At 40.7% G+C, this 71,601-nt stretch overlaps 5 protein-coding genes across 12 annotated transcripts in view; 2 read left to right on the forward strand and 3 right to left on the reverse strand.

Moving 5' to 3' along the window:
• The window catches only part of LOC108254811 (calmodulin-binding transcription activator 1), a 252,022-nt gene extending 237,367 nt beyond the window's left edge, over positions 1-14,655 (reverse strand). For both annotated transcript variants that reach the window (XM_053674174.1, XM_047149419.2), the window contains exon 1: positions 14,126-14,655. In XM_053674174.1, the coding sequence (XP_053530149.1) occupies positions 14,126-14,132 (7 nt within the window). In that variant the 5' untranslated portion in view covers positions 14,133-14,655. The remainder of the gene's footprint in view (positions 1-14,125) is intronic.
• Positions 14,656-19,583: 4,928 nt separating this feature from the next.
• Positions 19,584-29,510, forward strand: LOC108255285 (dnaJ homolog subfamily C member 11). 3 transcript variants are annotated; one of them, XM_017451146.3, is made up of 16 exons: positions 19,587-19,760; positions 21,153-21,282; positions 21,424-21,497; positions 21,584-21,685; positions 22,002-22,130; positions 22,213-22,335; positions 22,543-22,616; positions 22,787-22,976; positions 23,064-23,149; positions 23,245-23,361; positions 24,177-24,332; positions 24,415-24,484; positions 25,519-25,576; positions 26,132-26,274; positions 26,363-26,492; positions 26,569-29,510. In XM_017451146.3, exons 1-16 carry the CDS (start codon positions 19,686-19,688, stop codon positions 26,592-26,594), a joined length of 1,683 nt encoding a protein of 560 aa, XP_017306635.1. In that variant the 5' UTR covers positions 19,587-19,685; the 3' UTR covers positions 26,595-29,510. The 3 variants fall into 3 exon arrangements, with proteins under 3 accessions (XP_017306636.1, XP_017306635.1, XP_053530102.1); XM_053674127.1 differs by having other exon boundaries at positions 19,688-19,768; XM_017451147.3 differs by lacking the exons at positions 26,363-26,492; positions 26,569-29,510 and having other exon boundaries at positions 19,584-19,760; positions 25,519-25,642; positions 26,132-26,266.
• A 1,910-nt stretch (positions 29,511-31,420) lies between these two features.
• On the reverse strand, positions 31,421-40,199 carry phf13 (PHD finger protein 13). The gene is made up of 5 exons (XM_017450809.3): positions 40,051-40,199; positions 39,232-39,322; positions 37,339-37,440; positions 35,670-36,333; positions 31,421-34,009 (listed from the first exon to the last, which is right to left on the reverse strand). Exons 2-5 carry the CDS (start codon positions 39,271-39,273, stop codon positions 33,783-33,785), a joined length of 1,035 nt encoding a protein of 344 aa, XP_017306298.1. The 5' UTR covers positions 39,274-39,322; positions 40,051-40,199; the 3' UTR covers positions 31,421-33,782.
• Positions 40,200-41,428: 1,229 nt separating this feature from the next.
• fbxo2 (F-box protein 2) lies at positions 41,429-45,955 on the forward strand. Of its 2 annotated transcripts, none has more exons than XM_017450804.2 (6): positions 41,429-41,569; positions 43,583-43,653; positions 43,754-43,880; positions 43,977-44,069; positions 44,184-44,322; positions 44,858-45,955. In XM_017450804.2, the coding sequence occupies exons 2-6, from the start codon at positions 43,617-43,619 to the stop codon at positions 44,990-44,992; spliced, it is 531 nt and encodes a 176-aa protein (XP_017306293.1). In that variant the 5' UTR covers positions 41,429-41,569; positions 43,583-43,616; the 3' UTR covers positions 44,993-45,955. The 2 variants fall into 2 exon arrangements, with proteins under 2 accessions (XP_017306293.1, XP_017306294.1); XM_017450805.3 differs by having other exon boundaries at positions 41,467-41,569; positions 43,580-43,653.
• On the reverse strand, positions 42,836-50,641 carry svbp (small vasohibin binding protein). 4 transcript variants are annotated; one of them, XM_017450808.3, is made up of 4 exons: positions 50,484-50,641; positions 49,858-49,998; positions 48,751-48,856; positions 42,836-44,349 (listed from the first exon to the last, which is right to left on the reverse strand). In XM_017450808.3, the coding sequence occupies exons 2-3, from the start codon at positions 49,969-49,971 to the stop codon at positions 48,770-48,772; spliced, it is 201 nt and encodes a 66-aa protein (XP_017306297.1). In that variant the 5' UTR covers positions 49,972-49,998; positions 50,484-50,641; the 3' UTR covers positions 42,836-44,349; positions 48,751-48,769. The 4 variants fall into 4 exon arrangements, with proteins under 4 accessions (XP_017306297.1, XP_017306296.1, XP_017306295.1 ...); XM_017450807.3 differs by having other exon boundaries at positions 42,836-44,352; XM_017450806.3 differs by lacking the exon at positions 42,836-44,349 and having other exon boundaries at positions 45,518-48,856; positions 49,858-50,001.
• Between the last annotated feature and the right edge of the window lie 20,960 nt (positions 50,642-71,601).

Genomic DNA, 71,601 nt, shown 5'->3' on the forward strand with positions numbered 1-71,601 from the left:
AGTGACGCTACAGATGAAGATAGCGAGTCCGCTGGGATTTCGGCTGGGCGAGCGCTCAGACTGCGGGTTTAAGAACAAACGAGTAGCCAGGGGAGAGAGGTACACGGTGAAGGTTAGGTGACTTGAAACTTCGATGCTGGGATCTGTTCGTTCTTTACCTGTGTGATACTTTACCTCTGATATTGAAGGTATTTTCCCGATTCAGATATCGGATATCAGATCAATGTCATGATCAAATGATCATGATCATGTCTAATGTCATGTTTGTGCCATGACAAAACGTCCTCGCGGACTATTTTACCGATTAGAAGTGGTTGATATTTCACGATATGTTTAACCATGAAACGAGTGTGTGTGTGTGTGTGTGTGTATGTGTGTGTGTAGTAAGCAGGAAAGCTAAATGATATCTTTGTCCTGCACTTTATTTTGTTTCGTCAGTGCGTCCAGAAACCTGCGTGTTCCAGAAACGTTTCTGAAAAGATCATTCATTATCCATGCTCGCTAATTAATCCAGCTAGCAAAAACCGTTCTACCATCAACCTCGTCGGTGTGTGTAGTGCAGCAGGTGGCGAGATTCAGAATGAGAAGCATGCACTATACCATAGTTACAGCATCAAGGTTCATGAAGCGCATGTTTTACAACAGAAACCATAGTGTAGATTTTTTTTCTCTTCTTTTAAATGCATTTTTTAAAAATAAAAAACTAATTACATGGATATAAAAATTGAGGGTACTGATCTGTTCTGTTGAGGCTACTGATCTGATCTGTTTGCTCTTAATACACCTTTACAAATCTGTGTTTTCATGACAGATAGCGAGAGAGAGAGATAGAAAGAGAGAGAGAGAAAAAAATCTCTGTTAAAGTTGGCTAGGAGCTTCATCAGTGCAGAAGCATTCAGCTTCACAAAGGGCAACACAATGAGAATGATAAAAGGACGAGACAAGCGAGTAACTTATTTACAGGGTAATTAAGGACGGTCTATATATCTGGCAACCTCCCATTTCTTCGTCGCCCTTGCACCCCGCTTCCTTTTCACTGGGTTTGGCAGGGTGATGGACTCATTCCATGGACTACCATTTACTCTCGTTGGTCTGAACTGAAGCAAGAAAGCTTTTAAATTATGCTGACACTCAAGACTGTGACCTTAGGGACGAATTTTAATGACAGTCCCACAACCGTCTTCCAGACACCAGCCATGGTGTCTTTCTCCCACTGGCTACGTTCCATGCTTGATCCAACCAAACATGATAGACGGGGGGGGGGGAATGAAAGAACGCGACAGCACCCACACAGCATGTGTACACATACACACATGTAAACGCCAACACACACAGACACACAGACACAAACACACACACAGCCCAAAGGAGGCCTGAAGAAGTGTCTGCGTGAGAGATGACAAGAAGAATTATAAAGTGAAGGTATTTAGTAATGGAGGTTCTGTGAAAGGACCCATATGTATACTGTATACAGACAGTACGTATACAGTCTTCGCCATACTCAATTATGCATTTGTTAGCAAAATCGAAACTTTGACATGCTGGGCGTTGATGAAGAAAACTAATTTCTCTTGACTCGTTTATTTAGCGAGTGTATTTATGTAGGCAAGCGTGTGGGGACTCTACATGAATATCAATGTGTGCTCAGCGTTCATGCCAGTGCAGTGTCTGCATCCGGCCCGTGTCTCGTATGTCATCTGCGTTACTTCCATGCCTTTGGAAAAACAGAGGATGCATAATAAATGTACATCAAATCTTCCTTTCAAAATCCCAAATTAAATCAGAGAGTCCTGGGTTTGTTAGAGTTACGTGGGACGCTCTCGTCCCGTCTCACCTCACCTCGTCTCACTTCATCTCATCACGCCTCTTTTACAACTTCTACAAAATGAAAGAATCTAGTAAGCTAATTAGTTCCTGGACCTTAAGCAAGGATAAAGGTGATTAAGTGATTACGGAAACCTGCTTTTGTTTGTGGAGAGGAGGCTGAAGACGGAATGGTCTTTGCATGGCGTGACGTTAAGCTGAAGAATCAGCGCTCGAAATAAGACAAGGTACATTCCATCAAGAATTGTTACGAATCGGTCGTAATGCTTTTCCACCAGATGGCGTTACCCATCCAGCATGGTACAGTTGCACAGTAGTAACATAGGGGAACGTTCTTTGCATGACAAATCATCTGCCACAGGCTTTCCCGAGCACACAAAAGGGTGATCAGTGCATTCTGTAAGGCCTGAATCAATAATAATCTCTCCTCATAAAATTCACACAGGACTTATCTAAATTACGCCACTTTTTCTTCATATTTCTATTCACCTTCATTAAGCGCTGTATGTTAGTCAGGGTCAGCAGGATCCGGAGCCTATCCCAGGAACACTGGGCGTGAAAATGGCAACAGGAATACACCCTGGATAGATTAGACTCCAATTTGTTGCAGCCTTCACACACACACACACTTACACCTAGGGTCAATTTAGAGCTGCCAGTTCACCTACTGACATGTTTGCGGAGGTCAGAGGAAACTCATGTGGACACGGGAAAAACCACACAAAGACAATAACCTGAGTTCAGGATCGAACCGTCGACCTGGCGAAGCATCGACGCTCCCGTCCCGCTCCTCTCGTTAATTCTGACATCGTAAATTCTTTCAGTGTAACTCGCTTGAGATCTTTATACGGAAACATACTATGACAAGCTAAAAAGAAATTCATCCAATCTGACAAGCAAAGCGTCTGTCCGTTCTGGGCAAACACAGCAGGGCTCTGTCCTCCTGTGCGTGCCCTCCGAGGATTACCGCAAATCCTCCTTCTGTAATGATTTTGCCCTGTTTGCACGCGCAGCTTGGCTTGAAACCAGCCTTCTGTCATGGTAACTGTATTAAAAAGGAAAAGAATGGACATGGTGACTTCCCGAAAGTCATCAGTGCTGACTCAGTTTTTGATAAAAGCCATTACTTTTTCCGTTCCATCGTCAGGGCTGATGGGCTTTTTCTGACTCCGTGTTTGCAAATACGGATTTCTGCTGCTTCACCTGTCATAAGCACTTCGTTATAGTGATTGTCAGAGTATGAATTGTAATCTGCTGACTTTCGGTGCTCTTTCACGATTACTTTCAAGTTATCACTAATACTGTGCATATTGGTTCAGAAGGCCAATTTAGAGAGATGGGACTAAAAGAACGAGGTGTTTACAAGGTCCTTTCCTTTATTCTCTCATTACATAGCAGGCTTGCAGGATTGAAAAAGCTACAAATTCCAGATGACTTGTTAAATAGTGTGTAACTAACTAGAGTAAAACTTGCAGGGAAGTAAAAAGTAAAACCGTGTGACTTTAAGATCTGTCTATCTGCTATCTGTCTGTGACCCGTCTGTTGCATAATGAACATTTCTCGAAGAACTGTTATTTGTCTGGTTTTTAAAAAATTCTGTATATAAAATGGTAAACTCACAGGCATCTAAATAACATCATAATAAAATCTTCCATTTGGCTGAACGTTTTAAAAATCAGAAATTGATGCCCAACCTGGTGACAATTTCATACATCAACTAGTGGTGTTAAAACATGATCATTTGTTATGTTTTTATTCAGTCTAGCTTTGTCAGGTCATTAAAATGGAAGCCTGTTTCTGTCACGGTGAAAAAATAAATAAACACTTGTGTGATATGAACTCGTAATCGCGAAAAAAAAGTCTAAATTGTCAATCGCTAGAAAAAAAAGTCAAACTTGTGCAATATGAACTCATAATTGTGATAAAAAAGCTCAAATTGTGCGATATGAATTCATAATCGTGAGAAAAAAGTCTAAATTGTGCGATATGAACCCGTAATTGTGACAAAAAACTCAAATTGTGCGATATGAACTCGTAATCATGAGAAAAAAGTCTAAATTGTGCGATATGAACTCATAATTGCGAGAAAAAAGTCTAAATTGTGCGATACGAACTCTTACTTGCAAGAAAAAATGTCCGGATTGTGAGAATTAAACTCACAATTCTGAGATGTAAAGTCTCATTTAGCTTTTTACTCTTTCTTCTCTGTTGCGGGGGATAGGGGAGGGGGGAGGGGGGAGGGTGAGGGGGGGAGAGAGACTTCCGTAAAATTACTGGCACCTTTGAGGCACATCATCATGTGGGAATTGTGCCAGTATTCAAACTGGGAATTTGGGAAATTACCGCACCCTTGCTGTGGGATTCAAGTAGACATGTTTATGACAGATATAGCTATGGTTAATATTTTCTTTTTTTCAGAGTCGCCTCTTAATATATTTTTATACCTGTAAAACTGTCATACTTACATTAAAAGCAGAAAGAATCGAACCCCATGAGTGAGATAGCTGTCAGTTAATTAGAAAACTTTCTACAATAAAGACAGCAAGAAAATGCTAGGGCAAGCAGCACTTAATGCTCCCAATACAGATATTAAAGGGTATCTGGGGAAATTTAGAATTTTTTTCCTTCATTTTTTTTTTCCCAAATAAAATTAATGTGACAGAAATAAAGGCTCATTGCACAGCAGCTCCAGGCAGCCAGGGAAAGAGATGGGTCTGCATGTTAATTTATCAAAGCGCTGATAAACTTCAACTAATCTTACTTGTATTAGTCAGGTTGGTGTTGAGACGCTTATTAAAGAGTGGCAGAGCAAAGAGGGTTTCTTTTTTTCTTTCTTTACTTTGTGTACTTTTGTGGGACTCTATAGGATTCATGACTCTAAAAACCTACGCTAAAAACCTCGGTCCTGGACATCAAACATCTCCTACACATTTATTCCCCCACGTACGTACAGGTTACATAAATACCAGTAGTGTAGTTGTCTATATGGTAATTTCGAAAGGACGAAAGGTGAACGTGCAGACGCTGCTAAGTCACACCCACAATATGTTATCTAATGGTGAGCCAAATGGAGACATGGAGATAATAATGCAAATACACCCCCGCACACACACACACACACACACACACACACACACACACACACACACACATACTGTAGATCCTGTAATTTGTCATCCCTCTGAAAAGCCACGACGTGTGTTACTATAATTCAGCGACAGTCATAGTAGAAGAGGGCTGAAGTTACAATCAAGAGTGTGCACTGAAGCATCGAGCATATTAGCATACTAGGGCTTGGCACAGGAAAAAAAAACATCACGAGCTTGATCCACCAAGCTGCTGAATAAATTATGAAAATACATAAACTAATTCGACCAAATAATGCAGTTTATATTCTCGGCTGCGGAATAAAATAAAAACCGCCCAGAGCTGCGAACAATAAAATGTCAATCGAATTAGAGAATGATTCAAAGCCTTGGACTCTGGCGAAATTGATTTAGTACTGGATTCTTTCTAGTTTGACTGAACTATGGCTAGAAATAGACTAGGAGGGTCTGTCTGAGGATCTAGGGCGATGAAAGGCGTCGGAGCGATTCTGTCCGCACGTCCTAGGAAAGGGGCAGACGCTCAAACTGACCTACGGCCTGGTCCGTCTCCAGGTCATCTGGTGTTAGCAAAATCTGGATGTGGGTGCTAGTCTGAGACGCGTATCAGATGTCAATCTGGTGCGATTTAGTGTATTTGTCGTGACAGGCTGAGCAGGCATCACTCCAGATAGCCGAGGGGTTGACAAAGGGGGAAAAAAAAGATACTGGATCAATAGTGTTCTCCTGCTCTGCCTTTGTGTCAAGGGATGCTCTTTCAACTTTTTTTGTGTGTGTGCTATGATATGCATCGTGAGGAAGTCTCCTGGATAGGTTGTGAAGCTGACAGAAAACCGCATGTATAAACCATAAGAAAACGCTAAGCATAGCATGATCAGCCAACGCTTGACTGAGAGCTTGAGGTGTAGTTAAAAAAATGTAAATGGTAAAAAAAAATGCTAGGTAGAACCTATATTTTTCTCCTCACCGGTCATCGATTTCCATTGAACTTATAATGCATTGTTTTAACATGGGTTTTAGCATGAGTCCTTACAGGGAGAACCATGACATTATTTGGAATGCTTCTGTGCCTCAGGTCATGCCGGTCAGTTTCAATTTCAGTTCACCCGTCCGCTTCAAGATCAATACCAATCAAAGCAGCGATTGCTCTATTGTTCTCTGTAATAATGCTGCTCCGTTACTGACGAGAGCTACAGGAATTACGCATGCATGTGGGAACGCTCGGCTTTAATTCGAAGAAACGTAAAAACGTATGTCTTGATAACACTGTGCGGTTTTGATTTCGGGACGTTAGGTCGTGTGGGAAAAACTGCTTACGTGGGCACGCCGTGGCGAGGACGGGGTACCGGTCCGTATCTTACTCGCGGACAACGAGTAAATCCAGGCAGCGTTCGTTAACAGAGGCATTCGTCAAGACAGGAGATATGAGAATGCTCAAATACACATGGAGTCAATCATGCAAATGAGTGTATGAATACAAATGGATAAAGAGCTAAGCTATGCATACAAAATGCACTTTAGACTGCTGGTGAACAATCTGTCCTCTCACCTTTCTCTCTCTCTCTCTCTCTTTATACCAAAGCATTTTATAACAGACATCGACTTTGTATCAGAGGTCTTCTGATTCCTTTGTTTCTCTTACAGATGTACAGTAGCACATCCATAGACAAGCGATCAGCACTAGGAACTAGTAGTTTAATCATTCTAGGAGTGACAACAACAAAAAAAAAAAAATAGAGTGCACTAGTGAAAGACAGAAATTTCACTGGAGTCCAAACGCTTCACGGGGTTCGACATAGTCTATTCCAAACGGTCGCTCCTCTTGACTTCGAACCGAAGAGCTAAACGCAGAGCTACGCCACCTTTCTTCTTTTCCTTTCTGAGCATAAAAGCTCCAGCGTATCATTTGTTCCTTTCTGCTGCGAATAAATCTTTTGACTATTCTATGTATCTCAATTATATACACTGTTCCACCAATTTGTGTAATCTTTGAGGCAGAGTTTTCTATTAATTGCTACAGCATTTTGGTGGAAAAAAAAAATAGTGTCACAGCTGATGAACTGTTTGAGGAACAGGGGTTTCGGGTCGGATATGAGACGGAGCGAATGGATGCGCTGTCACCCTTGTGAAAAAGAGAAAGATAAGTAAAAGAAAAGATCTGACTTTCTCAGTCTCCGTGGTCCCGCTTTGTCTTGTCTCCTGACTCTTCTGCCAGAAAATATTCAAATAATGTAAATAAAATAAAATAACAAAGAATACTTCAGGCTAGTGTTGTCTAATTACATGATGATGGCATTAGCTAATAACCGTGTACGTATGTGGATTTCCAATGGTAGATTAAAAGAGCTAACAAAAGCACAAGAACAGAAGCTCGGGATTCTGATGCTTTTCCAAGTAAAGTAAAGCAACCAGGCTGACTGGGGTCCAGGTCCTGCTTGAGAAAAATACACAAGACCTATACAACCAGAACCAACTGAACCTTTGTTACAAACAATACTCCTTTTTCGGCACTGGCCGTGGTTAAATCTTTTAAACTCACAGTTATTAAAAAATAAATAAATAAATTTGACCTATCTGACAAAACATAGGCCAAGCACAAGTCTCCACTTTACTGCCAAGGTTGTAGCTCATATGTGAAATCTTTCTGTCAGGGTTTACGCCTCACATCACAGCGCTGGTTAAAGAAGCAAATGACCTGCTACTTGGCCTCTGATATGGCTTCTGTTTCAACGTCATGGATCAGAATACAGTGTCAGCGGCCACTGAAACATGATCGGTGAATTACATTCGGGACGTATACAAAGAGACGGTGTACTCTATCGACGGTGTCTTAGTACTAATTCTGATTTGTCAGCCTGACAAACTGAGCCTTAAAGCGGCTTAAACGCCAACCCAGCAAGAAACGCAGAAGACGTGTATCTAACCAGCCGCTAATTATGATGTGGAGCTTGTTAACAGCTAGGCAGAGGAACCTTTTTGCCATTTGGCCACTGTTTAAACAAGTGTCTCTTGGAAACGGTTTGATCACTCGGCAAAGACGTTAAAAACCACTGGATGAAAGAAATTGAGCTGGGGGAAAAAAAAGTAAACACACACACACACACACACACACACACACACACACACACACACACACAAGCTGATGCCTGGGCTCTGCTCAGAGTGTGCTGTGTGTTGATTAGGCATGACAATGAACTGCTGCCTCCAAAAATATGCTGCGCGTTCCGGTGCACCATGGCCATGCATGAATAAACATGATCTGTAATGAAGCTGAATGACAATGAAGTCCTCGCTTTAAAAAAAAGATCCACCAAGAGAGGACTCGCCTATTTCCCCACTCCCTCTCTCACTCTTTCTCTCTCTCTCTCTCAAAAAAAAGCAGAAGAAGAAGAAGAAGAAGTCACCCACAGAGCCACAGAGTGCTAGGTTATTTTGAACACAGCTCCTTCATAATGGGGACTCAGCTTCATCGATTTGATTCCATTAGCCAAACGCTACACTCCAGTAAACGTATTACGCTTACATCTGTTCAAATCTATTACACCTACTTCTTTCTTTCTTTCTTTCGTTTCTGTGGTGCGATTACGGCGTGATTTTTACCGTTTACTATGCGGACTGTTGGAGAAACGTCAGCGCTTTTGCTGACAGACCTCTACGGTAGCTACATGCGAGCTTCTCAACGACGTTGAAATGAGGGAATTAGCATGATTTCGAATGCGTGAACGTGATGCAAATGATGTGTCGCTTTAATGTTTGGGGGTTGTTGTTTTTTTTTTAGGGATGCAGTGTGAAAGTGAGCCAGCTCTCTTACTGTTGGTGTCTGTGTCATCTCGGACACCCTTAGAAGCAGTGTGGCTGGCGTAGCTGACAGAAGTTCTGTACATTCGATCTGCATTACGAATTCTCTTCAGTCCTATGGGCGGCACAGCGGGGGAGGGAAAAATGAAGCCAGGTTCTCTAAGTACAAACATGTAATTTTCTTGGCTACATGTTTTTTTTTTTTTACTCGTAGCCATACCCTTAATCCTTGGTTTAAAGTAATATATTGTGATAGGTAATGCATTACTTGGTTGTCATGCAGAAAAGTTCACAAAAACACAAATGAACACCAAGCACCTACAGAGTTGCTGTTTATGTATGTATATATATATATATATATATATATATATATATATATATATATATATATACACTTATATATTTATATATATATATATATATATATATATATATATAAATATATATATGTATATATACATATATATAAAAACAGCAACAACTCTGTAGATGCTTGGTGTGTATATACATATATATATATATATATATATATATATATATATATATATATATATATATATATATATATATACAGTACTATACATACTAGTTATCTAACTTTTTTATTTTTACACTCACTTAGTCAGCAATTATTTACTTTAAATACTTTAGGACAAGCTCCTACTCAATTCAAATCAACCTATACCCTTATCTCAGACTCGCTTAACATCTGAATCACTAAACACAACACCAGAACCAGAAACCAGCAAACACACAATCTGAATGGTGACAGCTTGACGTTTTGAGGTGGACGAATCGATTCATCTTTTTGCTCTTTTTTAGGGAATAAATGTTCGGTTTCCCTTTTCATTCCAGGAAAGGTATTCGGCTATGTTTCTCATTGAAAGACAAAAATCACAAAAAGGGAGACACGATGTTACACAATGCGACTACATCACACGGTCATGTACAAATAAAGCCTGACTGGGGTTTATTGTTGCGAAGGTCAGAAGGCCGCTGAAAATATCTTTCTGTTAGATGAAATTTGGCATGTTGCACAGGAAAACAGATCTCACTGTTTAATACGGTAATATCACAGTGTAATATGAGTGAATTACCAGACAGATATATAGCACTAAAAAATTTTTAATGAAAATAAAGTGATTGGTCAGTCGTTCAAGCAACATGTACACGGATACAAACAACGGCTTCGACTTCAACAAAATGGTGGTTTAATGATTGTGATTTTCGGTATCCTTTTTGTACCATGCTAATGACGAACGATGAGCGTCCCAGACTTCACTGAGAGTCAGCAGGTTAGATGGCTAAACTTTTAAACTTGAAGAGTTTCATTTGAGGCTCTTCAGACTGTGTTCTGTCGACTGGATACAGCTTCACTGTATCTTGGTGCCATTTGGGGTCTTGGGTTTGTAGCTATGACAGTTTTGTGCATGTGTTTAGAGCGAGAGAGAGCGAGATAGAGAGAGCGAGAGCGAGAGCTTACAATGTTAATGCTCAGACGACAACAACTTGCCTCAGCCATACTGATTGGTCAGTTCTAAGACTTTTAAGACGTCCCTGTACTCTTGAATCTGATTGAAGCTGATATGATTTAGCTGGTTATTAGAGCGGCCAGCTCATGCTTGTCTAAGGGTAACGAAACCTAACCTAGACTACTTACAACCAGCAAGGTACTAGCAAGCTCGTTTATCTTACTTAGTAGACAAGAAAATGTTATCAATAGACTCTCAAAAATGATTTACAAAAGTTTTGTAAAAATAAAAAAAGTTTTGACAATTTAACATTCCGCTATAAGCATTAAAATTTCTTGGGCCAGTTTTACTTTATTAGTCAACACAACAGTGCAACTTGTTCAGCAAGGTAAGATTTTGTCCCAAGCAGAAAGTAGTAAAACACTGAGTAAACTAAGGCCTGGTTCACACTGCACCCACAGACGCCGACAGTCACCAACTTTTAAAAGTGTGTTGGATTTCTAGTGTTGGGAAACACTGATGTGGTGTTCACACTGCCTCAACACATGCCAGCGTTTAAACTTTTATACAGACACTCAGGCTGGTTTAAAAAGGATGATCCTTGTACCACAATAAAAACGTTATTATTACTAGCGTCTTTACGTGTCGTTCCGCTCCTGAAAAGACGACGCGTGAAGTGAAAGAGGTCGTGGGTGAAGCCGTGGTTGTTGGGACGTGAGAGACAGGGCGCTTACTTACACTCACACACAGAACTGCAGACAGAGGAGGTGCGGAGCGTTCAGAGCAGTTTCGACGACTCTGAGAAAGACATCTTAAGCCCGGCTCTGTGGTAAGCTAAGCCCGTTATTAGATCGTACGTTAAGTTACGGACAATTTTTTTTTTTTTACACAAATGTACGTTATAAAAATCTGTCGCGATTTCGCTTCTTACGTCACGAAACACAGTACGGAAAACGGCGTACGGTTAGCGTACGATCCCGACCGATGAAAAGCACAAGATAGGAGCAGATGATTCTCATCAGGGGTCGAAATGAACAATTTTATTTAAATAACACACCGATATGTCATTTATCCTCTTCTCTCAGATTCGACCAGAAATCTGCCATTTTACCCACAACGACGGTTTAGCACCTAGCGCACGGGGTTCTTTTCTGTCAAGTTCGCAGGGAGGGACACTTGCCTCGTCGCCATGGTGACGGTTCGTGCCCAGGTCAGATCACGTCAGAGTTTGTTGAGAAATCTTTCCACACTGCTCAGACATTCCACGACCGACAAACTCTGATTGAACACGTTGAACCGGTTAACACGCCGATCCGACTAAACCCAATAAACGTGTCTGTCGGCGTCGATCGGCGTCTGTCAGTGCAGTGTGAACTAGTCCTAAGAAGTCCTGTTGTAATTAAATGCAGGTTTTTAATTTTGGGGGGTTTAAATAACTTCAGTCAGTGTGTATGTTTTTTCCACTTTATTTTGATAAGGAAAAGGCACGAGAAAGGTTTACAATTGCACTATGCGGTGTTACCCGGCTGAGGATGGGTTCCCTTTTGCATAAGGTTCCTCTCAAGGTTCCATCCTTACCACCTTGCTCATTAGAAATAAAGGTATTTTATAAATGTCCTTTGTTAAAAGCGCTATACGAATATAATTGATTTATTTTCTTTTAGCCAAAGTATAGGTTAGGTATAAAGAACTGCGATACGTCACACAACACTGATATCAAACTCCAGATTTTGATACTGTAACAACCCTACTGTTGGAACTTATTTAAGGTCATGAACATTTCTTAAACAATTACTCAATAAAAAACAACAACCAACTTGCAACCAAAATAACAGGCCAATTAAGACATAATGAAGCTATTTTGTACTACTACACCCCCGCTCCCTCTGGTCGGCTGAACCAATCCATGAAACCAGCTCTCAGGACTCTTAAGAATGAGTACGACTTTTTTTTCCCTAACACAGAGCAATCAAGCAAGCATGAGAGAACGTGAAAGAGTGAGAGAGAGAGAGAGAGAGAGAGAGAGAGAGAGAGAGAGAGAGTGAGAGAGAGAGAGAGAGAGAGAGAGAGCAGCCATCTTTTAATCCATAGCAGCCTCACTAAATTCAATTAGTTGAACAAAATTGCAGAGCTGATTCACCCAGCACAATTTAAAGTCTGCGCCAGTTATATCCCAGAGATGAGAATCTGATAAGTTTGCTATCAACAGCGGCTGCTGTTTATCAACCTCAGCGGTTGATCACGCTTCCCCAAGGAGTTCGTCTTTACACAACAGCTAACGCCTGAAGATTGCGCCTTGCTGATAGAGTATACATGTGGATGTGTGCAGGATGTAGGATATACTCTACGCTTTGTCCTGACCTTCTCGATTCCCAGCTCGGGAATATGCTGGTTGTGTATCTCTGTGGAGTACAGAACTGACTGAATATGTGTGAGAGTGAGAGAGAGAGAGGAACGGGAAGTTTCTCGGCCCGTGATAAGTTCAAGAACAAAACTCTAAAGACATCTAAGGGATGAAGAAGGAAGGTGCGTGGATCTTTGTAACATTTCCAGCCGTTTGCAAGGATGCAAGGACCGCTGGAGAATAACGCTTCCTCTGTAAGAACGATGGTATCCATAGAACAAAAAGACTAGAAGATCCAGGAAACAAGGTGCAAGTACAACAAAGACTGACAGATACTAACGCACGACACAGTTTACTTCAACTAAGGTCAAAACAGGTCTCTTCTCTGTAAAAAAAAAAGAAAAAAAAAAAAAGGTGAATTAAAAATAAGCCTTTCTTTATGTTACATTACTCTGACACATTTTCCCATGGGCACAAAGCCACCAAACGGCACCGCTATCAAGGTTAGGTACCGTATAGATGTGTATACATCTCACCAGAACCATAAATCGAATGAAATTAAAGTGGTTTCTTTTTTAGTTTCCTTGCTATTTGATCTTTTGGAAACTCTACACCAGGTGTCATGGGTGTAAAATTAACACGAGTGTGAGAGAACTCTTAAGACAACCTCATCAAGACTATCCAAGTCGCTCTTTTGATGAAAACACAACGTACATACTATACTGTAGGTGTTGTGGATCTGAACGCAGCTCGATATCGCCCCCTGGTGGAGCTCTCCAGACCTGAAGCACTGGATGGCGCTTGAAATGAAGTACTTTCTTGAGCTACTAAAAGCCTAAATGTTGACCAAATCTACGCAGGCACGGAATCTCTGTTTAGCCAGAACACATCACAACACCTCGGTCTGAATGGTTTCGATCAAAACACATCTATTTCATATATACATATATATACGAAATAGAGGTGTTTTATATGAGGTTTGGTTTCAATAGGGGAAATGAGCTACTAGCCCGTATTTTCCCGATGGAAATTAAACCTCAGTGTATACAGCATATATAATCAGTGAAGCTATAAATGGTCGCTTATTTTTAGCACACGTAGGATTTGAAATTGACTTTGTCTCCATCTTGTGGTCATTTCCGTTCAAATAACGAGTGATGATGGGGGGGAATGTACACGCAATATTATCAATGCTTTTCACTATTTCCAGACTAATAATAAGCTTATATACTTTCATTTATTTAATGTAAACAAACCCTGGAATAAACAAAGCGACGATACTACTACTACAACTACTTCAACTAATAACAACAACAACAATAATAATAATAATAATAATAAATATGTTCTGACAAACAGCATACTCCGTACTCCAAATGTAAGCTTGTGTTAGCTTAGCATAAATGCAACATGCTAACACCGGGTTTTTTTCGGGAGTGTTTTTAGGGTAATTAACTGCCGTTAAATTCCTTAATACGACCCAAAGTTCGTTGGAAAACTCGCTTCAGTTCTTATTTCCGATTTCCGCTCATATTTATAGCTATTTGGATTCCTTTTTTATTAGCTAAAACAAACAAACATACCTTTCATTTTGCTGCCTCGTCAGTTTCAGGTGGTTTTTTGGGGGGTTGTTTTTTTTCTCTCTCACGCGCGCTCTATCTTCCACAAATCCAACTGAAAACGCGCGTGCGGGGCTGCTTGCTCTGTAACGGTCTCTCTATCGCGCGCGCGCACAGAGCTGTCAATAGTTTTGAAATAAAAACGGATTAAACGGTCGGGGGAAAAAACGAACCTAATTTAAAAAAAAAAAAAAAAAAAAAAAGGTAATCAAACAAAGAAAAGGATTCAATTTCAAAATAGGAAGAAGAAGTAGAAGAGGAAAAGGAAGCCTAAGGACAGCCAGCTGCCGTGTTTAGTCACAGATGTAGAGAAAGGAGGAGGAGGAAGAGGAGGAGGAGGAAATCAGTGACGTTTTCGTAGTACATCGCTGTACATTGGATCAAGTGTTTTTTTGTTTGTTTTTTAAAAGGTGACGTGATACACAACATAACATCACATCACACAACATCACACATCACACAAAATCACACATCACACCACATCAAATCACACATCAGACCACATCACATCACACATCACACAACATTACACATCACACCACATCACATCACACCACATCACACATCACATAACATCACATCACATAACATCACATGACATCACATAACATCACACATCACACATCATATAACATCACATCACACATCACACCACATCACACATCACATAACATTACATCACACATCACATAACATCAATCACATAACATCACATGACATCACATAACATCACACATCACACATCATATAACATCACATCACACATCACACATCACATCATATCACACACCACGTAACATCACACATCACATAACATCACACATCACATAACATCACACAACATCACACAACATCCGTCACATCACACAACATCACACAACATCCGTCACATCACACATCACATAACATCCCATCACATAACATCACACAGCACATCACACATCACATAACATCACACATCACACATCATATAACATCACATCACACATCACACAACACATCATATCACACACCACGTAACATCACATCACACATCACACATCACATCATATCACACACCACGTAACATCACATCACACATCACATAACATCACATCACACATCACATCACATCACACAACATCACACAACATCCGTCACATCACACATAACATCACACATCACACAACATCCGTCACATCACACATCACATAACATCCCATCACATAACATCACACAGCACATCACACATCACATAACATCCCATCACACATCACATCACACAACATCACACAACATCACACAACATCCGTCACATCACACAACATCACACATCACATCATATCACACACCACATAACATCACATCACACATCACATAACATCACACAACATCACACAACATCCGTCACATCACACATCACATAACATCCCATCACATAACATCACACAGCACATCACACAACATCACACATCACATAACATCCCATCACACATCACATCACACAGCACATCACACATCACATCACACAACATAACATCACACAACATAACATCACACATCACATCACACAACATAACATCACACATCACATCACACAACATAACATCACACAACATCACACAACATCACAGCCTCCATAATCCTAAACCTGAGGAACAGTTTCACTTTACAGTGCCTTCTCCTCTCCTCTTCTCTTCTCCTCTCTTCTCCTCTCCTCTTCTCTCCTCTCTTCTCCTCTCCTCTCCTATTCTCTCTTCTCCTCTCCTCCTCTCTTCTCCTCTCCTCACCTCTCCTCTTCCCCTCTCCTGTCCTCTTCTCTCATCTCTTCTCCTCTCCTCTCTTCTCCTCTTTTCTTCTCCTCTCCTCTCTTCTCCTCTCCTCTCTTCTCATCTTTTTTCCTCTTCTCTCTTCTCCTCTCTTCACCTCTCTTCTCCTCTCCTCTCTTCTCTTCTCCTCTCTTTTCTCCTCTCTTCTCCTCACTTCTCCTCTCTCCTCTCCTCTCTGCACTCCTCCTCTCCTTTCCTCTTCTCATCTCTTCTCCTCTCCTCTCCTCTGTGAGAGAAGACCAGGAGAAGGAAGATGATATGTGATGAGGTTGAGGATGAGGATGAAAGGTGGCGGTGTGAAGGAATCCCATCACATCATAAGCGAGGTCATTTCATTCCCGGTTTTCCACGCACACACACACACACACACACACACACACACACACACACACACACACACACACTGAGAGTAATATCCTCTGTTTAATAACCCTTAGCACGCTTTCATCCCTTTAACGTGCCTCTGTGCCTCTCAGTTCATTCCTTCAATTAAGAACACGAATAATAATAATCATAATCATAATAACACTAACAACAATAACAATAACACCACACCAGTACTACAAACACAACCTCAACACACAACCCCTGCACACACAACACACAACCTATTCACTTTCCCCTCCATTTCTTTCTTTCTTAATGAGCACAACTCCTGGCTTTCATTCCCCCACATGTAAGAAGGCTCTGAGAGCTGGAGCTAGAACCAAGCCGGACCTTCTCTTACAATCTCGTCAGCGTTTCGGCTTTTTTGCGATGAAGCGCAAAATATCACGCGCTTCGTCCTCCGTCACGTCCTTACCGAACGGAAATCCGATCAATCACGAGCGCGTCAAAAATATAGCGCAAAAATACAAGTGCATTAATGATAATGATAACAATAATAATCCCGTTATTTTTCCTCTCTTACCTTCCGGCTTGTTTTCGGCAGCCATTTCCCGTCCGCGCGCCACATCCTCCTCCTCCTCCTCCTCCTCGCGATCGGAATGGGGGGTGGGGGGGTGAAGGAGAGAGGGGTGGGGGCGTGGGGGGGGGAGTACCACGCGCGTTCACGAGGACACCGAGTGTTGGGGACGCGCACGGTTGAAGGGGAAGCCAAAAAACAAAAACAAAACAACAACAACAAAAAAAAAAAAAAACACACAAGAAAGAAAAATCAGGTCTTCCATTGATTAGAAAACAAGCAAAACGTGCAAATAAGTAAATAAACTAACAGACAAATAAATACAGAAATAAATAATATATATAAATAAGTACACCCCATGGAAATTGTTGTTTTCTTTTGACATATTTGGACAAGCGAAGATTTGATCTTCTTTGAAACAGTGGTTATTAATAACGCTGTATGAAATGACACATAAAATCTACATTTTGTAATAATTTTCACAAATTAAATGAACAAAAAAACAGATCAGTCACATGAAAAAAGTAAGTACACCCCTACATTTATCTCACCTTCAGTTCATATTACAATCAGGTGTTGAGGATCGGGTGCCAGTGATTACAACCTGCTTAGGGAGTGGGGTGGAACCGGTCTTATTTATACCCCTCTCATAGTGCCTGGTGTTCCCTTTGTTATTGAGGTGTGTGGTATCATCATGCCAAGATCTAAATAGTTCTGTAAGACCTTCAGAAAAAAGGTTGTGGATGCCTATGAGTCTGGCAATGGGTTTAAAAAGTTCTCCAAATGATTTGAAATACAGCATTCCACTTTAAGGAAAATCACCTACAAATGGCGCAGATTTCAAACGACCAGGAACAGCCGTCCCAGCAATTTCAGCCTGAGAGCAGACCATCTGATGCAAAAAGAAGTATTCAAAGAGCCCCAAAATTTCACCAGAGGATCTGCTAGAAGCTAGTATGTCTTGCAACCGTTGGTGTCAGAGTGCATGCTTCTACAATCAGAAAGAGATTGTGCAAATTTGACCTGCATGGGAGGCGTGCCAGGAAAAAGTCTTTGCAAGACTACAGTTTAAAAATGAGCATATAGGCAAATACCGGGCCTTTTGGAATAATGCACTCTGGACAGACGAATCAAAGATAGAATTGTTTAGCCACAGTAACAGTAGACAAGCACCTCATACCAACTGTGAAGCACAGTGGTGGAAATGTTATGGTTTGGGGTTGCTTCGCCGCCTCAGGGAATGGACAGCTTGTATTCATCAATTCAACTATGAATTCTGCATCATATTTAAGAGTGCTTGAAGATAATGTGAGGCCGTTTGTCCGAAAATTGAAGTTGAACTGAAAGTGGACCTTTGAGCAGGATAATGATGCTAAGCACACTAGCAAATCCACCACAGCTCAAAAAGAAGAAATAGAGGGTTATGGAATGGCCCAGTCAAAGCCCAGATTTGAATCCCATTCAAATGTTGTTTGGGGATTTGAAACGGACAGAACATGCAAGAAATCTGTAATCCTTAGAATTATAATTCTACACAATAAATAAATAACTTAACATATATGTTATGATTGATAAAAGGATAACTCCTTAACTGATCTCAGCTCAGTTGCCATTAAAAAAATATATATATATATATATATAAAAATAAATAAATAAGTCACATCATCCTGTCATCCCGACTAGATGGCGCACGAGGAGCCAACATGATGCTCTGGGAATAATTTTATTTATTCATTTGTTTCTGCTTATATGCAACACTATTCTGTCATGAATAGACCTATAAGACCTATATGCGCTTTGAGTGCTCGTGCCCGTTTGCATGCTCGTGCCCGTTTGCATGCTCGTGCCCGTGCCGGCAGCGCACTGTTCTCCGTGCAAAGTGTTGAAGGAGCGCGTGGTGCTGAACGGACAGCTCCACCACGCGAGCCTTCTCGCTTCATCCAATCACGCAGCACGACAGAGGGTTGCCAGTCCTGCGCCAAGAAAAATCATCCTGAAAGATCAGCAGTATAACCTACAGGCCCAACCCCATTCCTAACATTCTAGAGCTGATTTTGAACTCCAACAACGATGTAATATTTAAACGTGACGTCACACAATGCATTTTTAACAACTCTTAGAAATAAAGTAAATGTATTATTATTATTATTATTATTATTATTACAATGGAAAAATAAGTACAGGGGTTGCATCTACATTGTACTTTTAGTATGGGGGTTCTCAAAAGTTTTGCAGCCAGGTACCCCAGAAAAGAAAGACAGGAAGAAAGAAAGAAAAAAAAGTACAAAAAAAACCCTTCCTCCTTCAATTCTACAATAAATATTTACATTATAAACCATAACATTTAACAATTTAACCGTCATTTAAACGAATCTCTGATGAATATAAATCTTTGTTGATGAAGTCTGCTGATGTTTGTTGTTGTGTTAAATAATGTTTTATAAAATAAACCTCTAACACCTTTGGAAAAGTTATCACTCCCTTTATTTTATGTGGAGTCCCCCCCATTCGCTTCATTGAAATAATGTCGTCCTCAATATACATTTATGTTATTTTACCATTATCCAAATATTAGCATCATTGTTTAAAACAGCGCATACACATTTTGACTTTCAATTAGAGCCATTTTTATGCCTGAACATTCCTCTCACAGAATATAAAATAAAAATAATTAAGTGTTCAGGCCATGCACAGTGCTCTCCATGCTGAGGTTTTGAGGGTTTGAGGATTCTTGTTGCATCCTGAGCTCCGGAGCGCGCGGCGGCGCCAGACCTCTGTCCCGTGAGTGGGCGGAGCTTCCTGCAGCGGAAACATGGCGGCTACTATGGAAAATGAATCAGACATAGGGAGCGACGATTATTATTCCCTGTTGAACGTGAGGAGAGAGGTAAGAGGGTAAGAGCAGATGTTTTGGGCGTGATGTTCATGCAAACGCGCCTCTCATCTCGGCGTCGGGACATGATGACACTTTTGTCCTGCATCCGCCACAGTTTTGTGTGTGTGTGTGTGTGTGTGTGTGTGTGTGTGTGTATGTGTGTGTATGTGTGTATATGTGTATGTGTGTATATGTATGTATGTATGTGTATGTGTATGTGTGTGTGTATGTGTGTGTGTATGTGTGTGTGTATGTGTGTGTATGTGTGTGTATGTGTGTGTATGTGTGTGTATGTGTGTGTATGTGTGTGTGTGTGTTTGCACCTGAGACATCTTCTCATAGGACATCATATCGTTTCAGACTGGAGCTTGAATATATTTACTATCCTTAGGAAATAAAATCTTCATTTTGTTGGTGTTTATTTTCCAAGCGCACGAGCAGATCCTAGAAATAAGAGCAAATCTCTGTAGAAGTTCACCATCAAACAGTTAATTAATTAGTTAATAAGCTAGTTAATTAAACACCATTTAATTTAACTACCGTATAAGGACTGGTGCAGCTGGATGGATGATGGATTAATAGATCATCTTTTCATTTTGTTCATGAAGAAAGATATCAAGCTGTCAAATTGGGGTCTGGAGTGTAAACGAAGCCTTTCATGCACATTATCCACACCCATGGGCAGTCAAATAAGGCTCTTTTTAATATTTCGGAAAATATAAGATGTAAATTACCTTCTGGAGCTGTCTAGGCGATTTGTTTTTCTCTATCTTTACTAGCATGAACAATAAATCAATAAAAAAAAATTAAGTTTTATACCAAACTCCACTGAACACCTTCTTCTTATTATTATTATTATTATCATCATCATTATCAATATTATTATTATTATTTGTCTTACACATTTTAGACCTGAATGTTAAAAAGTTAGGACACAGCAAAATCTATTCATTCAGATTATTTCAGGCATACATTTTTCTTTAAACTCATGGATGATCTATTTAATTTTAATATTTAATATTCACACAGAATCCAAATCCTTATACTATTTTAAGTCAAATGAAAAAAGAAAATCTATAGAATCTGGATTATGCGTATAAATAATTTATGCACGAAAGGGTTAAGAGACGGCGAAGCTGTACGCATTTCATTCCTGCGCAGTTTATTTTACAGGATGCCTTTATTTCCACCCCCCCAAACCTTCTGATCCCAGCTGATTCAGACAGTACAACAGAACAGGGTTATTCGTCTACAGGACGTCTTCTTTAGGCAATCGATATACCTTCTTATTCTTTGGCCAAGATATATTATACAGCCGTTAAACTTATTTCATAAAAACGATCCTGTGTCTTGATGGTATAATGATGATTTCATTGGTTGTCCACTCCTGATCATGATCCTAAGGCTACTCAGGACGAGCTGAAGTCCTCGTACCGGCGGCTGTGCATGCTGTACCACCCGGACAAGCACAGAGATCCTGAACTCAAGAAGAAGGCGGAGCAACTGTTCAATCTTGTTCATCGGGCCTACGAAGGTAAATCAGCCCGGAGATCCAATAAAACCATCCAAAAAAAAAAAAAAAACCCATTCATAGATTGTATATCAGGTCTATATTGTCAAAAAAGGCAGCACTAAACCCCTAAATATGCTGAAATGGTATCTGTGCTCTGCTTAGTTCTTAGTGACCCCCAGGCTCGAGCCGTATACAACATTTTTGGGAAGAAAGGCCTGGAAGTAGAAGGATGGGAGGTAAGACACAGGAACGAGTGTTGCGGGAATACCGATTTTCAAACATCGGCATGGGGTGTAAATGGTCGAGCGCTCTGTTTTTTAAGGTGGCGGAGAGGAAGAAGACGCCTGCGGAGATCAGGGAGGAGTACGAGCGCCTGCAGAGGGAGAGGGACGAGAGGAGGCTACAGCAGAGGACCAACCCCAAGGTAGTCAAGCTCCTAGCTGCTCTTGTTAAAGTTCTTGAAAGTGTTACTTGCGAGATTTAAAAAAAAAATTGCTTGTGGTGACTCCAACTTCGGCGTGAAATTGAGCTCACAGGTGGCGCAACAGAAAAAGCGTTCACCTTATCTTTGCGGTCATCACGGGTTTGAATCCAGACGGTGGCTGGAGGTCTAGATAAAAATGGCTGTGGTTTCTAAATGGGACGGATGGTATAGACTCCGTCTCCTGTCAATCACAGCGGTGAGAAAGCTTGAACAGAATTGAAAGTGAAAGTCCTTTGTTTGTCCTGTGTTCGTTCAGGGGACCATCAGCGTAGGAATAGACGCCACAGACCTGTTTGATTGTTACGAAGAAGATTTTGAGGAAACGCCAGGAGGAGGGTTCCCTCACATCGAGATCAACAGGATGCACATATCACAATCCGTCGAAGTAAGCAAAGCCTTAAGAGCACCGTGCCAGCGTGCACATGTGTGACGAGTCGAGTATGACGCGGTGCATTCTTATGTTCCAGGCCCCCTTGACTACGACGGATACGGCTGTCCTTTCAGGCTCTCTGACCACGCACAATGGGAACGGCGGAGGTAACATCAACCTGTGTCTGAGACGAGTCACGTCGACACACGGCTGGGGAGAGGTAACGTTCGTCAAAAACACAGCTTGTCTCGTTACAAAAGAGTCGACACTGGAGACTCCTTCCGTAAATCTTACATAGACATCTCCTTATGGAAAACGACCGCATGCATATATATTTATAAACCTGTCTCTCGAGATTCGACAGCCAGTGCTATTTTATAAATACAAATAATCTTGTGTTAACTTCTGATGTTCGTGTGTTTTTCAGCTAGAGTTCGGGGCTGGAGACGTCAGAGGGCCTCTTTTTGGACTAAAAGTGTTTCGGAACGTCACCGCACGATGGTAAGTCTTGGCGATCCATTTTTAATAAGCTTCTAAAGCTAAATCGTTAACCATCCAAGTATCTACAAATGCGCTGTTACTATAGAAACAATACAATATTCTAACGAGGTAACCGAGGAGCTCCGTTTGTGTTTTTTTATACTTCTCTGTCTTTGTTATCATGTTTTCAGCTTTGTGACCGCACAGTGCAGTACGCAGTTCTCCTCTCGTGGTGTCCGGCCAAGCGCCAGCACCATGATGGCGCGCCACCTGGACCAGAACACCATGGGCTACCTGCAGTGGCGCTGGGGCAGCGAGTCGGCCATGACCACCAGCATCGTCCGAGACACCAAGACCAGCCACTTCACCCTGGCCTTCCAGGTGACACCTGCGTACGTCTCCGTCTCGCTGAAGCGAATAAATACCGAACCTAAATCTGATTCCTCCTTGTTTTTTTTCTCTTCTCAGCTTGGCATGCCTCATTCTTACCTGATGATGAGCTATCAGTACAAATTCCAGGATGAAGACCAAACCAAGGTCAAGGGTTCTGTCAAGTAGGCCTGATACCTCATATGCATGCATCATTCCATGATGTTTTCTGTTAGAAGATGCGTGTGAATCTGACCCCACCTGCTTTGCTCTGGTTCAGGACCGGCTTCTTTGGAACGGTGGTGGAATACAGCGCCGAGAGGAAGATCAGCAGACACAGCGTTCTCTCAGCGACAGTCAGCATTGGGGTACCTCAAGGAGTCTCTCTGAAAATCAGGTTGGGATGTCTGTTTTAGCTCGTTTACAATCTGAAAGCGCGGTCCAGAAGACCTCCATGGACCACACTGTCATTGTCCCAGTTCCTCTTTTAGCCCGACTAAGGTTTATGAGGTCAAAGATGAGGTCTGCACAGACAGCTGAATGCCTGTCTCATGTCTGAGCGTTTTTTTTTTTTTACATAGACATGGCCAGTCTAGCTCAGCAGCGGAGACTGGAACAGAAACGTCTTCTCTAACCTTCAGACAAAACAAGAAGGACCAGAAAAATATATACAACACATCATTACATAACATGCAAGCTGTTATCTTGAGTTATAATTTATAATCTTGACATTTTAATCTGTAGTTCGAGTTATGTACGCTTCACTTACTCGTTCTCTTCATGTCCCAGGTCAGACTGTGTAAGATTCAACCGAACTATCACTTATTTCTCCGTAATCATCCAGCGACTTTTCTATGTCATACCTATATCATCATAATTATTTACATCGTGTTTTCCTTCCTCTTCCCTTCCTGAGTTTGCTTGAAAAGCTTGTGAGATTGGCGTGGAATGAAATGGTCTTTTTCCTCCAGCGTTAGTCGTCTCGGTGTTGTGGGAGGCGAGTCATACATACCGTGATGGACAAAACCTGATCCAAATCATCCCGCCATTTCTCTTGTAAATTCGTCATGTTGTAGTGGGGGGAAATAAAAGATTTCGTTCTATAAAGATGAAATGTTTCATCGATATCCCCTAGTCAGCGTGAGACGGTATCGATTTGAGTTGCTTTAGGTATCATTTGTTGAGTTAACTGGTTTCCTTTTCCTCTTCCAGGTTAAACCGAGCCAGTCAGACGTACCTTTTCCCCATCCACCTGACGGACCAAATCTTGCCCAGTGCTGTCTTTTATGCCACCTTCGGCCCTCTGGTTGTCTACTTAGCAGTCCAGAAGCTTATAATCACGCCTTATGTACACGCCCAAAAGGAACAGTAAGTCTGCGTTGGCTGTATGGAACGTAAATGAGAGCGTTTATAATACATTTTCATGTGTGATTGTGTTTGTGTTTATCAGGGAGCTGGAAAAGCACAGAGTCAACTCAGCAACAGATATAGCCAAGAAGAGGCAGGAAGCCGAATCCGCCGTGAGTATTCGCGAACACAATGCTTACCGTCCATTTAACAGGGTTTATAACTGAGAGCTTTTTGAAACGTGAATACTGAAAATTAGCTTTGTGATTGATTGAAAGGTGCTTTATTTTTCTATTTTAAATTTCAATAATTTAACACTTTTTTAAGTGTGACTTAATTGTAAGTGCAGACCATTTAACTGAAATCCTTTTGTAGTACATGTAACTAATAAAATGATAAATATATTGAGCTTGTACCTAATGTGTTATATCGGTTAAAAGCTCAGTAAGTGAAATAATAAAATAAAATAATAAATACATAGCCAAATTATTACATAAATGATTAATTATCCAGCATACTATAGTTGGATTATGTTGATTAGAAATGCTTGAGGCTGATGGTTTGTGTGGATTTTATTTGAGGTCTAATTTCTGACTCGTTTGTGATTAATTCTAATAAAAATTGCAAGTGTAACCCGGATTAAAAGTGGTACCTAGACGTATAACCGAGATAAAATCGGGATGTAATAAATCGAATCGATCAAGAACGAGCCGGTGAAAAGTTCTCCTGGAATTATATTTACAAGTAATTTGAACTATAAGCTTTAAATTATTAACCTTAGGAGTAAAATAAAAATATGTTCAATCTCCAATAAGAACTACTGTAAATCCTTAATGTTTAAAGGTTAATTGGCAAAAACAAGCAAACAAAAAAATTCCAGAGTTCCAGAGCACACGAGTAACATGCTGTAAAATGTACGTGGATTTATGTTTTTAGTCTTAGATTGGATAAAATATCAAAATAAATAACGGCAGACATATACGGGTGTAACATCAAACAAACAAACAGCAATTAATACGTGTGTTCACTTACTTTAACGACATTACGTACGGTTTATTAATGCTCAAAGATGATTATTTGTTAAAAGTATAAACAAGTGTATGTTAGGAGAACCTTAATGTCAAGTGCTGCCTTTTCTTTTCTTTTCTTTTAATGCATCTTCATGAACTTTTGGAGAGAACGAGTAAATCGTGTTGCCTGTTTGCAGGTGGTACTGATGCAGGAGTCGGTGCGAAGAATCATCAAAGCAGAGGAGTCCAAAATGGGTGAACTTACAGCACATTACAATCAAGTCTCAGTCTGGATGCTCGATTTCAAATAATTACAGTGAGGTGATTAAGCTTCCAGTTCAGACTGTATATCTGTTATGGAAAGTGACACGCGCCGCTTATTGTTCTCCATGTCGCTGCTGTTCCTGCTGCTTTCGTGTCGTCCTGCAACTCTTTTCATATGACTTCGGGCTTTTCTCTTATCTTCTTTATCTTTAATCCGAGAGTGGGAGGATTATTCGTGGTTCCGTGAACTTTCCGCCTGCATGTTATCGAAATAAATGTACCGACAGGGATTTGGAAGATCTTGACTGAAGTTCTCTGGCTATTGAAAATTTATTTCCCCCAATCAAAGTGTTTAATAAAGTTGAACTTTATGAAGTGCTTCTCTCCTTCACCACAATGGTGTCTCGTCAAGTGAAATCTTCCCAGTCGATTTGAATCGGATATACGGTATACGCTGGAAGTTTTATCTAAATAACAAAAGCGAAACGGTCCGAACGCTTATGTGCGCCCTTAGACACGTCCTGCAGTCTTTTGTTTTCCTCTCAGGCCTCATCGTCTTGAACGCCTGGTACGGCAAGTTTGTGATGGACACCAGCCAGAAACAGGAGCGAGCGAAGGTCATCGACGTGACGGTGCCTCTGCAGTGCCTGGTCAAAGATTCCAAACTCCTCCTCACCGAGGCATCGAAGGTCAGACCTACGTCAGCATCGCCACATGTTGAATTTTATCCTGAATTATAACACTGACCTTGCGTTTGCCCCTGGGCTGTTCTCTCAGGCGGGATTGCCCGGCTTCTACGATCCGTGCGTGGGAGAAGAGAAGAGCCTGAAGGTGCTGTACCAGTTCAGAGGAGTCCTGCACCAAGTGCTGTCTGGAGACACTGAAGCTCTTCGGATACCCAAGCAATGTGGGTGTGGTTTGGGGGATGGGAGTTAAGATTTTACATTGTATTTACGATGTGATTTTCCTCTTTCACACTGCAGCACACAGGATAGAAGCCGAGACGTAGGAATCCGGCCAACACGTATGCAACAGACGGACGATGGACATCCACTAACGGGAAATCCAAAGGGCTGTCTGATTTACTTATCCCCCCCCCCGGGTGAATTTGTGCATGTAAACCCCACCACCTTTTCATTATCCTGTATATCGGAATCATATCCATGATGAAGATGTTTTAGAAAAGAATTCCGGGCACAGTTATGAGGTAGAGATCTAACGTAGGATTCGTAAAACCGAATCCGGAACGTGGAACCTGCTTAAACACTTCCTGACCTTGACATCAAAAAAACCGAGGAAAAAAAAACAACAGGAAGTCAGGGAGGAAGCTTGTCGGTGTGCTTGTGGGATTTAGCCAGTAGCGTTTGAGCTACGCCCGTCCTCCTCCTGAATTAGCAAACCACAGTCGAGCGTGTAAAGAGTACTTGTTTTTGAATCTTGTAGAAGTTTTTCAACCTGGGATTGTGTCTCATTTTGGTTGTATTGTTGTTTTTTGTTTACGGAGATGGGATGTACGCACAATAGAGAGCGTTTGATTGGACGAACAAGCACGATGAGGAGCCATCAAAAGCTTTTCCCCTTTTTCCTCAGAAATAATCAACTAAAATTCAAAATAAGAATATCTACAAAATGCAACAAGCTCTAAAACACAACAGTTTATTTTCACTATGATTTGATTTGGTAAATCTTTCTCATAACGTTCCTGAGATACAAAATATAATAACGAGAATAACAAGAGAATTACCTGTGATCTCTCTGGGTGGGAGGGGCATACTCTCTCTCCTGTCAATCAAAGCAGCACTAGCCAATCATAGGTGTCTGTGAGCTCATGTATGTGGAAGAGGGTGGACAGTGCTTTTCCTTCAGAGTGTGTTTCGCTACACAGTGACGAGATGCACACGTCTGGCTTCACGTGTCTCGGAGTAAGCCTTTATCTGCCCCGGCTGTAGCTGTCGTATGACGGGGCAGATCTGGTGGGCTGGTGGGCAGGTGGGCAGGGTTTTGGCGAGCAACCAAATTGTGGAGAAAAAGTAAAAATCGATGAAAGTTGTCTTTGCAACTTCACGACTGTTACGCGATGATATAACACACTTACACGTGTTACACAGTATAGGGCGAGAGAATTAAATTGGATTACGTTAGATTAGATCAGACTTGAGTCGTTTCATAGAAATTTCTTGCCAGTAGTTGCTCTTTAACAGTTCACAGAAACAGAAGTATCAAAAATGCCCATGGAACGGCACGTGTATGTTCAGCTGTAGTGCAATCTGCCCTCTTCCACATACATGAACAACATGTTTAGATGGATATCGGGGTGTATGTGGAAAAATCTCGCGTGAACAACCTAACAAAACAAAAAATTCTGATTCGGGCAGTAAATACACTGAATTGAACACTTGGGCACTTTAGGTAGTTATGTAAAAATGAGTTTTTACATTTTAAAAGAAAATTATTTTAAGCGAATATATTATTTATTTCTCGTTTTTCTGCCGTAAAGCATTGATTCCAAAGAGCATGTTATAGAGAAGGTATTATATTATTATTCTACATGTAGAATAATAATATAATATATAAATTATCTGTAGTTACTTCTCGCCCTAACTTGAAACTAAATGTTATTTTGCACAAACGGAGCGAGAGAAAATGGATTTCTATCCCTTATTGGTTTCTACGGCGTTTACTGACACACTTGCGAACCAGAAAAGCGATATTTCCCTCAAACGCCATGTTATTAATTGAACTCTATATGTACATAGTATTGCATATGTTCCCGTGTATCATTCATAAACCCTTGTCATAGTTATTATAAAATGATTTTCTTTTTAACCGTATCCTTTTTTTTCCTGCGAGTTCGTTTTCTATTGTCATCACTTGAATACTGTATTTATTATTTTCATGTCATGAATGCATGTAGTTATGATTATGGTACTTGAAAATAATCGGAATATAACTTTGTGACGTGTGAAACTAAACTGTGCCCAGTGTACAAGAATGTCGCTAATTCTTCGTTCTTTCTTCTTATTTATTTTTTTGTTTTACAAAAACTGATCCGTCCTTTCAAACTTTCAAATCCCAAAATTTAAACAAATAAATCGGTTAAAGCACTGTCCGAGTATCAAGAATCAAGTTCCTGACGACGTATAAATAAATATACGAAAGAATTGTTGATCCGTCTACACAACTTGTTTGAAGGAGTCGACTCTTTGATTCGACTCTAACTTAAGTGAGCCGACTCGCATAACCGGTGGTTTTGTTCATTATTATTAATTTTCGGCTTTTATTTTTGTAGATGTGGGCAATGCATTTTACTCTCACAGAGTGACTTTAATCAAAATGCTTCTTCCATTTCATCATCTGAACTGTCTGTTTGTGTGAATCATTTATCCAGCTTCAGTTAAGCGCTTTATCGCGGTCAAGGTCGGCGTTTTCAAATCATATTTTAACACAAGTCCTCTGCGGTCAAAACGTGCTCTCTCAAACGTGCTCTATGACAAAAATACCATACGTGATGTTTTTACGATACACGATATGCATCACGAGGCATTAACTTTTGCTAAGAACTTAGCACAAAACAGTCATGCTTCATTTTAAAATGTTTTATGTCTAAAATAATGATGATTTAAAGATTTGATTGATAATTAAAATAAAGAACATAAATTAGCTGCATCTGATTTGTAATTATAAAAAAAAAGAAGAAATATTAAGATATAATTATGGAAGCCTTAAGAGGCCATGCGTTATTATTTTTTCTTTCTTGCTTTTTTCCACAGCTTAGTTTTATCAGGAGGAAATCTTGTGCCTTGTGAACGGGACTGGTGTTGCATGATAGTCTTCGCCATCTTGTCTCCGATGAGAAAATTGTGGACCCGACAGCATCCTTTGCGAGTGTCCAACACTAATGTGGAAGTAGTATGATCACGAGAAATCAAGAAAGGAAAAAAATTAATAAAATGATGCAGGGCCTATTAAGGCTTCTGTAGGTACCGATGTGTGACATAATTAATCACGATATGGATATTATAACATCATATTGCCCAGCCCTAGACCCTACGTCCTCATTTATTCTGAAAACCTCGCTTTATATCGCCAATCCTTTTAGAAGAGTCGACTCTTATCAGTGAGCCGGGTCAAATGATCTGACTCACTAAATAAATAAAACAACCAAACAGCCGTCGCTACGTCCAACACTCGTGTGAATCAACAAGGTTTTATCAAAAATGAACTCATTAATTCAGCAACTCAACCCCTGAGGGTTTCCTTTTCCCCCCTCTCCTTAAAACCCATATTTCCTCACTGTTAACATTCCCTTCTGTAACGTACTCGTCTCTATACGTTCGTGTACAAAGCCGATGTATATCTGAATTGTAAGTAAACATTAAAATGTGAATCGTTACACCTGGATCTGATCTGTCGTTTGAATTTGTAAATCTACTCGACATATTGGTGTTTTGAAAAATGTTACATCACACGTAAAGTGAAAAATTTCTAATCTTTTTTTTGTTTTAATCTCGATGCGTACGGCTCACTGAAATCAAAACTCCAGTCTCTCAAAACATTAGAATAAAGAATTTATAATACAGAAATGTCGACCTTGTGAAAAGTATGTTAATTTATGTGCTGATACCTGGTCAGGGCTTTAATCCTTTTGCAGGAATGACCATTGCAGCGTGGCATGGAGGCAATCAGCCTGTGGCACTGTTGAGGTGCTCTGGAAGCGCAGGTTGCTTTGATAACGGCCTTCAGCTCATCTGTATTGTTGGGTCCGGTGTCTCTCATAGATTCTCTATGGGGTTCGGGTCAGGTGAGTCGGCTGGCCAATCAAGCGCAGTAATACCATGGTCAGTAAACCAGTTACTGGTAGTTTTGGCACGGTGGGCAGGTGCCAAGTCCTGCTGGAAAAGGAAATCATTATCTCCATAAAGCTCATGAACAGATGGAAGCATGAAGTGCTCTAAAATCTCCTGGTAGACGCTGCATCGACTCTCGACTTGAGAAAACACAGTGGACCGACACCAGCAGATGACACGGCACTGCAAATCATCACTGACTGTGGAAACTTCACACTGGACTCCAAGCAACTTGGATTCTGTGCCTCTCCACTCTTCCTCCAGACTCTGGGACCTTGATTTCAAAATGAAATATGCAATATTTACTATAATCTGAAAAGAGGACTTTGGACTACTGAGCAACGATCCAGTTCTTTTTAAAGGCTCAGGAAACCTTTGCATGTGTTTTGAGTTAATTATCTGATTAGAGTCTTCTCAGGTTCACATGAGAAGTATTATAAATTCTTTATTCTAATATTTTGAGATACTGGATTTTTGATTGATTTCCATGAACCATAAGCATCAAGATTAAAACAAAACAAAAAAAGGCCTCAAATATTTCACTATGTGTAATGAATCTAGAATATACGAAAGTTCCACTTTTTGAATTAAATTACGGGAAAAAAGTGAACTTTTCCACGTTCTTCTAATTTTTTTTTTTTTTAGATGCACCTGTACACAGAAAACGCCAAGAAAAATACAGGGTGGGGTGAAATACTTTCACAGCACTAATTATAATTCAAACTGAAATAAATAAAAGAAGCCAACCCCACAAACTCACCCAAAAAGCTATTTATATTTTACGTCTGAATATTCTTAATAATTATCTATCTATCTATCTAATATTGTGTGTGTATATATATATATATATATATATATATATATATATATATATATATATATAAATAAATAATGTCTCTCACCCCTGCGGAAAATGTTAGTCAAATAATTAAATAATAAAATAAAATGAATTAATAAAATAAGTCTCCATATCACACACTGATCACCATTAAATTCTCATAAGATCTTTATTTACATCAGTTTCACAGAAACCTTCATTCTCTTCCTCCGTCGCTCGCTCGCGCTCTCTCTCTCTCTCTCTCTCCCCGCCCCAGCGCTCCAAGCCTACCACGGTGAGATCCCTCGATCCCTTCCGAGGACAGCCGTGAACTATCGGTGACATTATATATACACAAACAGAATGCACTGATCGTACAAAACGAATGAAAGGGAAGAAGAAAAGGAAAATGCCACGTTGGGACAAAATCTTTATCAACTGAAAGTGTATAAAAAAGTGAACGCTAACGGAGGGTTCGCGCGATTCTTTCATCCCGAGTTACAGGAAACGAGGGCCTGAGAGAACTAAACAATCTGAATAAATAAATCACTGGAACGTCTGAAATCAAGGATATCTCTGGAGACGTTTCCGCCGGGACGTTACGGGGAGCACCGCTGAGGGAAATGTTCGTACACGTACTGAAGACAGACAGGCTGAGGAAGGAAGAATATATAAAAGTGGTTAATTCTACAGTCTTGTAGAACAGTGAAGGAGCTCTGCGCTGCCTTCGTGTGCGGTTAAAAAGTACCGTAACACGACAGTTCTCGAATCAGTCCTTCTGAATCATAAAAACAAAAGGGATGGGGCGTGTGGGCTGGCTTAAGAAGTTCCAGTGACACACGAACGTCGTCATGAGGACGCATTCGTGCTCCTCATTGATCATAAATACTTTTCAGTCATCGCTGATTGGACTTGTGTCTTTAACCGTCATCTTGTTCCTTGTTTTTCCCCCACACACAACAGAAAAATATTCGGAAAGACTTTGGAAGTGAGTGAGTGAGCAAGGGAAATAAATATGACAGTTCTACGAGCACGTGAAGGCAGTGTTGAGATCCAAAACGGGATAAAGTTATAAAGTGAAGACACTGAGCACCATACCGTGGCAAACTGTCGTCATGTGTGGTATTTAACGAGGAGGAGACAAAAAAAAATCGTTATTTTAAAAAGGACACACAGGGGAAAATAAATATTCGTAAAAATGCCATAGCAAGCATGGAATAGTGCAATAAAAATGTCTCGCTACGGTATTTTGAATAGTTGAACTGACATGAGAAACGGCGAGCAAAATGTGCAGTGATGTGCATTCGACTAAAGCTAGTAGCATCCCAACTCCGACTTGGAAAAAAAACGAAAAAGAAAATGCGATACGGATCAATACGGAAATTCCTACTCGGAAAGAAATTCCTACTTGGAAAGCTAGCTTTCATGGATGCGTCTGTGGCGTGGGGGGGGAGGGGATGGTGGCAGTTTCCTCCTGCTTTGTAGCTCAAAAGTGACGTGATTACGAGTTTCCAAATCAAGTCAAAGAAAAAAAACAAAAATCCCAGCTAGCTAGAATCTAGGAAAATATAAACTGAAAATAACGTGAGTGGAAACGATTAAGTTAAGAAATCTTTGCAAGTTGACGTGGGTTCCAAGTCCATCGTCAGAGAACACGCGAATAAAATATAAAGTCCTTTTGTTTTTGCTTCTGGGCAATAAATGTAGGAGCCACGACAAAAAGTCTCAAATATCACTTGTGTAAAAGGTTCACGATAAAAAATAAAATAAAACAGAACACAACACAGTGTGTCTGTGAAAAAAAAATTCAAAAAAGTTAGCACTGAGCTTTCTGTTAATAAAGTCAAGAACAAAAATCACTGAGGGTGTTTAAACAGGACGTCCCAGATTGGGACAATACGCACACTTGTGTAGCTTTTTTGACACTTAATAAACCTGAAGATCAGCGCTTTGCTGAGGACAAAAAAAAAAAAAAAAAACAACAAAAAACAAATACAAAAACCAGGAATTTCTCTTCGATTATTCACTCAAGGACAGATTCTGCACCGCTATTATTATTATTATTATTATTATTATTATTATTTTCACTATAACTCTATAGACATTTTGGGATTCCAGAAAGTTCCACAACGAAATAAGTCGAACACAACACTCTGAACGAATACGCACGCACTTTTCAAAGCTTTGGGTACAAACGCTCCCTTTTTGAAAAATTAATCAAGACTTAAAAAAAAAACCCCACATAAACAAGTGCAATCCATCGTCCTCGTTCCTGTCGAAAGCGTCTCATAAAAGCCTTCGAGAACATGACATCCGTTTTGAAACCTCTGTAGAATCTTTCCTCTTTAATGCATCGACTAAGGTTATGATTGCCTTACGCAAACAAACAAACAAACAAAAAACAGTTAGGAAGGTGGACGATATATAAAACTGGTGGGGGGCAAAGTTAATAACACAGTCCGAGCCCTTCCTCTTCTGTACTCATCTCCGGTCTCGATCAGAGTTCGTACTCGGGGGAGGGGCACGAGCGACGTCAGTCCAGAAGGTGCTTTCGAGAGCCCATGCGCGAGCGGTTCGAGCGCCGAATGTCAAATTTGGAGTCTTTGCACTGTTGGCAGGTGTACGTCTCCGGGACGTTGGACTTGCGGATTTTGGCGCAGGACAGGTGGATCCAGGTGTTGCACTGGTTGCATTCAATCATCGCCCTTCCGGCGAAGGGCTTCATACAGAAACATGTCACCAGGTCCCACGAGTCATCATCTGTAACCGGAGAACAGATTAGAACGTGATCAAAACATGGCATGTCATGACACCATCATTACACCGTGTGACGCTTCAAGAGGTGAAATAAAACATCATATCATGATCGACGTTGTTTCTACGATCACGATCTACGCATCACGTATAGAAGTTTGCTATTTAGAGGTCGACCGATTTATCGGCTCCGATAACTGATTGCCGGAACTATCCTTTTTTTTTTTTTTGGCTGGCAAAAATCCGCAGCGATAGTTTTCCCTGGTTGCGTGATTTGCGGGAGCAGCTGAGACAGGTCTGCTGTCATTATACAGTACGAGAACGACCTCTAGAGGAAAAATAAAACTTGGCAAATTTTGTTGTGCTATTTGAAGTGTTTTTGATTCGTTTTGGACTTCCATCCATCCATCCATCTTCTACGGCTTACTCCTTTTCAGGGTCACGGGGAACCTGGAGCCTATCCCAGGGAGTATCGGGCACAAGGCGGGGTAAACCCTGGACAGGGCGCCAATCCATCGCAGGGCACAATCACATACACACTCACACATCCATTCATACACTACGGACACTTTAGACACGCCGATCAGCCTACCATGCATGTCTTTGGACTGGGGGAGGAAACCGGAGTACCCGGAGGAAACCCCCGCAGCACGGGAAGAACATGCAAACTCCGCACACACAGGGCCACTTTGGGAATCAAGCCCCTGACCCTGGAGGTGTGAGGCGAACGTGCTAACTTTTGAACCTCTGTGTTTTTATTTGTTATTTGCAGTGTTACTTTTGGGTCAGTTTGGATGTCTATCTTTTATTTTAAAAATAAAATAAAATCAGGACATTTTCATAATAAGGTTCAGCAATACTTTACTTTGTGTGTTATGTTTGCATTCGGTATCGATAGTAAAAACTATCAGTTGATTAATCAGTTATCGGAAGGTATCGGTCGACCTGTGCTAACAATCTCCCCACAAAAAAAACCTGTTTGATACTTTATGTCTAAAACAGTACACAAATTACAACCCCAATTCCAAAAAAGTTGGGACGCTGCGTAAAATATAAATAAAAACAGAACACGACAAATTGCAAGTCTCATAAACCCAGACTTTATTCACAGTAGAATATAGAAAACATATCAAATGTTTAAATTCAGTAAATGTACCATTTTAAGAAAAAAAAAAAAGGTCATTTTGAATTTGATGGCCGTAACATGTCTCAAAAAAGTTAGGACGGGAGCAACAAAAGGCTGGAAAAGTAAATATGGGTTTATGAGACTTGCAAATCGCTGCATTCTGTTTTAATTTACATTTTATACAGCATCCAAACTTTTTTGCAATTAAGGCTGTATTTAACACTGAAAGAAGGATTTTTTTTTTCATTCTGTAAATATTTGAACAATTTTAAAAAGGTATAGAATTTTACTATCAAATCATTACATGACTTGTACTATGGCGTCATGTTTCCCAGCACTAGCAGCTACATCACAGTGTTTTGTTTCATCAAAGTTTAAGATTACGGTAAAGATTGTTTAGTCACAAACGTTGTCTCGGGTCAGAGTTCACGGGTGATTTTACTCAGGACCCTTTACTCAGCCTCGATTCCTTCACGCTCTCTGATAGAAAGCATTCAGGTCGAAAACCCTGACTTTAAGTAATTCTGTCTGTGAACTTGCCTGAGTCGACCATGATGTCCTCGTCGTCGGCAGATCCGTCTTCATCGCGGAACACCACCTGCTTTCCCTGCCGTATCACCGTTCTAGTGCCGGGACATCCCTCCATCTTCATGACCACGGCTTCTCCGTCAGGCAGCGCCAGTTTCTCTCTGCTCTCGGCTCTGGACTCCATTCCCAAGCTGGCCGGGGAATCCCAGCACGCCCGCTCGGCCTCCGGTTCCTTTTTGCAGCCTACAGTGCCGTGAGAGCTGGGACGGTGCGGAGAGCTGCTGCTGGGGTGAGCGCAGTGCTCGGTGTATGAAGGCGGCGTCGAGATGCTGATGTAATCCTCCGGCTCCTCCTTGACGGTGCGACCAAAAGCAGAAAGCTCCACTCTGGTGCCGGGGGGAAATGGCGGGAACATGCCGGACTCGTCGGACTTGACGTTCTCCGTCAGCTTCTTTTTCTTCTTCTTCATTTTGTCAGTCTTCTTGCATCCCTCCAGGAGGAAGTCCGTCGATTTGGGCTGCTTGTGGAGCCTTGGCTCGTCGTTCGCGGGCCTCTTGAAGCCACTGAAGCTCTTGCGGCTTTTGTGCGGAGGCTGATCGGGAGAGGGAAGGCCGTCGCTATCTGCCGTGCTGCCCGTGCTGTTGGGGGGACTCGAGCTGCTCCTGAGCGGCGCCTCCTGCAAGAACGGAGGAGGTTTTATAGAAAAACCAGTTAAACTTCCTCATGGGGAAAGCTGGTTTTAGACTGTGCAATACCAGCATCATCTGGGATTTAATTAAGAAAATTACTACACTCTTCATACATGTGTCAATCAGTGCATATATATATATATATATATATATATATATATATATATATATATATATATATATATATATATATATTTTTTTTTACTAATATAAAATATAATGAAAGTAAATCCTAACAAAAAGTCTCTTTATACATATAAAAAAAATTTGCAGCTCCAAATCCAATCCTTTCCATTTGTTACAGGATCGGATTGAATTCACTCTTTTGTTCCTCTGATATCCGATCCATCCATTTTTTTTTTTGCTAGTATTATTTATTTAGGACTGTAGTTTAATTCAGTCCTTTTTGTGCATCCATAAAAAATTATGCATAAATACTACAAAATACATATACACACACACACACACACACACACACACACACACACACACACACATTATATATATATATATATATATATATATATATATATATATATATATATATATATATATATATATAAAAATGTGTATTTTACAGTATTTATGCATTATTTTTATGGATGCACAAAAAGCATCGAATTAAACCACAGTCCTAAATTAATAATATATATTCTGGTGTGTGTGTGTGTGTGTGTATTGGGTTCTTTTCTGTTTTGGACAAATAGTTGTGTGATAGTAGTAGTTTATATTTGTAACACGCAGTTTGTGGATTTTATTTTAAATAAACAAAAAAAGGGTACTGAAAGTTTGCCCCGCCCCATCCGATTAATAGCTTATTCGATTAATAGCCTAACGATTATGAAAATAATCGTTAGTTGCAGCCCTAGTTCAAACGTCGTTTCTCGGCTGTCGGTGATACAAACCTGGTCCTTTTGCCATGCTGAGAGTTTCTCACACACACACACACACACACACACACACAGAGATTTTAAAATGAACACTCTACTCACCTCCTGTGGATATGGAATATAACCCGCATAGGCCAGGACAAACGTGCAAAACTTGTTGAAATCTTCCACTGTCCGTTTCCTTTTGCATGTTGGACTGTAACCCTGCGTTCAGGACACAATTTATATCGTACAAGTTAGACAAAGAGACGTCAGACAGTGATCACATATCGCGTATTTTCCTGGGCCGACGTAAGGGTGTGTGATATGGTCATGGCAGGAAGCGCCGCGCCGGAGCACACCTCGTCCGAAAACTCATCGGCGACCAGACGTCTCTCATCAAATAACTTTGCAACGGAGAGTTACCGTGAGGTGCTCAGGATTATACATTTTAATTTATTACAGAACAACACGTTGTACTTTTTACCATTTACAGTTACATTTAAACGTTGTGCTTAAACTCCTGTCTCTAAGTCAATTTTTAAAAAAAGCCCTGCCACTTTAGACTCCTTCTACAAATGTTAAATAAATGTCCCTCTTACAGGAAAATGTCTCTGTTTTATCTATCTAATATATATATATATGTATGTTTATTATTAGTGCATCGCACGCAGTACAAGTCTCCATGAATGATCTGTTACTATAGAAACGATAACGTGTGATTTGAAGCTCCACTACTACTACCGCTATAAAAACCTCTCTGACCAATCAGATACGAGGATTCAACAGCACCGCGTCGTACCGTGTAGAATATCGCGAGATTTCACCACCATAACAGCAGCAGCTCCAGTGAGCTAACGGGATTATCAGCAACTTTTTTTCCCCCCTTCCACCCTAGAAAACATTCAGTTTAGACGAAGGAATATGAAAGGTTTAACGTTCGCGAATCACACAGACATGTCAATATTGCTACAAAACAAACAAAGAAAATACGATACGTATTTATATATATTTTAACCTCAGCAATATTAAATAAATACATCGAAACGGTGTCCTTTGCTAATATGGACCACCTGTCACATTAGCAACGCGAGAACGCAGCGTTATAATGATGACACGGCTTTATTTAAGCTTTTTTAAAAACCATAACAGTATTATCCATAACCTGAGCCGATTAAAATTTGTTTGTTAAAATATACTTCGTTATATTAGCACCAAACAGGCAATGCTAGTTCTCGCTAAACCGCGTCACTGACAGCGACCTAGCATACACAACATTTATACATATATATAAATGACACTTTCTCTCGTTTAATACGTTTCCAAAATAATATTAATAAAAAACTACGTCAATATTTACTACATGACAAAGTTTTTTTTATGTTGTCGTGAATCGATGAAAAAGAAAAGCCGCTAACTGGCTAGTCACAAAAAAAACGCGTGATGTTTGTTGTTTATTTGTTATGCTAGCAAGACTCACACTTCGGTTAAAATTTTCTTTTAAATTCCCCCAAAAGAAATACGTACAAGTTATATATATTAATGTTACTTAAATATACTCTGTTGAAACGAGTACAAGTCGTGACACTTTCGTGAAAAGTCGATTTCTTTCCTAGCCTCACCGAACAGCGACTAGCATAAAAAAAACAACCAAAAACTAGCAAACTAGAACTACTAACGCGATTTATGTATTATATATTTATGTATGTATAAATATATATATTTTTTAAAACCCACCTGTACACTGGGTTAATTCTCGACTGACTGACTGACTAACTCACAAGACATATGCCAATTTAACACTTTTAACCAACATTTTAAACATACAACAGTTTTTTTTCCGTGCTAGTTATTACACACAGCTAGCAAACTTCTTTGCTAGGCAGCGTTAAGACAACAATAATAATAATTATTTTAAAAAAACCGCACACACTATCATTTTCACAATAATATCTATGCTTGGAAAGATTACAATGTTTAAAATTATACACACACATATAAAAATATACATCGTACCTGTGAGTCAAAAGCAGCTGTTTTAACGTCGGAGTTGTCCATTTCTATCAAGTGGAGTGGAAATAATGTGAAATTCCGTTCAAATTATGTTCTGCAAAGTTTAAGAGACAATAAATATGTCAGGAGCAGATTAAATTGTTTAATCTGATTAAAACGTTACAGATTAAAAATTATACCAGGAGAGTTCATGGGAGTCAAATGCAGAAGCTAAATCAGGCTAGTTTCCAGAATTATACGTGATTTGTTTGTTGTTTTTTTGCTTAGATTGTCTATATACACGTTAGACATGTCTCATCTGCTATGCAGCTTATTATCATATCTATAACAATACTTATAAACACTTAATTATTAACAGCAAGGCTGTTCGCTAACTAGCCAGATACGTAAATACAGCCATGTTTGCGCTAATCTCTGTCGTTACGGTCATATTAAAGATTTTATGCATTAATGCATATCATCTATCTCGATTTCTGAATAATATATCGAGTTATGACTTGTCTAAAGCCAGCGTGTTAACTTCATCCAGCTGTCCACATCGAAATAGCACTAACGCTAATGCTAACGCCGCTGACAGCTATCAGTAAACAACTTATTATTGTTGTTGTTGTTGTTGTTGTTGACGACACTGCGTTAGTGCAATCGTTGCACTTTAAATAAAGCGTCTTGTGTGAAATAACACCGAGTAAGACCTGTTCAAAGCACTATAAACAAGACGTCAAGTGTAAGCTAGCATGATCAACCTGTCTCGCCGTCTAACTACTCATGGAGTTACAGTCGAGTAAAAGTTAAATTCCTGCTATATGAAGTTGACGTTTGTACCTCAGATCGACGACCCAAGCGATGGCAGACAACCAGTCGATAGGCCGCCGGGTGTAAATTTCCAATTTGACGTGAATTTGGAAGGTCTGATGGGGTGACAGTGAAGTGGCACTAAAAACAAGCATAAAGCTTCAAAAAGCTACAAACACCCCCCCGCCCCCCCAAGCATAGCGGCCAGGCTGCGTCTTCAGAGGGTGCATTCGAGCAGATCCACACGGCAAACTGGTTTGCGCAGGATCCGCATACGAAAGGGATAAAATGCACTCTACAGTATATAACCAGAAGTATTTGTGGACACCTGACTATTACACCTATATGTACATGTTGAACATCCCATTCCAGATTTAGTGCCATTTTACTCGTATAACAAGCTCCACTGTCTCTTCTGGGAAGGCTTTCCGCTAGATTTTTTTTTTTGAGCGTGGCTGTGGGGATTTGTGTTCATTTAGCTACAAGAGCATTAGTAAGGTTGAGATCAGGCACTGGTGTTGATGTGAGGAGGCTCCGGTTCCAGTTCATCCCAAAGGTGTTCAGTGGGGTTGAGGTCAGGGACCTGTGCAGGACGCTCGAGTTCTGGCGCTCCGCTTTTGCCAAACCATGAGCAGCGGTTCAACAGCTCGAAGGTTAAGGCTCTGGGTTGCTGATCAGAAGGTCAGGCCCAGGTTCAAGGCCCAGCACTGCCACTGTTGGATCCTTCAGCAAAGCCCTTAACTCGATCTGCTCCAGGGGAGTTGTAACATGGCTGACCCTGTGCCCTTCCTAACAAGCTGGGGTATGCGAGAAAAAATGACAAATAACAGCGTCTTCTTCTTCAACCATGACTTCATGGAGCTCGCTTTGTGCACAGGTGCATCGTCATGCTGGAACAGTGTTTGGGGCCTTGTAGTTCCAGTGAAGGGAAATTGTAACGCTACAGCGTACAAAGGTGTTCTATACAATTGTGTGCTTCCAACTTTGCAGCAACAGTTTGGGGAAGAACCGCATATGGGTGTGACGGTCAGGTGTCCACATACTTTTGGCTGTAGCGTACTCAGAGGATGTGCTGATTATTTTTACTATAACAGCACGAGACAGAATGTTTTATCCCTTACTTTTCCCGTAATTTGTCATGAGCTGTTTCAACCTTCAAACCAAGAAAATACATTCATGTATACAGACAGCAGATGCATCACTGTCATGGTTGCTCTAAGATTTGTGGAAGTAGAAGAGGAAGCAGGGCTGTAAGTGTTGTATAGAGTTGAGCGCTGCTATCGATTTCCTTTTTTCCTTGCTTCAGCTGTTTAAGGAATGCCGTTAATGCTGAGGTAGGGATTAGTTGTGATGTGTCAAGTACATGCACACGGAGAGAGAAAGAGAGAGGGAGAGGGAAAGAGAGGTTGGGGAGGAGAAACAGATCACATGACATTGTGTTTCTGTCTGGTAGAGGCTGGGGCGTGTGTGTGAGCTCATACACACAGACAAACTGAAGGACAATTGCTGAGTCAGTGTGAGAAGACTCTTCATCTGTTCTTTCCTCTCTGTGAGTAATACGTTTGCATCTTTACCCATTTTTGCCGTGTACATGTTATATGTTTATTTAATGTTATGCCATGTTCATGTTCGTACTAACGTTCAGGTCCATGTCCAGGTTTTATATTACCATGCAGGAAGTATTAGCAGGGCCAGGCTAGTGATTTGAAGCACACAGGGAGGAAAACAAACACACACACACACACACACACAATGGCCATTTATTCACCATGACCAGTGATGCATATGAAGGAGCCATTGTATTGTGTAACCATTTAGATCCTTTTTAAACATTTTAATTTTTTCCCAGACTTGATCACTGATCCTCTTGAAAATAGTGATCTGGTACAATCAAAATCACTGCACGCTAAGTAACATAAACCAGTCCTTTTATTTTACTTCTTACTTCTGGCTTAACTTATGTTTCAAGCATGGTGATGTTAGAGTTCTAGTGGCAAGTTCACACTAGAAGGTGGTTTCTATATATAGCTTCTACAGTTAACTAGTTATACATATATGCACTATGAAAACTGGGTGTTTGATTTGCATGCTCTGCTTCACAATGTTGGTAGATCAAACTGTACTAAAAGTACTAACATACACTCTCCAGAGACACCATCGATTTCTGAAGCTTCCAGGAAAAGCAAAACCCGGAAGAGTTTTTATATTTAAGAAACTTCTACTCAAAAGCTTCACTCGAACAGCGGATCGGTGTCGAGCTCAAGTTTAAAGTGAGCTAAATTCTTGTGCAGATCTGTGTGTACAAAAGGGATATACATATGCAAATATGGGGTAGCGCCACAGTTTGGGAGTAATTCTATGTGAAAGCAAAATGGAAATTCTGAGCTCCACCCCAAATGAGCTCCGAATCGGACCTGGGTGGATGCTAAAGGATGCAGGTCAAGTGTGAAAATGCTGAGAGAGAGAGAGAGAGAGAGAGAGAGAGAGAGAGAGAGAGAGAGAGAGAGAGAGAGAGAGAGAGAGAGAATGAGAGTGAGTGAGTGAAAGAGAGTGTGTGTGTGAGAGAGAGAATAAGTGAATGAATGAATAAATAAACAAACAAATAAATATATAAATGAGAAAAACAGCAACTATTTTGTTGTTGTTCGTTTTTAAATAAAACACTGTTGAGTATGGCCTAATTTTCATAAAGTAAGAAAGAAAAGAAAAATGAAAAAGGAAAGAAAGGAACAATGAAAGAAAATGATAAACAAATGATCAAATATATCAGAGTTAATTATGTGGGTTTTTAAAAAAAAAACAAAAAACTGTCAGATATAACATTTGTTTCTATTAACCATTTCCTAAACAAGAATGATAGAAGTTACAACATAAATAAATAAACAAACTTCACAAATATATTTTACAGAAATACTCATGGATATCAAACAAAAAACAAAGGTTTATCCAAAAATAAAAACATCTGTAAACAAACAAACAAAAACACCAAGTACACTTTTTTAATGGCCTTATTGTTTCCATTAACCAGTTGTTTCTCGTCATATTACATTAAACTGTTATTAATGTTATTAATATTAACAGTCCGTTATTCAGTTGTGTGTCCTTGTCGTTTCTCGGCTCTGGCTCTGTCCTTCACTCGCCTGTTTATTATATTTGTTGACAGGGATTACACGGTGTTTGTCTTTCAACAACACTGTGTTTGTCAAGGTCATTTATATATATATATATATGTATATACATAACAATAGAAACTCTCATTCTGTAATGGTCTCTACTGGTAATTTGTTAGCTTCTATTGGTGGCATGTTACGTCTAGTGGATACCATTAAGGACCTACATCCTTAATACGTCCTACTATGTAATGGAAACCATTTGGTAATGGTTTTAATGGTTAACAGCTGATGGTTTGTAATGGTATTTGTAGTGGAAACCATTAGAATTTTAATCATGTTAGTAGTTCAAACAGAGTTAAATTCATTTCTGGGAAAAAATATCAATACTACTTTATTATACATAATATTGATGTATTCCTCTTTTTTTGCACCATTTGTTTTGTCAGCAGGTTTACTTACAGGGACGTGGTAAATAATACAAAGATGGCAAGAAATCTTCTGAAAAATCCAAACGGAGAAGGTAAAATATATCGATATCTCTGTCGTGTTTCATTTTGTCTGAGTAAAGTTCAACGTCCCGTAGTTTTTCCCATATTGATGCAGTTTCCTCTCGATGGCAGAGATGACGGATTTCTGGGACCTGACGGAGAACGGTGGAACCCAGTGGTGCGTGGAGGACATGCCCGGAGATTGTGGACATGAGTTCAGCAACGAGACTGTAACCAAATTCTTCTCCACCTCCTTTGAGTGAGAGAGAGGGTTCAGTTCAGAGGATTTATAACGTGTATAAGATATGTGTGTGTGTGTGTGTGTGTTAACACCTATCGATGATCACTGTTTCAGACTGTGTCTTAAGAGTCAGACGATTGATCTTGTGGCAGAAGGCTACGCTCCTGATGACTTGGACAGTCAGCCAGCGGTCACAATTGAGGACTGGTAACCAGAGTGTCCTGTTTCAACCTTGCACTACAGCTTAGACATGTTTACTTCTGAGTGCTAGAAGGTAGACAGGGCTTCACACCTTGTTTTTGTCTCTGTGTGTGTGTTTAGGTACTGTAGCCGAACAGACTGTGGCTGTACGTACCAGATATCCGTCTGTCTCCTGGATGAGAATAAGGAGGTGTTGCAGGAGTACAAGCCCGAGATTGTGACCATTGACCCGGACACTGATGACTGCTCATGGAGACAGGTACGAGATCCAAAACCACTTTCCTCCCTGCTGAAAAAAAAACAAACAATAGAAACGCTCATCAGAATTTGTAATGGTTTTAATGGTTATAACGGAAACTGTAATGGTCTCCACTGGTTGTTGCCCTCTATTGGTCTCCACTCCATTTGTTGCCCTCTATTGGTGGCATGTTACATCTAGTGGATACCATTAAGGACCTACGTCCTTAATACGTCCTACTATTGTACTATCATATTATCGTATGTAAATATCACTCGACGCATGTGTTATTTATTAAGTGTGCCTGTAACATGAGACAGAATTTGTTGCCCTCTATTGGTGGCATGTTACATCTAGTGGATACCATTAAGGACCTACGTCCTTAATACGTCCTACTATTGTACTATCATATTATCGTATGTAAATATCACTCGACGCATGTGTTATTTATTAAGGGTGCCTGTAACATGAGACAGAAGGTACAATCCTAACCGAAACGATATCCGGCTGTGTATCACGGTGTCACCATGCGCTGAAATGAACATTCTCTTCGCAGGTGACCCACACGTTTACTGACTACGGCCCGGGTTTGCGCTTCATCTCTTTTGAGCACGGTGGAAAGGACACCAAATACTGGAACGGCTGGTTTGGCGTGAGAGTGACGGGGAGCTCCGTCACGATAGACATCTAGAAGTCTATGGAGAGTCGCGCGGATCCGATAATAGCCTAACCACGATCTGGAGCGTCTAGAACCTACAGTAGAGCAGTGGTTCTCAAAGTGGGGACCGCCCAGGGACCGTGAAGTGAGAGCATAAACCTCAGGCTCCGACTGACACGTGACCAGCACTGTCCTGAATCTGGCATAGATCTACCGGTAATAAAGCAATGGCAATGATGAAGAGAAGGAATGTTTTAAACGTATCAGAGTTAAAACCAGCTCTATTTGAGAAAAAACTTTTTTTTTTTTTTTTAGATAATACTCGATTTATGATTGTTGAACCTTTTCTATTGATGCATTGATCCAAATTGTCCAATCACTTGATTAGTCCCAGGTGTGAAATCCCAGTTTTACAGCAACAGGAAAGAGATAACGAGAATTTAAGACATAAAAGACGACACAGCGATGGAAAACTATTATTAGAACGTAAAATAATAGAAACTGAGATGTAATATAACCAGATACGCTGCTTAAAAAAGTTGTTCTTACTCACAACCACCACTAAAATATGTATTATTCAGCTCCTGTAGTCAGTTGAACTTCGAAATCTAAATGAAAATGTGTTCTGTTTTTGTTGAAAGTTCACAAATAATAATTTAAAACGCTCCTATAAACAGACATTAAACACTAAACCTGTTATTAAAGCGGTCCCTGGATGCACAAAGTTTGAGAACCACTGCTCTAGAGGTTATTAGTAAGATCTATTTGAGTCACTTACTGTGCTTTTAGCATCCTAGATAGAGCGTGAAGCGTATATGCATTGTGCACTGTATAGACTTATTACTGCTGAATGTGTGCATCTACTAACAGCTACCTCTACTCACACTCATACTAGTAATAATAATAAGAATAAAATACTCTGTGAACACACACCAGTCAGGCTGTTCCTGACCGCTCGTAAAAGAACACACAACCAAATAAAAAATGTATGCCATGTTTCCTGTCTACTATTTCTAATTTTAAGTAAGGGAATCGTTTGTCCTTACAGGCAAACATTTTCATGCAGTAGAGTTGAGCGCAAAAGTTTTGACACCCTTTAGACAATTTACTTTAACCGCTGAAACGTTTGGCGTACGAGATGTTCCTTCATTATGACAAAGGGTGCGTCTCGATCAGCTCCCTCTACAGTAGGTGGTGAATTGGTACTGGTAAGGACCCTGGTTCACGACACGTTGGGACACAGATGACGGCAACATGACTATGTACTTGTGATCGTAAAACAGGACCGGTGTCTTTCTGACGTTATACGTCATGTCACGGTACTTCAAGCAGGATCTTAGGCTAGCTAGTGGATTTGTAAAAATCAAGTCGTTAAGACTCAAAGAAACCATATATAGAACGTCAAATAAAGTAAAAAAATCGCTAGCATAAATAATCGTTCGAGAGGCACGATGACGATAACGAGCTACTTATGTTCATAGATTAAATCAGCCGAGAGTTCGTCCACCGTTTTGTTTCGAGCCAAGAGGCTTCAGAAAATATGACACCATTTCCAGTAATAGAACATGGGTTTTTGCGGTGCATTGTGGGATTTTTTTTAGGGAGCCAACGTTTCACTGCACTTAAAGAGAAACAGCTTAAAATGGCCGCCTCCCTGATCAGCGCCCTGACTACCGAACTAGGGAGCTGAATGAGACGCACCCAAGGACTAAAATTATTTTTTTTAAAAATTGTTTAAAATTTTTCTGAACACGAAACACATACTCCATTCAAAACGCAGCAGCTTCAGCAGTTCTTTCCTACCCACTTTTTATGCTTTCTTTCAATGGCACGTCCTTATTTTTGCCTCCTTTATTTGATTTGATCCTTCTTTCTTCTTTACTTTTTCTCTCCCAATTTCACTTTTTACTCGTTCTCTCCCCCCCCTTCCTCTGGTTCTTTCTTTCTTTCTTTTTTAAAGCATTCGTCTTGCCTGTTTCTTTCTTCCTCTCATTATTCATTTTCACATCCTTACAAGGAGACACGAATCTACTTTGTGGGACCCGCCCACATTTCCATTTCAACATCTAGAATTTTTTTGGGGAGGGGTATACAAAGAATTCGAGAATGTTCGAAACCATTTAGGGTGTGCAAACTTTTGCACTGGGTACAAGTCCTGCCAGGAGAGCAATTTATGCGCCTCCTGGTGGTGACCTAGTGGAACAGAAGCAATCTGTCCAAGCAAAGCGAGCCAATGAAAACAGCTGAGACCAAAGCCTTTTGAGAGGGAGCCCTAGTGACCACTGACACCCCGGTGTTTCCTCCTGACAGATGCACGCTTGCGTTATGAAGACGCGTCTCTCCGTGTGACAGCTGAATACATCAAGTGAGCGAAAGCGGGAGGATTAGAGGCCGTGCAGCCTTCATACACAAACTCCACACACTTGCATGAATGAAATAAAACAAGTCTGACTGAAAGCAGGTAAAACTATGTGCAGTGTATTACTTCTTGTTAATAAAATGTGCATTTATTAAATAACATCAGTGGAAATTGGTGAACGCTGTCAACGTCGAGACTCTGTAAAACACAAGTGAAAGCCAGGACACAGCGAGAACTTTTTCCATGCGGTCTCTATAAACTGACGAAAATCTTTAATACATCAAACGAAAACTGGAAATAAGTGAAGCTGTACGATATTATATATATTTATATACATTTATAAAAAATATGTAACAGGTTGATACATAGCTCCATTTGATCCTTCACGCTTTGTGACTGACCCATAACATTAGTATAAATACTGTGAAGGTATGATCATCGACTGAAAGCATAAATCATGTAACATACTGTACACACTGTCCACCTGCTCACTTGTGCAGTCCTCCATTTATCAGCCAATCATGTAGCAGAGGCACAATGCATTAAAATGACGCAGATACACATCAAAAGCTTCAGTGAACGTTCACATCAAACATCAGAATGAAGAAAAAGTCTGATCTCTAAAGTCTGACTTTAACTGTGGCAGGGTTGTCAGTATCAGATGGGCTAGGTTGAGTATTACAGAAACTGCTGATCTCCTGGGATTCACACACACACCAGTCTGTAGAGTTTACACAGAATGGTGCGACAAACAATAAAACACTGTGTGAGTGACGGTTCCATTATTGGAAACGCCTCGCTGATGAGATCGTCTGTCCAGTTTGGGTGACTCTATGCCCAGGATAGCCTCAGATTCATGTTCTTGGCTGACAGGAGAGGAACCTGATGTGGTCTTCTGATGTTGTAGCTCAGCCACATCAAGGTTCGATGTGTTGTGCGTTCTGAGATGCTTTTCTTCTCATCACGCTTGAAAAAAAAAAAAAAAGAGTGATTATTTGAGTTACTATAGACTTCCTGGCAGCTTGAAACCAATCCGGGTATTTCCCTCTGACCCTAAGTCATCGACGAGGCCTTTCAACTCATGGAACCGTCGCTCACTTTGTTTTTTCCCCCGCACCATTCTTTATAAACTCTACAGACTGTTGTGTGTGTGAAAATTCCAGGAAATCAGCAGTTTCTGAAATCCTCACACCAGCCCATCTGGCACCGACAACCACGCCATGGTTAAAGTCACAGAGATCAGACTTCATTCTGACATTTGATGTGAACATTACCTGAAGCTCTGGCCTGCATCTGCATGATTTTATACATCATGCTGCTGCCACACGATTGACTGATATATTATATAACTGATCACTCGATACATCACTCTGCACATGAGGAGAACGGTGTACGATGCCGTAAGGGTTGCAGCTCATCGGTCGGTTTTTACTTTTAAACATGTCACATCTTCATTCCGGCTGCGACTGCATCTGCTGGCAAAACGCCTCAAACTGCTGCTGTTCGACTTCCGTCATGACTTTGTTCAGGGCGTAGATCTGTAACGGTATTGAAAAAGAAAAACACAATGTTTTTTGGTCAATCTTAACACAGCGCACGTGAGGATTCGAAACGTTCACGTAATGTGAAACAAATCCTGCAATTCAACATGTATAATTTTCTGAACATACGTCGGTGTCGCTTCGACCACTCGCTTACGGATGGCTACGATATTCAGAGCACTGTACTGACAATAAAGAAAGAAACAAACAAACAAATAAAGGGAATCAAGACGGCATCCATTTTGTTGACAAAAAATTATTTTGACCTACAAAGTTTTTGGCAAAATTTAAACTCATTCATCTTCAGTAAGCGCTTTATCTCAATCAGATCAATAACTTAATTATAAATGATGAAAATAACAGACAGAACGATAGTCACTGAAACCGATATCGTTTTCTACAAAAACTATTAAGCACTTCACAGTTAAACTCTTTCACACTAAAGTTATTTACGCTGTAAATATAATAAAACACAGTATATTAAGTTTAAAGTATAAACAGAATAAAATCAATCCTAAGAAAAGAATAAAACAGTCAAGTCTCTTTATATGTAAACATATCCAGTTCCAATGTATTTATTTACAGGATTTGATATCTGATACGTTTTCTTCAATATCCGATCCATCCGTTTAGGGCAAAAAAACACCCTCTGTTTAACCAGCGTGCAACAAATAAGGACAAGGAGAAAGATTTTAATATTGCAGTGTGCATTTCTAAAGCAATCCGGCATTCCTAAGACTCAGGAAATGACCGTGTTTTTTGTAAAAATTAAAAAACAGCATCTGAAGGCAGGGAGAATTACTGTAGATTTGTTAGCTAAAATATTATATATATATATATATATATATATATATATGTATATATATATATATATATATATATATATATATATATATATATATATATATATATTAGATTGTTGTGCGTTTTGATCACAACAGTAAAACTGAGTCCAGATTAAAAATAAACACTGGATCTCGAAAGCCGAGTCGTGCCACCTCTGCTCTCTGTCTCTGCTTAAGCTCCTGCTGAGCAGATTTCTGTTTCGCTCGGTCTCCTCGTACAGACGTCTCCTTCTGTTTGGGTTTGTCTTTCCGGCTGCCAGCGTCCATTACCTCAGTGCCTAGGATTAGGAGTTTCTGCTGGAGCAAACAGATCATTATGTTTATCACAGATCATTCGATTATGTACAACTTTATCAGATCAGAGCTATATGACAGCGTGCAACTGATTGTAATTGGACATTACTCAATCAAACACAGAGAATAAATTCCTGTCCTCTGTGTACAGCAGGGAAATGTTCAAACTTCTGCTTATAAAAGAAATCAAAAGAAAGGGTAAAGGCCAATTTATTTACCTGGCTGGATATTCTAACAAATAATACTATTTATCAGCTGTTAGCTAGCTGTTACTACATAAAGACAAGCTTGTAACACAATCATTCATTTACATTTACATTTATTCATTTAGCAGACGCTTTTATCCAAAGCGACTTACAAATGAGAAAATAGATAAATAAATAAAATAGATTAAATAAATACATTTCTATAGAAATGTTAGCAACGCTGCCCATTTTATATTTCCTTAACGTGTTAATTCCCCAAAACAATTCCTTCTTACTCACCAAAATATGCAACTGCAGTGACGTGCAGTTTGCAATAATAAAATACCACTAACAACTAACTACAGGTTATCTGAACATCGCTAACCAAACAAGTAAACAATAGCGCCGTGTTAACCAACTTCCGGTTGTTCCTTCTTCTTCGTTGGTGTCTTGGAAACCAGGCTTTATGGCGCCATAGCGCCAACAAACGGCCTGGAGGAACGTAAAATAAAATAATCTCTCGCTCTCTAGCTCTGTCTCTCGGTGTCTGTCTCTCTCTCTCTGTCTTTGTGTCTCTCTCCCTTTAAGTCACTCTCAATCTGTCTCCCTCTGTCTTTGTGTGTCTCTCTGTGTGTCTCTCTGTCTTTGTATGTCTCTCTCTGTCTTTGTGTGTGTCTCTCTCTTTGTGTCTTCTGCCTCTCTCTGTCTTTGTGTGTCTCTCTGTCTCTCTCTTTTTGTGTCTCTCTCTTTGTCTCTCTCTCATTCTGTGTCTCTCTCTTTCTGTCTTTGTATCTCTCTCTCTTTCTGTGTCTCTCTCTGTCTCTTTTCTCACTTTTTGTGTCTCTCTCTTGCTCTGTGTCTCTCTTGTCACTGCACTGTATTTGTGTTTATTTTTTTACGTCAGGAAAACATACTTTACAGTAAACTTTAAAATGATGTATCTTATCTCACAAGCTGATCTCATTATTTTATTCTCATCTCATTTCAGGCTTGATGATGTTCAGGAGCTGCATTTTGTGATTTTGTCATATCTCTCATGACGGGCTTCAGGAGTGAATCTCTGGTCTACAGAGTAGCATACTTTCATCTTTGTAGTATATAAATAATAGCATACAGGGTGAAGTTGGATCATCACATGCTCCCTCCAGCAGCTGTTTGGACCACACGAGGTCGCCCACGCACTTCTGTAGTGAAGATGTGATGTGTTTGCTCTTTAGAAATCCCTCTGTGATGTAAGTGAAAGAAATCAGATTCAGTTAACTTGAAAAGTTCTGGTGAGAGGTAATGATGGATTTCAGAACAGACCCAGTTTATTAGAAATATCTGTTTTGTTTTTTTATTTATATATTAAAACAAACATTTTTTTTTTTTAATGGACCTACGTTCAAACTTGACCCAATCAAAAATGCCTTCATACTTGGTGTAATGTGCACATGTGCAGTAGAGGTCATGTGTGGCAGGTATTAAACAAGAATCTACACAAAACAGAAAGTGGTCTCAGATTTGGGTGGACGATACCAATTTATTTAATTATTTGATTCTTTAATCAGCCTTAACGTTAAATCCACCTGACTAATATCATGTAGATCCCCCTCTCCTTATGCCACCAAAATAGCTCTGACCCATCGAGGCATGGACTCCTCTGAAAGACAATCTGAAGGTGTGCTGTGGTATCTCTCACCAAGACGTTAGCAGCAGATCCTTTAAGTCCTGTAAGTTGTGTGATGGGACCTCCGTGGATCGGACTTGTTTGTCCAGAACATCTCACAGACGCTCGATCGGATTGAGATCTGGGGAATCTGGAAGCTGAGTCAACACCTTGAGCTCTTTGTCATGTTCCTTAAACAGTTCCTGAACAATTTTTGCAGTGTGTCAGGGCGCTTTATCCTGCTGAAAGAATCCACTGACATTATGGCATAGCGGTGTCGTGAAGGTGTGTACTTGGTCTGTGACAGTGTTTAGGTAGGTAGTACATGTCACAATAACGTTCACACGAACGCCAGGACCCAAGGTTTCCCAGCAGAACATTAACCAGAGCATCACACTGCCTCCTCCAGCTTCTCTTCTTCCCATAGTGCATCCTGGTGCCATCTCTTCCCCATGTAAACAACGCACACACACACGCACCAGTCCGTCCACATAATGTAAAAGAAAACGTGATTCATCAGACCAGGCCACCTTCTTCCATAGGAGGATACTGATATAGATATTCTGAGAAGAAATGTTTCTGAGAAAAAATGTTTGTGAAGCATTTTTCATGTAACTGTATCAATATTAAGCAGTTTGTGCACTGCAGCACCTCAATTTAAATCCACAAGACTCGAGAACTTTGTCACACAAACAAGGTTCCATGTACAGTGAGCTTCTTAGCTTGCTCGTTAAGTATAAAGACAAGAAATGATAGGATTCTTTAGATTGTAAATCTTGTAAATAAACAAATAAATAAATAAAAGTTAAAAAGTTCTGTCTGGTTTCTCTCAGGGTTCCTTCTTCATGTCATCTCAGGGAGTTTTTCCTTGCTTACTAATCAAGTCTAAATCGAAATCTACATCCGGATTACTATAACGCTGATTCGTGAAGGTGTCCATTCTCCATCCAAAAGCACTACAGAAAACAAATTAAACTGAATTAAATTAAATAAGGTTTAAAAAAAGAAAAAAAGTGTGCCATCCTGCAAGCTGATTCAATTAACCATCATAATGACAGCTAGAGTTGGTATGAAGCCTCGTGCTTTAAGTTCCCCTCAACCAATTGGCGTTCTCCACTGCGTCGCCTGCTTACCCATAAACCCCCACTCTGCGTCGTGAGAGTCTTCCGACACCCTATAATGTATGGCTGTGTTTCCATTAAATCAAAGGCCTAATTTGTGAGATGAAATGTTGATGTGTGGACAAAATCTGTCATCGGCCGTGTTATTCTGTTATCCTTTGATATCTGATATCGAGCGCGCTCATCATGTATCATCCAGAAGGGAGCAATAGTCTAATTACAGCGATTAATTTGGTGTCGGATTGTCTGACGCATATGGACCACCAAGAAGAAGCTTGGCTAATTTCCCCTGAGTAATCCTCATCTGCGTAAATATTGGTTAAAATGATACCCGGCTGAGTAGCGAAGTCAAACAGAGAGAGAGAGAGAGAGAGAGAGAGGAAAAAATGGAAAAGAAAAGGAACATATGTGCGACGATGTTGAACTTTCAAGCTCATAGAGTATAAACGTTATCCCAACATGCCACGTGAAATTTATCACGCCACATTCCAGCATGTTTTCATGGATTCCTTTTCCAGCTCAGGAGAGCACTTGCGCCGTGGTAATATCCAGAGAAGAACAACTGATCCTAAATACAACAGACCCCCACTCGGGGAGATTTTCCACCCAGCACGATGCCTCAAGATGACTTTTTAGCTCCAGAGGGGAAAAAACCCCAAAAACTGGAGCTGGCGTGGGCGTTTCCCATGAGCCTCTGCCACGGCGTTAGGAGCGGCCCCCGAGGAAACGCAGCCTGAACAAACTCAATGCGGTGGGTCTGCGAGGTGCCATAAGCTCACGATGCCAGATTGTTGTCAGACGCATAACACGAGCTCTGCCCACTCTCACCGCTTCTTATACTGCCTCTGCTTCCTACCAGCACAGCCCATTGAATAGAACTGCAATTCAGAGCGAGAACGTCTGCAGCTCAGATCTTCTTCTGCATCTTCTTCACATTACACTGGCACATTTAATCCATGTGTGTGTGTGTGTGTGTGTGTGTGTGTGTGTGTGTGTGTGTGTGTGTATGGGCGTTCTACATAGTTTGATGACTGAAATATGGCTGAACTGACCATAAAAACCAGCGGACACCAAGCGATTTATGTGACAATTATGAATTTGGAAACGGGACGAACAATTACGCAGAGCAGCACAGCGCCTAAATACGATATTGGAAACAAAAACAAACCTTCAGAACAGTGTTGAAAACTAAATACATGCCACGGAAATGTCTCAGTCGTGTTAATAATAAATTAGAACCGAGATGGAACTGGATTTAGAAAAGCTACATCTAGCACCTTAAAGCATCTAAGAGGACATTTAATTATTTTTTTAATATCCATTCATAGTTATATTCAGTGTTGTGGAACGCGCACAAAACAAGTTCCTGTTCTCGCTGACAATATCGAACTATATCCCCGACCAGCCTCTCTTTAGAACAACAACAAGTTAATAAAATCGCAGATCCTCGTGTTACCGAGAAACTGTAGGAAACTAGACGTTTGAAACAGCTTTCTCTCTGACTGTTACAAAGCGCTGACACTGGAGACTCCTTCCCTGAATGATAAACAAACAGAAATCTCCTTACAGAAAATGTACGCCATGTCGGTAATTGCACATGCTTTAAACGAGTTGTTACTATAGAAACGATAATGTATTAAGAACGAGCGCGTTCGTACTGTATGACTAAACCTGTGATTTTCAGCTGCACTACTGTCAGAGCTGCTGTTGTAGAACACGAATCAACAAAAACAACAGAAATGGCTGTTGATGTCCGTGCGAGCTCTAACGAGAACATTTCCATCGATGTGTTGAAAGATAGATACAAATCAATTAACATGTGGTTGAGGATCACGTAGTTTAACGCTCTTAATAAAATCTGGACGAAATTTGAGCTTTGTGACGTTGTGTCAGAGCTCTCCGGTGTGCAGAAACATATAACCTGATGAAACCTTGACATAAGTTTGGAAGAAGCTCGCTCAGATGAGTTGTCTTTTACACCGCTCTCCATCTGGATAGGATTATGTTTGGAGAAATCCAAAGGAAGCCTTCAACCTCCATTACCTGTTCCTAACCGTTAAACACGGTGACGGGTCTGTTCTTCTCGTCCAGTAGCACAGGAATATCATCGGTCTTGTATATTGCAGTGTATAATGCAAAAGATGCTCTGGATTTGTCGATGAATTTGTAAACCCGTAGTGTTTCCTTTATTCCTGTATACGCGCTAAGACAAAAGAAGATTTCCAGCGACGCTGTTAAAAGCAGACCTGTGCCTATAAATAAGACGCGGGGCTTGAATAGACGTTTCAGATCGTCATGAAGTTCAGCCACACCGGCGTCCAGAGCTGGCCTGTGTGTTTCCCTTTCACTGCCAAGGAAATGCAGCACAACATCGGACTGTTCGTGGCTAAAAATAACTTGTCGAACCAGCAGCGCCCAAAATAAACGCCTAACTGAGGCCTTCTTTTTCACACCTGTACTCAGCGTGCCCAGTGGGATCTTTTCCCGTTCGACCTGAAAACTCAGCACGGCAGCAAGAGAGGAAGCCGCTGAGGCGTGGGGTGGAAATGACCTCACTGGGTTTGTTGGTTAACCAAAGAGGAGGGGTGGGTGCGTTTTTTTTTTCTTCTCATCAGTGTGCACATCGGGTGTAATAATCACATGTCGTAATCACCACAAGCCACAAGAAAAGATGAGAAAGCCTTCCCTGCCACTCTCATGTCACATCTCAGGAGCCTACGTAACCTGACGCATCCTACAACAGCATTATTTTTCATAACCAACGCATCAGTTTTCATCGTGTTGGCGCTAACTTGATGGCGTTTTTCTTCTCCACGCACGTTTATAGAGATCATGTTGGCTGGCGAAGAGAAACAACGTAAAGCTGTGGATGGATGTGTTTTACATCAGCGCTGAGTCATCGATACAGAGCTTGACAGGTTCAGACAGATATGGACCAAGAGAGGGGCGAATACTTATTTTTTTAACACCTTTTCACAGACTGGTTTTTAAAGTGGCCTGAATTGTCCTTGGACAGCGTTTCAGCTCAATGTTTTACGTTCGCAATTAGACGCGATCTTTTGTTTTATGCTATTCATTTCATTTCACAGTAGGAATTCTAATGTTTTCATATCATTTCAGAAGGCAGGCTGAAGTTTACCGCGGCGCTCGAGCTCGTTATGCGAGTTCATGAAGCTTCAGAGTTCTCAAACGCACAGAAATATCACGTCGAGTGCCCACTATAGCTCCAGATTGGATTTCGACGTGGCCTTCTGCTGTTGTAGGTCCTCCACCTAAAAGTTTAATGTTTTTGTGCATTCTGAGATGCTTTTCTGCTCTCCATGGTTGCAAAGAGTGATTATTGGAGTTACCATAGCCTTCCTGTTCAACTTGGACCAGTCTGGCCATTTTCCTCTGACAGCACTCATCAGCAAGGTGAAATGCTGCTCGCTGGATGTTTTTTGTTTTTCGCACCATTCTGTGTAAACTCTATAGACTGTTGTGTGTGAAAATGGTAGGACATCAGCAGTTTCTGAAATATTCCAACTGACACAACACACAATGCCATGATCAAAGATCATATTCAAATGATTGTATGCACTGAGCTGCTGATTGGCATGTGATTGGCTGGCTGCCCAATCCTTTATGATGTATAATCCTATATATAGTCATATTTTTGTTTAGATCCAATACACGACAACACTGATACCAGAAACGCTGACGTCTGTGGACATACGTAGCTCAGACTAAGTTCTCAATTCTTCAGAACTGTTTATTCTTAAATAGCGCTAACCATTTTGTTGTCTAAGCAACGCTCTTGGAGCCTGGCTACTTTCTAAATAAAAACCCACGAGCGTTAACGGGCATGCGTGTGGCAAAGATGGATCTCATTTTATATGCATTATGCAAATGGAGCCTTGGCCCGACGTTCTCGGCTCCCACTTTCAACGTAAACAAACCCCTCAGGCAATAAATCTCCACTTGTTATTTCCACGCCTTCGCTCCCCAGGGTCGATGTCCAAATACAAGATCTGCTTGTTGAACATGATGCGCCCTAACCAACCCCCCCACCCCACACCGCCCTACAGACATCTTCGCCGTGTCGTGTGAGGTGATGTGGGAAATAATTTGGGTCTGCAGACGGGGGTGGTGTGTGTGTGTGTGTGTGTGTGTGTGTGTGGGGAACAGTCAGTCTTTTAACACACCTTATGACAGCCCCTCAGTGTGTGCACGCTGGCCAGATCCAGGCTTTGGGTCCGGCCTCTTAACCAGGCGCTGCTACTCATTACCGCTGTTTGTTTTGGCTATGGCTGGATGGCACTTAGGGGTGCAAGTGTCCAGACCAACACGCGATATTTACGATCAGACGCTGGTTTACCTTAAACAGAATTGATAACGCACTTCTTCGCCTGAACATTTTGTCAGAGAGTAGTGCACACGCGCTGCAGGAAACAACTTTTCTTTTCTCGCAGAGTGTAATTTGGCCCCTTCACCCTCCTAATTTTCTGTCTGGGGCTGCTTTGTGGTTTGTCAACTTGCCTACACGTGGAATTATGTGTTAGGTTACATTTGGCTGTCGCTCCGGCCGACACCAAGAATGTGACAAACAATTCGAACAGTCCTGAAAGCTGGCACTGAGGCAAGTCATATAGCCTGAGGTACATACCTCAACCTCGTAGCCTTATATCAGCGTTAACGTGATCCACGCTGACCGAGCGAATTGGCCATCAGTCCACATTTAAATACTGGCCTTGTGTGTGTTATATATTTTGGAAGAGCTGCTAAAACCAAAATTAGTCTAATGAATTACCACCTAGCTGTGAGAATGTAAGCAAAAACATTATTATTATTATAAGAAAAAAAAATCTCAATCCGTCAGATGTAACGAAAGCAAACAAATCAATATATTACTTTCTAATGAGGTGCTATACATACACACACACACGCACACACACACACACACACACACATACACACACACACACACACACACACACACACACACAATGGCCATATATATATATATATATATATATATATATATAGACAAATCACATACATTTTCACGTGACCAAAAAAACATATGAAAATAAAAGAAATGTATCAAAAAAATCACATGAGAAAATGAATGAATCGATTGTCAAAATAAATGAATCATATTGAAAAAAAATCCCATGAAAATAAATGAATCATATGAAAAACTAAATCACATGAGAAAAGGAATCTATTATGCATTAAAATAAATGAATCATATGTAAAAATCACGTGAAAATTAATTAATCGTGTGTCAAAATAGACGAATCATATGAAAAACTAAATCACATGAGAAAATAAGTGAATCGTGTGTCAAAATAAATGAACCATATAGAAAAAAATCGTGTCAACATAAATGAATCATATGAAAGAATTACATGTGAAAATAAATGAATCTTGGGGGGGAAATGAGATGTTAAAAAATAAAAATGTGCCTGATGTGAAAAATGTGTGAACCATAACATGTGAAGTGTTTAAAAACCGCATGTGTAAATTTCCATGTTCGTGTGACTTTTCTGTAAGGGCTTGTTGCGTGTAGTGAGGCAAAGGGTCATGAGTTCAGCGTTAAGGTCGGACAATTGAGGGCAGTATTTAACCCTGAGGCGCTCCAGCATGAAGCAGCTGTGCAAATAAAGTGCACGGTTCGGGATACAGGTGTAATTCAAACGCATGAATAACCACACTGTGGTGAGACTGGCATCTGTCTCACTGACGTCCATACAGCACCTAAATGGTACCACGTGGATGTGGGCACAAAGCCCCAAAGCGTTTTGCAAACTGTGCCACACGCGATTTCCTGCCTCCTGTCACACTACACCGAATGGACACAGAGTCGAGCTAAAGAAGCCATTACGCTCAGGGTTTGTTGACACGATGAAGAGATCTCCATTCGGCTTCACCGGTTTACAGTTAACAGTCGTCTCACTGTATGACTCTGAGGTGAGCTGAACGTTTGGATGGTGACGCACCCCAAGACTATCACATGAAAATAAATAAAGCATGTGTTTTAAAAAAATCACATGCAAATCAATGAATCAGTGGAACTAATACCAAACTAAAATCAATCCATCCATTTTCTGTATTGCTTATCCTACACAGGGTCACAGGGAGTCTGAACCCAGGGGACTTGGGGACAAGGTGGGGGACACCCTGGATTGGGTGTCAGCCCAACACTGGGCACAATCGCACACACATTCTATGGACAATTTAGAAATCCCAGTCAGCCTACAACACATGTCTTTGGACTGGGGGAGGAAACCCCCGAAGCACAGGGCGCACACACAGGGCGGAAGCAGGAATCGAACACCCAACTATGGAGGTGCGAGACTAACCACAAAGCCACCGTGCCCCCTTCCACATGAAAAAACCCAAGAAATATGGGGGGTGAAATCACACGTGAAATTAAACAAATCATTCGAAAAAATTATGTACGGCAATTAATAAATCGCTGTAAATGGAATATTGTATATCGGACAATGAATGAATCACTGGAATAAAATCCGCGAAATAAATTAATTATTGGAGAAAAATCGCATTTGAAATAAAGTGACGGGGAAAAAACATGAAAATAAATGAATAATTAGAAGAAAATCATATATGGAAATTAATGAACCACTGGAAAAAATGATAAGTGAATCAAACATTGAAAATAAACGAATCCTTGGGGAAAAAAATCACGTTAAAATGAATTATTGGGGAAAAAATAACAGTACAACAACCAAATCATTGCAAAAATCATATATGAAAATCAATGAATCACTGAAAAAGTATTAAAGTAAATGGAATATTGGAAGGAAATCACGTGAAAAGAAAAGATATGTGTAACGTGAATATAAACTAAATTTGACTAAAATTACTTAAAAATTGCACATGAAAATAAAGGAATCATAAAAAAAAATCACGTGATGATTTTGCACTTAATGAACTTTCTTCATTGTATGAAATTAGTTTTAGGGTGTTTCCAGGGCACCTTCATTTATAGAAATGTAATGATATTTGGCGAAATAAACCTTGATAGTTGCTCAAAAAACAAAACAAAGCAAAACAAAACGTAAGTACTTAAACATAGCTATACTTAATCAAACACTTGCGTGTGAAAATACTGTCAATAAAATTCTTGAACGTGCTGAAAACACTGTAAAAATGTTACAGAAATCCACATGAAAATGCTGTAAGTGTCACTACTGAACACATCTCTCTGTTATGAAATGTTGGTCATTCCTGCGCTGCAAGTTCGTTTGAGAGGTTTACTCACCTGGCCGACGATGTGCCTGAACCTGAGGTGTCATGGGCGTATGAAAGCAGGTGTTGGCCGTCAGCTCCAAGCCGTTTGTAATGCTGGTGCTAAGTAAGTGATTTACACTCTTTCAAATGATTTATCTTGCGCTTTGTGTTTGCTAGAGCAGCACGTTCTGCTCTGCTTTCTGCCATGCTGGTTGCAGGGCTGACACGGGTGAGGAAAAGACTCGAGTAACAAATTCAAAATCACTTCTTCTCCAAAGCTGAATAATAATAATAATAATAATAATAATAATAATAACCAGCCAGAAGCTTTCGTAATGATTGCTCTGTGATACACTTATACTGTTTCAGTGAGTTTGTGACTTCTGACTTTGGACATATAAATATGAAGGAAATAAGTACAGTACACACTGATACATATAAACAAAGATACGGGGAAAAGTATTCAGACCAGTATTAGGTACTATTAGTCTTAGCAAAGCTGTTGTTGGTAATTACGTCTTCCAGACGTCTTCAAGATGGTAAGAAGTAAATCGCTTCTCTTTTTTTTTTTTGCAGTGTTTTGGTTAAATTTTGGCCCAACCTTTGGCCGAATCATCTTCAAGGTCACGAGGGTCACACTGATAGTGGACTTGCAGTTACAAAATCCTCCATAAACTTTCAATAGATTTCAGGTTAGGAAATTGGCTAGGATGTGCAAGACCTTCTTGAGTTATTACGGCTAATCAGGGTCGTTGTCTTGTTGAAACGTCCGTCTTCTCCCCAGATTTGGTTTCTTGGCCGATGCGATGAAATTGTCTACTATGTCTTGGTACATGGTTTCATTCAGGGCTTCCTTCTCCAAACATCACAAGCTGAATTATTCCCAAACAGTTTAATCTGACCAGAGAATATTATTCCAAAGGAGTTCTAGTTTCTCTAAATCTCGGCTCTTCTGTTTAAGCATGAGGTGTAGGACAGGAGGAGATCATTGCGATGCAGTTCATTTGTTTATTGTTCCCTGCGTAAGTCTTGTTCCTGCTGCTTTCAGGTCGTCCTGCAACTCTATTCGAGTGAGTGGTGGTTCCTCTCTTACTTTCTTTATCTGAGAGCGTGTTGCGAAATCTTGTGTGTCCGGGAAAGATTAGTCGCATACTGTATTATCAGCCTGACTGTACTGAAAGATACATTTAAGGTCTTTCCTCTGGCTCTGTAGGTTTTTCCATTCGAGTGTAATAATAATAATAATAATAATAATAATAATAATAATAATAATAATAATGTTGTCCCTGAGAACTCTAGGAAGCTCCTTCACCTTCACCTTCACCTTGATTGTGTGAAATCTTCTTTTATTATCCTTATTCTTCTTATTATTCTTTTATAAGGACACCAGGAGCAACTTCTACCTAGAACTTCATTTATTTCAATGGAAGTGTCCAAATACTAATTTCCCCTCACTGTACAGTGTACTGATACGTAGTTTTAGTACATGAGTGGACGTGAATGCATCCTAGTGATGCAGTAAAGCAGTGTACGTCATAAGCCCGGTCTTATTACAGCCCTATTTCTTTGCTTGTACTGTAAGGAGTTATATGGTGGTAATAATTTTCAGTACGGTTTGAATTGCAGCCTTGGTTAGGAAAATAAAGCTCGTGGCAACGAGCTAGCAAGCCAAAGCCCGAACTTCGTGTGAGGAGTGCAGAATTTGTCCTGCGTTCAAAGACACATATCTACTAAATGCCCCGTGAATTATAAAACGCACATGCGCTTGACACTAGACAGAGTCTACGGCCAAAACGAGATCTGAGATGGAATTTCTGAGATGAACTTTATTCCCCCTGATGCGTTCATATATTTCAAATCCAGCCATCCTCATTCGAAAATTTTGACTGGAGAAGCGAATTATACGAATAAGTAAATGTTTTATGTTGCACTTCAGTAAGAAGCAGGAGGAAGAGGAAGAGGAAGAGGAGGCACTTGCTTTACACATTTTTTCACGATATGTATTTATCAATCTACTGGATAGATGCATTTCATTTGGATTATCGCCAACATATTTGTCTGCAAATACTGTGAGATTTTTGTGAAAAGCACACTTTGACAATGTTTCCTGTTAGTCGTGGTGTTGCTCAAAAGGAACATCTCGTTCATTTGGACCTGTTCTGGAAAGGGCAGAGAAACGAGTGAGTACAGGAGTGAGAAACAGGTCAGCAATCAATACTTCGGCCACACGTTTATTTACACACACACACACACAATCTAATATACAGTATGAAGGGAATGTTTTTAGCCCCATCATCAGATGAATCATCTCTCTAATAATCTCCTTGGGTGACGGCATTTTAATAAATAATGCTATGGGTTAAGGTTAAGGTTAGGCGTTAGGGTTATTGCATGTGTGAGCCGAAAAATTGCATTGCACTGCAAAAAATGACATCTTAGCAAGTGGAAACATCTTGAAAATAGTCAAATCTATCTAGAATTTCCGATTATAAGATTACAATAAACCAAATGTAAGTTCATTCAACCTATTTCAAGCCATTTTTGCTCGTTTAAAGAATGTCTTGTTCTACTGGCAGATCATTTTGTCAACAGGTAATTCTAGATAATTTCTAGAAAGAAGCAAAATTATTTTAAAATTAAGAAAAATACAAACTTGAAATAAATGAAAATGATGATTTCATTTCCTAATGGCTTCCGTACATTTCAGAACTGCGCTTCGGTTGTATTAACAAGCTACTTCAATTCAATTCAATTCCATTTTATTTGTAACAATGGACACTGTCTCAAAGCAGCTTTACAGAAACATATAAACACAGGATACAGATTTTAAGTGTGTGAATTTATCACTATTGAGCGAGCCGGTGGCGACGGTGGTGAGGAAAAACTCCCTAAGATGATATGAGGAAGAAACCTTGAGAGGAAGCAGACTCAGAAAGGAACCCATCCTCATCTGGGTTCCTTGGTATTTCCGATCCTGAAATGACTGTCAGTTTGTGAGAAATCACAAAATTTGACCACTTCCATGTATTTAGCACTTTTCATTAGAAAAGCCCCAAAATCTATATTTACTAAGGCATAATCATAGTCCACCTTGGGACCGTATTAAGAAAGCAAAGCAGACTACATATTTTTTTATGTGCTTGCACATTTTAAAACCCTAAAAAACGTTGTTGTACTCCTTAATGTGTTGCATGTCCATAGTGTGCATCTTCATGGCGTACAACTGCATCTGTGTTTTTTAATAGCGTGAGCTGAAGTGAAGAAAGAGCCAAAATCGCTTCAAACCGTAAAATCTTTCAGATAAACAACTTGGGAGTAAAATCCATTAACTTAATGGTGCAGAAATAAAAGGTTTATGAGATGCCGCCAGCACCCTCTCGATATCACTGTGTACCTGAGATTAAAAAAGCCTGTCTTTTCATCTTTGCATCTCCGCTTCCACGGCCTGTTGCTTCACAGGCATGTCAGCGGCTCTCTTGTGAGCTGTCAAAAAAAAGATAAAAAAAAAAACGAATTGTGCTTTAGAAATGCTTGTACACGGACATATTATGCCTACGTTTTGGCATAGCTTCCACCGAGAGTTGGTGATGATATTGAAAAAGATTTCAGAAAAGTTCTGCTGACAGGAAATGAGCTTGAAGGCCTTCCTTAGACGACGTGACATGTTTGCTCAAGCTTACTCGCTTTCCCCATGTGGAAAACTGACATTGAACAGAATCCAAGCTTTACCCAAACCTGGTGAACAAGGTTCAAGTTAGACTATCCTGATATTTAACTATATACATTCATTAAATAAATCCCTATGATTTTTATATCGGTCTGGTCCCGTGACTCGGTCTACAAAGCAAACGAGAGCGATTGCTGGCCAAGCTGTGAGTGCCGGAGATGGACCAAATCAACCCTTGGCCCCTTCGTTTAGCCTGCATTTACAGTGAAATCATTCAGAACAGCGTTTCTGCGATTCACAGTGTTTGCTTTTAAACATGTGGTTCAAACCTGGAAACAGGCCTGACTCAGATTATAACTTTATATTAGGATCCTACAGAGAGTCAATTACAGGCAGTCCTGTTAAATAAATCAGTGAGGAAGACTGTGTGTGAGTGTGTGTGTGTGTGTGTGTGGGTGGGGGGGGTGTTGGGAGGGATGGCACATCGGCTCATTTTTTAAACGTATTTGTGAATCGTTGCTTTGCTTTTATTGCTGTTTGGATATGCTCTAGATTTATTTCCCCTCTCCCCTCCTCTCTGGTAAATCCATCAGGTTGTGCACAGTATATTGTCCCTGCGTACTCGGGGGAACAGTGGCTGCTATATAGGGTTGTTGAGTACCAGATAATGAGGGAGAATTGAGGTGATGGATGAATTCGGAGACGGAAACGTTTGGCAAAGTCGGACTGCCACAGACTTTTTCGCGGCACGATACTAATGTCCATCAGCCCATGTGGCTGCCTGGGGTGCTTGAGTTACAGAACAAATGAAGGGGAGAGACGGACGAGAAGAGAATTCCACGATGATATACAGTCGGCCGTAGAAATGACTCTCGCTTGCGAGAAAACAGCCAATGAAAAAAATACAGGTTTGGTAAAGAACCATAACAAAAGGCTTATAGATGCTAAGTTGAGTGTTCAATTTAATTATGCATTGGCATAGACCTTCCGGAACATCTCACACACAGGAAGCACTTTGTAATTACTCGTTTAGGAAAATAACTGATATCCTGCAAGGCGAAAAAAAAAAGCCCTACCTACGTTAAAGTGCAATTTCATTATGCCACTGCTGCGATCTGCCAATCAAAATGACTGATGCGCCAATATCCCAATGGACCACAGCCTCTTTTTATTTTTCCACAGAGAATTAGGCAGAGGGCCACTTAACTGCCCCGGTGGCGTTTACTGCCCTGAGTAAACAAGCCCTGGCATTTATGGCGCAGTATCTCCAACTTGCACCACAGCCAAGAACACTTTCTCAAAACTTTCGGAAAAGTGGAAAAGAAGCCGTGAGCGTGCGCCGCTGCCAGCTGCACTGACTGCAGCACTCCGCTCGAAGGGCAAGCATGTCTGCTCACGTTAAACGAGCGATATATTAATTTAATCACCCGTCCATCCAGCCATCAGTCATTCAGTAACACGCTTGTGGTTTGGGTGAAACGGGAGAACGATTTAGAAAGGGAGGTGGTGGGAGGGTATGCTCAGGGTCTGGTGATGCAGTTTTTAAAAACTCACAGGACTGGAAATGTCAAAGTCTGGTGCTGCTCGAGAACTGGAAAATTGTGAGCTCACCGATTAAAAAAAAAACCCAAACAAATGTAATTAGGCGACTGTCTGTAAACAAACTCAAGTTCAGATTAGACTCTGCACTGCGATCCAGTGCCACGACGTGACAGGTTTGGATTTTTTCTTGAATATTGGTCTCCATGTTCCAAATGTCTTCTGGCTTAGACCTTCACTTGGTGAAACCAGAAAGGCCACCCATGAAATTACGTTCATGGATTTCCACATGACAACGCTGGCTTAGTTATTTTACTTCAGTTCATTTTCAAAAGACTTTGTTTTCAGTGTGGATGGGAGACCAAAACACAGATATACACTAGAACTACCTTTACAGAAATATCGTTAAACATGTGGGCAGGGCCTGAGTTGGCCACCGTTCCCACTGGGAGGCCCACTGCACCTCTTTAGGACCCTGAGAATGTGGTTAGTGATGAGGGCTCCGTTTCATTAGCGTGAGTGGCAGGGCTGGAGCGGCTGCTGAGAGAAGAACGTCAGCTCCTTGTTCTATCCCATCCCAACACCAGCCTATTGATAGGGGTGCACTCTAGAGGCATAACCATGAAGAGGTATAGCCTTTCTGCATCCAGTGACTCTTGTTTCTCCCTCTCAGTTTTGTTGTCAAGGGAGTGCATTAAAAAGGTATGCTTTTTTTTTTCTTCATGACTGTCATATCTGCATTGCAGATGAGATCATTAACCCTCTGTTAACATGGGCAAGCAAAAATCTCTCTATCTATGAATGTCAATGTCTATGAATGTCTACACTTGGTTTGAGCTCTAGGTTTCACCTGTGAAGACTGCATTTGTTGTTAAAAAGGAAAAACCAACCTGAAGACCAGTGAGCTGTCTATGGGAGAAAAGCAAGCCACATAGGCCATGCCCACAAGCAACAACAGAAGTGGTTGTGACAAACTACAAGCGATACAAGCAACTCTTCTCTTGCTAGTGTGAACGTAGGGTAACAGAATATCAACGTAACATCAAAATGAAAACGAGCAACAATTCACCAACTACACAGCTAACAGAGAATGTTATTAGGATGCTGAGTAGATTGAACATACTGTAGGTCGGGCTTCAACATTATAATGTTCTGCCAATGTTCTAAAAACCGTAAGCTATAATGGTTTGTCTCACAAATACTATGAGAAAGCTGCTTACAAAACATTTCCAGATCCCTCTCCATTGTAGAAATGTTTGTTCCTACAGCTAAAAAGGTCATTGTAGGGACGTTCACGACACGTTAACAGAACTGCGATGTTCATTAAATGCTTCGTTAGCCAGAAAGTTTTTGCAGGTTTGCCATAGATAAATTGCTGATTAGCATAAAATCACCCTCCATTTAGTTTTCAGCTTCAGATCAAACCCGAGTCCCGGCTGGTGACCTGCTGGTGTTTTCAGATCTGAGCCATATGGCCACTTTTCTCATCACATTTTTGTAAATATTTGATTATATCTTTTAAAGTGACAACACTGAAGAAATGACACTTTGCTTCAATGTAAAGTAGAGAGTGTACAGCTTGTGTAACAGTGTAAATTTGCTGTCCCCAAGATAACTCAACACACAGCCATTAATGTCTAAGCCGCTGGCAACAAAAATGAGTACACCCCTAAGTGAAAATGTCCAAATTGGGCCCAAAGTGTCAATATTTTGTGTCAATAAGGGTGGGAGCTGGCCACCATTATTTTCCAGCACTGCCTTAGCCCTCTTGGCCATGGAGTTCACTAGAGCTTCACAGTTTGCCACTGGAGTACTCTTCCACTCCTTCATGATGACATCACGGAGCTGGTGGATGTTAGAGACCTTGTGCTCCTGCACCTTCCGTTTGAGGATGCCCCACAGAGGCTCAATAGGGTTTAGGTCTGGAGACATGCTTGGCCAGTCCATCACCTTCACCCTCAGCTTCTTTAGCAAGGCAGTGGTCATCTTGGAGGTGTGTTTGGGGTCGTTATCATGCTGGAATACTGCCCTGTGTCCCAGTCTCCGAAGGGAGGGGATCATGCTCTGCTTCAGTATGTCACAGTACATGTTGGCATTCATGGTTCCCTCAATGAACTGTAGCTCCCCAGTGCCAGCAGCACTCATGCAGCCCCAGACCATGACACTCCCACCACCATGCTTGACTGTGGGCAAGACACACTTGCCTTTGTACTCCTCACCTGGTTGCCGCCACACACGCTTGACACCATCTGAACCAAATAAGTTCATCTTGGCCTCATCAGACCACAGGACATGGTTCCAGTAATCCATGTCCTTAGTCTGCTTGTCTTCAGCAAACTGTTTGCGGGCTTTCTTGTGCATCATCTTTAGAAGAGGCTTCCTTCTGGGACGACAGCCATGCAGACCAATTTGATGCAGTGTGCGGCGTATGGTCTGAGCACTGACAGGCTGACCCCCAACCTCTGCGGCAATGCTGGCAGCACTCATATGTCTATTTCCCAAACACAACCTCTGGATATGACTCTGAGCATGTGCACTCAACTTCTTTGGTCGACCATGGCGAGGCCTGTTCTGAGTGAAACCTGACCTGTTAAACCACTGTATGGTCTTGGCCACCATGCTGCAGCTCAGTGGCAGGGTCTTGGCAAGCTTCTTATAGCCTAGGCCATCTTTATGTAGAGCAACAATTATTTTTTTCAGATCCTCAGAGTGTTCTTTGCCATGAGGTGCCATGTTGAACTTCCAGTGGCCAGTATGAGGGAGTGTGAGAGCGATGACACCAAATTTAACACACCTGCTCCCCATTCACTCCTGAGACCTTGTTACACTAACAAGTCACATGACACCAGGGAGGGAAAATGGCTAATTGGGCCCAATTTGGACATTTTCACTTAGGGGTGTACTCACTTTTGTTGCCAGCGGTTTAGACATTAAGGGCTGTGTGTTGAGTTATTTTGAGGGGACAGCAAATTTACACTGTTACACAAGCTGTACACTCACTAATTTATATTGTAGCAAAGTGTCATTTCTTCAGTGCTGTCACATGAAAAGATATCATCAAATATTTACAAAAATGTGAGGGGTGTACTCACTTTTGTGAGATACTGTATGTACCAAATATGTCGTCCTTGCCAAAACCCTTCACTGGGCAAAGGGGATTTTGTAAAAAATGTGGTGTGAGAGAGACATATGAAACTTGTTTGCGTTTAAGTTTCTCGTAAATACTTTGAGTTTTCCTTGATGACAGGTTTCAATGAGCAATGGTAACGCCTCGGACGCAGATGTAGCAAAGTGACGTATGATGCGTGTTTAAGGATCGTTACGTTAATCGGTCATTTGATTACACCGAGTACATTGAGCGAGAGTACATTTGTAAATGCCAGATGATGAGCAGGAGAAAACACCCCCCCCCCCAAAAAAAAAAAAACAAAAAAAAAAACGTAGAGAGCTAATATGAGCTTTATCACATTTGCCTCCCTCACTACTGTCAGATCTGTTACAACCAGATGGGCATGTTTTCCAGGCCTGGTTTTATTATTAGAAGGTATAAATCTCTCTTCATGCTCCGCATATTAAGGTGTTTTATCAAACCAGAAATTACAGAGCAATCCTTTTGGCATGACATATAAAGGCCTCGCACCATTTTTCCCCCATTTTTATAGGACACAGTGCTTGATAATCATCTGCTATTAATTTTAGTCTTGATTAGCTGAGACAAAAATGGAAAAAAATAAAGATTAATAAAGCTACAAATGCTGCTAAGAAGGGGCCATATCGAAGCACTTTATTTATTTATTTATTTATTCCTGGTCTGCAGACCAGGCGTTTGGCGAAATCATGGCCTCACAGCTGGTCATCGTTATTGCCTCGGCATGCGTGGCCACCTGTTATCAATAAATGGCTGCTCGCTCGCTCTCGGGTTTTCTCACCCGGGTCCGTCTGCAGAAACTTTCTACATCGCAAAGAGCTGAGAACACCCCCGCTGTTATCCAAAAACGCCACATTCCGCCCAAATACGTGGGAATTCGTAATGTAAAAACTACTAAGCCAATACACATTACTTTTATGCTTGATGAGCACGCAGACAAATGAACTGCCCCAGCGTCAGGACTCGAAGTGGATGTAAACGCTCACGGGAAATGGGCCGATTTGAAAGACTAACCCAGCCATGTGATGTGTAGAAGATAAATGTGCGTTTGAGGGGCTGGGTGGAGAGTCGACAGAGGGAACAGTCTTCCTGAACATGCTAATAGCAAATACATAAATCAAGTGCTCGAGATCAGCCAGAAATGATCTGCGTGTTGCATGTTGCAGAAACGTCTTCCAGAGCCGTCATTAACTTGCGTGAGTTGAAACACCCTGGGGGGATGTTTTATCATAAATAGTGGCCAAGTTAAGCGAAAGTGATGTCACTTACACTTAATTGAATGGCTGTCTGTGTCTGGTTTAACGTGGAGATAAATAACAGTGACGACGTCAGGAATTAGTTGTGTCTCCAAAGTTCTAGAAACAGGTCTCTTCCCTTGACAGACATTTTGGCAGTGCCCCTGGGGAATTATTTCAAGTTATACACGACCAAAGGAGAGACCTGTGCAACCAAATTTGATAAGCAAGTAGACGTTCACATAATAGCACTATATCACAGAAAAAAGCTAGCTAGCAAGTTGATTTTCAAGCCAATGCCTTCAACAGTCTATGTAATGCACCATATGGCTAATAAAAAGGCATGTAGAAATCACCCTTTGGCTAAATTTACTGGCTGTACTGTCTACTGTAGTTTCTCTAAAATATGTCCATTTTAGCTTGTTACCATTTATAAATATTCAGCTAGGTTGGAGTCTAAGCTGAAGCTTAAGATGTATTAGCTGCTGTGCTACATTTAAATCAACCATAATCCATAATAAATTTTCTATTCACTCTGTTGTCTTCATGCTATATAGGGTTGAGAGGTTAAAACCCATTACGTTTGAATGCTTTTAGGAGAACATCAGCCCAAGGTCAGTCACAACAGTCCTAGAAACTAAATCTACATGGGCGTGTCTTCATAATGTATCGATTGTTTTGACCTTCATCATAAGCGCCTTTTATAGGCGGTGTAGTTATGCAAGTTGCGCTTGATCATAAGTAGGTCACATGACCATAACGTACTGTGTGTAGTTTCCCCCTGGATAGAACAGAATCTTTACCTAAATGTAAGTTCGTAATCTTTACCTAAATGTAAGAAATATTATTTTCTTTGCATATCCCAGCATTTTAGGAGGTTGGAGTCAGAGCACAGGGTGAGACAAGATACACCCCTGGAACAGAGAGGGTTAAGGGCCTTACTAAGGGGCCCAACAGTGGCAGCTTGGCAGTTCTGGGGCTTGAACCCACAACCTTCTGATCAGTAACCCAGCGCCTTAACTACCAAGCCACCACTGCTCCCAGAAATTACATGGCATGGATTCAGGCTTCCGAGTGGCTAATAGAAAAGCATTCGCTCTATCTTCCAGAGATCGCAAATTTGAATCCCAATGATGCCACAAACGTCCATGGCTGGGAGTGCAATACAACAAAATTGGCTGTGCTATCTGGGAGGAGGGACATACTGCCTTTCCCTCATCAATCACAGTGACATTAGCCAATGTATGTGGAAGAGGGCAAGTAGCGCTTGTGTTATGCTGCCCTGTGAAAGTAATATGAAAAGATCAGCCAGTCAGCTGACTTCACATGCCATGGGGATCATTTGTGTTAACCTCTACCCTCCGCAGCTGTCATATGATCGGTGGGAGCTGGCTTGTGGCTGGGAATTTGTCAAAGAACCAATTAGGGGAAAAAGAATGGCATTGATTTTAGGTGTTTGGTTGGAACTATAATTTGCTGCAGCAATAAGGAAAGAGCAACACGCCACATTCATTGAGAATTGGCAGGACAGACAACATGAACGTGGCATTTGTTGCTTAGAGAAGAAAATGAAGCACCAACAACTGACACGTGTGGCTCATCAGAAACATCTGCAGGTAATGGCAAAACCAGTGTTCAGTATTTCCACTCTTCTAGCATTTAAATCCCTATTTGATTACACCATTTACATACACACAAATATATAAATATATTTAAATTCTCAATAAATATGACAAGATAACGTTACCATGCTCCTGTTTAATATCCGATATGTTTAGATGTTCTCATAGATGGAGTCTTGTTCTTATACTTTGACTTTTGCCT

Source organism: Ictalurus punctatus, chromosome 21 (genome assembly GCF_001660625.3).
Source record: "Ictalurus punctatus breed USDA103 chromosome 21, Coco_2.0, whole genome shotgun sequence".
Lineage (NCBI taxonomy): Eukaryota > Metazoa > Chordata > Actinopteri > Siluriformes > Ictaluridae > Ictalurus > Ictalurus punctatus.

Bases quoted from the DNA above. Each gene is read 5' to 3' on its own strand.
- svbp (XM_017450808.3), bottom strand. From the start codon at position 49,971: ATGGACGCTGGCAGCCGGAAAGACAAACCCAAACAGAAGGAGACGTCT. The intron at 48,857-49,857 runs GTGGCACGACTC...ATACCGTTACAG, and splicing joins AGCAGAGACAGAGAGCAGAG to ATCTACGCCCTGAACAAAGT.
- phf13 (XM_017450809.3), bottom strand. From the start codon at position 39,273: ATGGACAACTCCGACGTTAAAACAGCTGCTTTTGACTCACAG. The intron at 37,441-39,231 runs GTACGATGTATA...TCCTGAACGCAG, and splicing joins CAGCTGCTTTTGACTCACAG to GGTTACAGTCCAACATGCAA. The intron at 36,334-37,338 runs GTGAGTAGAGTG...CCGTTCTTGCAG, and splicing joins ATATTCCATATCCACAGGAG to GAGGCGCCGCTCAGGAGCAG.
- LOC108255285 (XM_017451146.3), top strand. From the start codon at position 19,686: ATGGCGGCTACTATGGAAAATGAATCAGACATAGGGAGCGACGATTAT. The intron at 23,150-23,244 runs GTAGGCCTGATA...GCTCTGGTTCAG, and splicing joins AAGGTCAAGGGTTCTGTCAA to GACCGGCTTCTTTGGAACGG. The intron at 23,362-24,176 runs GTTGGGATGTCT...TTCCTCTTCCAG, and splicing joins GGAGTCTCTCTGAAAATCAG to GTTAAACCGAGCCAGTCAGA.
- fbxo2 (XM_017450804.2), top strand. From the start codon at position 43,617: ATGGCAAGAAATCTTCTGAAAAATCCAAACGGAGAAG. The intron at 43,654-43,753 runs GTAAAATATATC...TCTCGATGGCAG, and splicing joins GAAAAATCCAAACGGAGAAG to AGATGACGGATTTCTGGGAC. The intron at 44,323-44,857 runs GTACGAGATCCA...TTCTCTTCGCAG, and splicing joins ATGACTGCTCATGGAGACAG to GTGACCCACACGTTTACTGA.